This window comes from Peromyscus eremicus, chromosome 6, assembly GCF_949786415.1.
Source record: "Peromyscus eremicus chromosome 6, PerEre_H2_v1, whole genome shotgun sequence".
Taxonomy (NCBI): Eukaryota; Metazoa; Chordata; class Mammalia; order Rodentia; family Cricetidae; genus Peromyscus; species Peromyscus eremicus.
In genome coordinates, this window is record NC_081421.1 from 102,967,951 (window position 1) to 103,040,039 (window position 72,089).

General features: G+C 40.6%; 1 long non-coding RNA gene and 1 other non-coding gene across 5 annotated transcripts; one reads left to right on the forward strand and one right to left on the reverse strand.

The window, feature by feature from the left end:
- Positions 1-17,058: 17,058 nt before the first annotated feature.
- LOC131913566 (uncharacterized) lies at positions 17,059-51,527 on the reverse strand. 4 transcript variants are annotated; one of them, XR_009379919.1, is made up of 6 exons: positions 51,201-51,527; positions 49,329-51,111; positions 45,575-45,844; positions 40,783-42,836; positions 38,932-39,033; positions 17,059-17,322 (listed from the first exon to the last, which is right to left on the reverse strand). It is a non-coding gene; the product is annotated as an uncharacterized LOC131913566 (long non-coding RNA). The 4 variants fall into 4 exon arrangements; XR_009379920.1 differs by lacking the exon at positions 17,059-17,322 and having other exon boundaries at positions 38,582-39,033; positions 49,329-50,491; positions 50,980-51,111; XR_009379921.1 differs by lacking the exon at positions 17,059-17,322 and having other exon boundaries at positions 38,582-39,033; positions 45,722-45,844.
- A 6,692-nt stretch (positions 51,528-58,219) lies between these two features.
- LOC131913887 (U6 spliceosomal RNA) lies at positions 58,220-58,326 on the forward strand. The gene has a single exon (XR_009379967.1). It is a non-coding gene; the product is annotated as a U6 spliceosomal RNA (small nuclear RNA).
- Positions 58,327-72,089: the final 13,763 nt, after the last annotated feature.

The window sequence follows — 72,089 nt, forward strand, 5'->3', positions numbered from 1 at the left end:
GTTGTTTGTGTTTGGATCCTAATGCCTTGCTTGTGTTGCCTTAAGCAGACTACCTCACTTCTCTATACATCTCTAATTCCTCTGTGAACCTGGATTAGCCAATCCCCACAAGGGGAGTCACTCCCAGTGCAGTGCCTGCTGGGAAGACAGTACCTTCTAGGAGGCAGTTTCTCAGTACCAACTAAAATGAAGGATGCAGTTAGAAATGTTTACCTAAATAGTCTGGAAAATACAAAATATGTTAGCTAGTTTGTATTCTGCTTTTTAGTTTTTTACTGCAAATGGTACTTTTTTTTTATTATCTTGGCTAGGTTCTGGTTAGGGATCTTTGACTTTCTCAAAGATTTCCTAGGGTACTTATTGATTAAAAGATGCAGTCTCTGCAATTGGTTGAGTTTGTGTTTCTGACTCTTGGTAAGTGGTCCTCTAGCAGAACACCTGAGGCTCAGAGCAGCTGAGGCCAGTGGCAGCGGAGAACAGATGATTTCAACAGCTGCCTCTCACCGGATCATAGTTGCTTTCTCCTGATGTTGCCTATGGCTCCAGATGGGGCTTTTACACCATCTCACTTACTAACTTCAGTAACAAAACAATTAGTGTTGATTTTGTGTTTATGGTTCTTCTACATAGTTCTGCCCTTTCCCCATCTTGCCAGAGGTGCTTATGATGGCAATGTAATTGAACACAATCTCTTGTTGGAGATGAGTGCTACAGCACAGACTAGAACAACAATTTGTCCTTTGTAAAATATCTACAAAATTAGCTTCTGTGATTTTCCATTTTTTCTTCAGATTGAAATAAAAATTCTTCATAAAGTTCTGGACTGAAGAGGTGGCTCAGCAGTTAAAAGTATTAGGTGCTCTTCCAGAGGAGCAGAGTTCGATTCCCAGCAAACCATGTGGCAGCTCACAATCTTCTGCAACTCCAGATCCAAGAGATCCAAAGCCCTTTTTTGGCCTCCATGGGCACCAGGCACACAAGTGGTGTGCAGACATACATAAAGGCAAAAACACACAAACATTTAAAAAATTTAAAGTTCATATCATAATACAGCATAGAATGTGTGATATAATAAATGTAATGTAACCATCATTAATTTTCCTACCAGCAAGTATAAACCAGCAGGAGTTACTCTAGTGCATCTGCTTTCCTTCCTTTCTTCCTTCCTTCCTTCCTTTCTTCCTTCCTTCCTTCCTTCCTTCCTTCCTTCCTTCCTTCCTTCCTTCCTTCCTTCCTTCCTTCCCTCTTTGCTTTTTTCTTCCAGGCTGGACCACATGCAGCTGAGGCCTGCCTCAAATTCCCTATGTATCCAAGGATGACCTTGAGCTCCCCACTCCCATGCCTCTACCTCTCAAGCGCTATGATTAAGAGTTCCCCACTGGGCAGGGTCAATTTTCATTATTTTAATGGGGAAAAAGCATTGAAAGTTTTTATAAAATTGATGCATGTTTATGCTATGAGTTCAAACAATTTAGAAAAATTAAAATGAAAAAAAAGTCTAAAAAACATTTAGTCACTCTTATTACCTCCAAGCAAATATCAGTAGCATTTTGTGGGCATCATGATGTGAGTCTTCTCATTTATACATTGCAGAAAATACTGAGAGATGTTAATACATTAAAAATGTTATAGATTCTAAAAAACCTTACCTATAACTTGAATCAATTAATTATGAGGAACTAAACTATACATAATCAGGATTATAAGTAATATGTCAGCTATATGGACATATAAACATGATGTATACACATGTGAATCACAAGAAAGGTTTTTCTTAAAAGATTTTCTTAAAGTGAAAGAAATAGGTAAGAAAAATAAAAAAAAATGAAGTTAGAGTTTGGGGTTTTTTTAGTGGTGTGTGTGTGTGTGTGTGTACACATATGCACATGATATTGTTGAATGTGGAGGTCAGAAGAAGGTATTTCATCCCCTGAAGCTGGAGTTACAGGCAGATGTGAGCCACTCAGTGTTGGTGCTGGAAGCCAAACTTGGTCTCTGTGCAAGAGCAATCATACTCTTAGCCACTGAGCTGTCTCTCAGCCCCTGAAGTGTATGTGTGTGTTTTAATTTAGCTATTCACTTTAACTTAAATAAACAGTTGTTGCCTCTCTTCAGTCAAAGACCCAGTTGTTAACTGATGACATACTCCATTTCCTTGATTTTTCTTCTCTGTGCGAACATATAATACCTTTTCTTTTCCTTCTGAAATCCCATCTCTCACAGAATTTAAAAACTAGTTACACATTTTATTATATTCTTTATGATGGCAGGGGTTTGAACCCAGATCCTCACACACTCAAGGTAAGTGCCCACCACTGAGCTCCACCCCAGTCCTAAGCATGCATTTGAGAGCCTACCAGGGTTTTGTTATTTCTGAGTTCTTTACTTGAGTCTTTCTTTGAGTGGGTCCATTTACCAACTAGTTTTTAAGAGGCTCATGATTTGTGAAGTTCCCTCTTTTCATACTTGAGAATAATTGCATTTAATATCTTCATATTAATATATGAGTAGTATTGAAAATAAACATATTATTAGTTACTCTCCCTCAGAATTTCATATTTGATTCTTTATTTTTTTTATATAGAATACTACAGTAGAAAATTTGTGAATAAACTGATTTTTCTCCTGTCACTGAATTGTTATAAACCTTTGATGCTTGTAGAAATCATTCCTCACTCTTTCTTAAAGTATGAGACACTAACAAACACATGCATGTCACAATTGCAATATATGGAAGAAATTACACTTACTTTCCAAATGGCAAATTCAACTGTTTTTCTCCATTCTGGGTATTTTTTATTACACCATTGGGAAAAAAAACCTGATTTCACTGGTTGTACTTTTCACTGTCAAGGATAATTACCCTCAACTGGATGATATTTGCTTTTCCTATTCAACTCTCCCCGGATACAGTTTTCTCTCTTTCATGTGCATCTTCCATGATTATCTCAAGCTTTTCAGCAATGTCCATTGAATTTACTATTCTTTGGAATCTATTAATTCTAAGATTACTTTGTTTTTACCATTAACATTTTGTTTGAACCTCCTTTCTGTTTTTCTAATGCTTTATTAAGTGTCCTTGGCCATTCATTATTTTGAATTTACGTTCTTATTAAATTACACAGTTGTCTTCTGTTCTTCAGTTACAATTTCTAGTCTGCATGCTTAGTCTTTCCGCACACTGTCTCTGTCTCTCTTACTTGATTGTCCATTAGGCCTATGTGCGTATTTGGGTGTCTTTGTCTATACATCAAGTTGCTGTTATCTGGAGGAGGTAACTTTTTGACTCTTCTCCAACATTATCCTGCTCTTTTCATAACTGGGAAGCAGAGAGGGAAAGCAGATGAGGAGGGGAAGGGAGGTGCAGAAAATGTTCAGTTTCTGCTGGACGACTTGGGCACTGATCTTTCTCCTGAAATGTTCTGAACCTTCAGTTTTAGAATTCTCAGTTCTGTAAGACAACACCAAGACATTTTGAACTCTCTGCACGTCCTTACACTTCAGGAAGAGAAACTACAGAAGGCTATGATCTTATATCCAAACTTAAGGAAATAATCAAAATATCCTCGATTTGACTTCGCAATAGTGTAGATTCTGGTAGTTAGTGAGTTCATTTGCTGAACCTTGGTAGAGCACATTTTGTTTCCATTTTGATAACTAGATTTTAAAGATTTTTTTTAAACTAGGCTTTGTCTTTGCAGTAGATTGGAAAAAAAAACACAAATTCATTCCATCTTGTAAGTGGTTATCTTTCCAATGTGACCTTGCACTCTCTCTAGTAAGAAGGTGACATGCGCTTCTCAACCCATTGAATGTGGGTAGAGAATTTCATGTATTTACTTTAGTCAGTGGGGCAAATGACCATGAAATGCACTTGACCTGTAAGGTCTGTCCTTCTTATTTATCTCATAGCTCCATGTTTTCCATGTGCAACAGTTCTAGGCTGTTCTACTCCAGGATGAGCGACATGCAGCTCACTGCAATTGTTTGGATCCTGAATGTTCCCCCAAAGACCTGTGTTTTAAAAACCTGAGTTATATTCCCAGCACCCATGTCAGGCAGCTGCAACTCTGGATCCAAAGGGATCTGATATAGTCCCCCTGGACATGTGTACGCACATGCACATACCCATGTACAGACATAAATTAACAAAAATAAATCTTAAAAATGAAATAGGGCCTTGTGGAAGAAAAGCAGGTCTTAGAGATTTTGGAATTCAGTCCTTTTGTCTTTCTGTCTTTGCTTTTCGTCATCATGAAGGGAGAAGCTAGCTCCATGACGTGTGCCCTGCCATGATACACTGCTTTGCCCCAAAGCAATAGTGCCAACATAACCGAGATAAACTCTACTTTCTATCAGTTGACTCTTTTATGTATTTGTTATAGTAGCAAATGTTGTCTAACAACCCATTACCCCAATATACTGGATGACAGCATGTCAATTCCCATACACAAGAATGAAAGATTTTTAAATTATGCAGTCACCAGCAGACCAATGAGTCCTGAAGGAAAAGACCAATAGAGTGACAGGAAAGGTGGGTAGACTCTCAAGCTAATGATGTATTTGTTTTAGTCTACTACGTTTTAGGGGTTGAGTTGTTACACAGCAGAAGTTCACTGATACAGCACTTGCTAGGTCTAAGACGAGGGTATTTCTAAAGTGGAGTTTCACCGTTTAGGCAAGTTTGAATTACTTATTCCTTTAAAGCCATTTATCAGGGGATATCTGCTGAGATTGGGCACGTTCAGGATGGTATAGCCATAGACAATTGGGGCATATCTGAGCATTGATAATAACACAAGTCTAGCCACAAATACTTGTTGTTTATATAATGTTCTGTAGTCCACTTTCTTGTGTTCATGGTATAGTGCTCGTTGCACACTAACTTTTGTGAATAAGAGATATCCAGTTAATAATAATAATAATAATAATAATAATAATAATAATAATAATAACAATGATAAAATGATACTTCTGATCGGTTCTTTCCTTACTGGGTTAGATTTGCTTGGGTGATTTTTACACTTACACTTGTATATGGCAGAAAGTATGGTTAATTGAACATAACTTTTTTATGCCTATCCCTCCCTATGTGGACTTTTATTCAGAAAGGTGTTAATCATCCATCAAAAGAACTTACAATGATTTCATTTTGGCCTGTCAGTATGGGAACCCCTACACAATACACAAATCCTGCAAACGGGCCATAGAAAATAATGGTGACCAAATGCTTAGAAGCAAATAGTTATTTAATGCAGGGCTATGTCACATTTGTTTTCAGCCTCAAGGCTCGAGACCCTTTCAGAGGGTTTCATTGGAAAAGATCTGAAGACTCTAATGTCACAAAGCCTGGAAGGTTGGTCATTTTGGCTCACTTCCAGCCTGATCTATTTGTTTAAAGACCAACTGAGCTGTAGAAACACTTTTAGTTTTCAGTACTGGAGAAATTAAAAAGTCCAAGCAGATGTCTCCAAAACTATTTCAAACCCTAAATATTTTTTGATGTGGATCCATTTGAAGTTCATTTTCATGTTTCAGCTCAGCAAGTTGAGTCAGAAATTACACTCTTTCTGCCTTGGCGTTTGTACCAAATTGCAGTGAAAAAAAGACGCCGCTGAAGTCTGAGAACTATGACTTGGACTTGACTCCACAACCCATTAGCACGGCAGCATTTGGCGAGCCTCCAGCCAAACATAACCTCAGTTTTCCAATCTGTGACATGAGAATATTAGCACGTTCTTTCCCTGAGAGATTCACCGAGAGTCGGAGGAGCTGGTGTTTTGGCCAGTGCTTTGTGACTTATTACTTAGTGTGTAGTAAAGCTGTCTAAATGTGTGGATTCTTGGAGAGGCAATCCTTTGGTTCACCAGGTATCTGTCCCTCTGAATTTTTCTCTTTGGTTAATCTGCAGCATTTGTTCCTTTTGTGACCACTCCAAACTATGCTAGCTAGCTGAAACCCATTTTGATGTATTTTAGAACTTTCTTTTTTTCTTGGATGACACCAAGGCATCTCACATGTGACTAAACCTGAAAGGGAAAACTTTCCTTCTTACTCCACTGCTCAGGTGGTTTTTTTCATTGGATAAGAACGGTATCCCATGCCCAGCTTCCCAGCTCAGAAATTCTGGTATCATTGAAGATACCTTCCTCATTCATTACTTACATTCAGATAATAATAACCAGGTCTTGGAGTCTCCATCTCTGGTAGCATTCAGATCCACCCATTTCTCTCCATGCCTTTGGCAACAATCTTGGCTCACCCCTTACATTTTTTACCTGGTTACCACCAAGACTTCCTTTGTCATTCCTTGACTTCTCTTATTTCCCACAGTGCAGACAGCAGTCATTCACAAATGTAAAACTGATGATGCAACTTTAATGAAATGTATGTTTGTCTGTATGTTATATTCACTCAAGTATATGACTACACACACACACACACACACACACACACACACACACACACACACACACCTGGGGAGATGTAAACAACAGTGTTACAGGTGAGTAATGTTGTTAATAATAATTCTCTCCCAGCAGCCTGCACAGCCCCTTTCAGAAGCGTGAGTGTTAGCCACAGGAAGGAAGCCTTTAGCTCAGTTCTAGCTTGATTTCTCCAGGTCTTGTGACAGGAGGTGGCATCTTCACCAATAAGGTCTTAATCATCTATTTCTGGTGGCCAACCAAAGACACTGACAATTACCTGCACTTAGTGGTCTCAGGGACCTCCCTGAACAATTCAAGGGAATTGGCCCATCCCTGGCCCTGGAATTTTTATTTAATGACATGTTTCTTAGAGTAGCATTTCCTACCTATACAAGGAACTTCTGCTAAAATTCTTCCTTTTTTGTTAGCTTACCAAGTATTGGAATTCTTTATGACTTTTTCAGGGATCCTTAGTTTTGCAACATTTTCAGTCATTGGTATGTGACTAATGGTTGCCACATTGAACACTGTAACTCCAAGGGTTAATTTTCATTTACCTATCAATTTATTGAAAATTACCTCTATCATTTGCTTTGCGTTCTGCACTCATGTAGGTTCCTATATTACAGGTGAAAAATAGGTTTTGTTTTTACAAAGTTTAGTAGCACATGAAAAAATAGACCAGAAAGAGGGTACTAAGGCTGATAAAGATATGGTTTCCAGGAGATAGAAATTATGCTCAAGGGAGCAGCACTTGGGACAGGAACATTTGCTGAAGGAGGTCAGATCTGAACTTAATCAGAAGAAATGATCAGTATAAGAAAAAAAAGACCCCTATAAATAATGACATAAAGGTATTGGAGAGCCTGAGAGAGCATGATACACATAGCAGATATAAATGTTTGGATAAAACTGAGACCAATCAAGGAGTGGAGAGATGCAAGAGAGATGGATGAGACATATTACAAAAGGCCTTGTATACCTTTGAAATTTATCCTGGATTGAAAGCTAATAATCAGTTCTGTGCACTGAATACAAATAAAAAAAAAATAAAAAACAATATAAGTAGAGATTAAGAAGGTGGGCCCTGAAGGCAGACTCTCTGAATTTGAGGCTTGATACTAGTTCTACGTCCTTGGGCTAACAATGCTGGCTTTCTGTGCATACATGTTCTCACACCTAGTAATAAATACTATGAGTATACCCTTGCAGGGTGGTCATGAGAAGTTAATTGTTACATGAGATGTTTATCAAGTGATTCTAGACTAGACTTGGTAAATGGTAGTATTAGAATCACAGAAGTTCAAGTGATAAAGTCTGTAAGGGATTTTTTGCATTTCATAAATATCACATTGTGAACCAACAAGCCCACTGATGAGGCTGCTAAAAAAATGTAGTGAGATATAATCCAGGACATAGTTGGAAATGGTAGATATTGATATCTTTGAAAAGCACAAAGGTGAGAGATTCTGATAAAACGAGGTGATCGGAGTCAGAGTCAATTTGGCTCCCAGGTTTTAATCCTGGGTATTTGAGTGAGTGTGACAGATCTGGGAGTAAGGGTCCTGGGTGAAGGTGTAAGAATATACCTGTTTGAAAATGGTTGACATAATTAGACACGTGGGATGACTAAGGGATACCTGAGAGTGGATGTTTAATAGGGTCAAGATACATAGGTCTAAACTTCAGAAGAAATATCTAAGAGTAGATACTTTATTTTCTAAGAAAATGTCTGAACACCTAACTGGTATTGAAAAATGATCATTTTAAGGCCATCACAGTCACCCTTTCAGAATAATGAGTTAAATCCTTTTAGATCTGACAAATGACACATTTACTACATAATTTAAAGAAGTTTTATATGAACACCATAAACAAATCAGGTAATGTTGTAAACTTCTTTTTATAGCGGTTATACAGATCTGCACAAAGCCACAGCAATCCTAAAGCAAGTCTTAAAAGTGACAGAAATTTCAGCAATACAGAATCTGTTTATTCTTTTTACATAAAAGCAGCACAGGTCATGTCCTGGCCATTTCCTTTACATGCATGACAAAAATGTAGAATAGGTAGGCACAAGGAATTAGAGAAAGTAGAGGCTGTACTCCTAAAGCCTGGTCTCCTGAGTTAACTTCACATATGACTAGACCACATTTTTACCCAAGAGTAGAGAGCCCTCCCTCCTTCAAGCAATCTGCTCTTGAGTATGGAATGCACGTTTTTCGAGTCAGACTCAAGTCACTCAGTAAATTCAGGAAATATCTATGTAAACTAATGCCAGAGAGGTAGATCCCTGGACACTGGGGCTGTTAGAGCTGTTTGTGGAGAAAATCCCCAGACCTAACTGAGGACATTCATTTAGCAGATGTGCACCTGGCAAGCACTAAGACAGGGGGAAGAGAGAAGTAGCACATTGTGACAAAGGACAGATGCAGGGTGAGTCTGAAGCTAGAGAGACCAGTGGGTAGTGATGCTGAATGAGAGGGTTTGAAGTAAGGCAGGAAGATGAAGCAAGAGGTTTGTGATGCAGTTTTTGTTTCAAAAGCCATGCTGTAGTTTTTTTAAACTTTGTGTATGTGAATGTGTGTGTACACAACTGTGCATATTTTTTTTTCTCCAATTCTTTTTTTTTTTTTGGTTTTTCGAGACAGGGTTTCTCTGTGTAGCTTTGCGCCTGTCCTGGAACTCACTTGGTAGCCCAGGCTGGCCTCGAACTCACAGAGATCCGCCTGCCTCTGCCTCCCGAGTGCTGGGATTAAAGGCGTGCGCCACCACCGCCCGGCAACTGTGCATATTTTTGTGTCTGAGTACGTGTCACAGTGTGTATGTGGACAACCTCAGGTGTCAGTTCCTGTTGTCCTTCTTGTTTGAGAAAGGGTCTCTTGTTCTTCACAGTAGTGTACAAAGTCTTCTGGGGTTTCTCTTGTCTCTGTCTCCCACCTCCTCATTGGAATGTTGACACTGCAGATGTGTATTACTGTCTGGATTTACATGGGTTCTGGATCCTCAGGTCCTCACTTTACCCACTGAGCCAACTCATCAGCTCTGTGTCGTGTTTTCGTTATGAGGATTCTGCATCTCTGCTTAGTGGACATTGGACTTGCTCTTGGACTGAATTTTATCGGTGAGTGGAAATGATGCACAGTCGTTTTAGGTAGAAGCTTTAGAACTCTTGTGAAATCTCTTGTGTCTGTTCTCCTTCTGCCAGGAGATTTGAGAAGGTTGCTGCCACTGATCTGTGTGCAATGTGAGAGACTTACCTTCATTGTTGAAGGGCAGGGGTTGGCTTCAGCTCAAGCTCAACAAGAGCTCTAGTCTCTCAGTTTCTAAGTTAAGGCTATCTTTGCATGGGACCTTATGGTTAGGATAAAAGCCACATGAAATCATGGTTATAAAGACATGCACTAGAGGCCCCTCTAAATCAGTGGTTCTCAACCTGTGTATTGTGACTCCTTTGGGGGCTGGGCTATCCTTTCACGGGGTTGCCTAAGACCATCAGAAAACACAGATATTTACATGATTCACAACAGTAGCAAAATTACAGTTATGAAGCAGCAACAAAGATAATTGTATGGTTGGGGGTCACCACAACATGAGGAACTGTGTTAAAGGGTCACAGCATTAGGAAGGTTGAGAACCACTGCTCTAAACAATACACAGACTACTTAACACCTCCTTACCTTTTTAGGTGCTTTTTTAAAAAATTGGGATAACAAAATCTATCTTAGAGTGTATGTCATAAGGACTGAGTGAAATAATGAATAATTTATAATATCCCAGTACATAGAAAGTGATGAGTAAGTAGTAAATGTAGTTAATACCTTGCTTTTATACAATTAAGTATACTTAAAATTGGAAATTATGTCAAAGGTTATTGCATATGCCAACCCACTCAGTGATGGAAAACAGCTTGAAAAACTACTAAAAATAACTGACTAATTTACTTAGTGGGTGGAAAGGCTTATCTTGGCTCACAGTTTCAAAGGCTTCATTTAATGGTTGGCTCAGGATGTTTGGCATATAGTACACATGGCAGGAACCCATAGCAGAAATTCTGTTTAACTCATAGTGCTCAGGAACCTAAGAGGAAGTGGAGAGAGAGACCAAATCCCAATATGTCCCCAGGTGTCTTCCTCCTATTGTTCATCTTCTACAGGTTCGACCCTTACTCCAGTACCAGCACCCATGTCAGGTGGCTCACAACCTCCTTTAATGCCACTTCTAAAGAATCTTACACCCTCTTCTGGTCTCGTTGGACACTGCATTTATGTGCATAACTCCCTTACCCCGTATATAGACAATTTAAAATAAAGTCTTTAAAAATAGAAAGAAGATGGCATTCCAAGACAATTTTTCTTCTCTCTACCGAAGATGTAATAACAATCTTGACTCAACAGGTGAGGACTTAACTGCTGAGGGTACTCTGCTTTTGGAGCGCAGGTTAGCAGAAGAAATGCACTATGCAAGTGCTGACCTAGGAGCTAATGTCACAAACAGTGGCTTCATCCAAGGCGTTAAGACTGTTCATAAAATATGACCATTTCAAAGTAAATCAGTGCAAGTATTAAGAATAACTTCCTACAGCTATTTGTTGTGGAATTACCAACTGGTGACACATTGTCACATGTAATTTGTTCTGTCTTCAGTGTTTGTTTCATTTTTTTCTTTCTTTTTTTTTTTCTGGAATAGTTGGAATGACCACAAAGATGGAGATTCCACTGGAAGAACGGCTTCAGAAGGAGGACTCTGTGACAGACAGCACAGCTAAACGGAGTCTTGGTGGACCCTGCTGTCTCTTCTGCAAGGTGTGCAAGCTCTCCATCCTGATTCTCATTTCTCAGGTAGGGAGAGCGGTTGTTACCTATGAGACAGCTATGAGATAATCTGTAAGATGATTGTATGGGCTAACTGCTTAACTGGCCGTCATGCAAATGAAAGTGTCTTTTTTCCAAGTTAACATAAGGTCATAAGTAAGGCCATCCTGACTTCATTTTCTACATATCAAGACAGACCAAGAACAAAGAAAACTAAGAATTTGGAATTTTTGTTACTGAAGTTTGCTTCCTTCTTGGTGATTTCTTAGATTTTCTCAAGGAGAGGGTACAGAGAGTAAGTCCCAGGGGAGGCAGGCATTGAGCAGAGGGAACCTGGTTTATGCTTTGCTTTGCTTGATTTCAGAACTGCACAAAAAGCAAGAGATAGTCCTTCCTGCTGCCTTGCAGCTCCCTGCTTCAGGAGCAATGTTGCGGTGCCTTTCTTTGAGTTATGGCGGTAAACACTGCCTGTTTGTCACAATTACATTAACATGTCTCCTTTGAGGTCCAATATTGACTTCTGGAGAGATTTTAGTCTTTTTTTCCTGAAAGAGGACTATGCTATGTTGGTTAGTTTTTTGTTGGTTCAGGAGCCTCCACTGAAGAGTTGCCTCTGTTAGACTGCTTGGTCCATGTGTGGACAAGTCAGTGAGGCATTTTCTTGATTAATGATGGATGTGAAAGGGCCCAGCCCACTGTGGGCCACCCTTGGGCAGCTGGTCCTGGATAGTTTTAAGAAAGCAAAGTCAAGCAAGCTACGGAGCTCAATTCAGGAAGCAGCAGCATTCTTTCCTGGCCTCTGCTTTAGGCTCCTGCTCTGACTTTTCTTGATGATGAACTGTAACATGGAAGTGTAAGCCAAATGAACCCTTCCCTCCCCTAAGCTGGTTTGGTCAGTGCTTTATCACAGATCCAGAGAAACACACTAGAGCAAGCACATATATTTCATGTCTCTTGGATTTAGTTCTATAAGCCCTCATTTTCTGGCCAACATTTTGGAAAGTCTCCCTTTCATTTTGTTTTGCTTTGTCTCATTTTAATTTCCCCACTTGCATAATGCTAATGTCTATCTATCTTGAAGGAAGCATGCAGGGTATTTTCAGAATCCTTGCAGGGATCCTGGGGATTTAAAGAGTAAATTTATCTGCAGTTTGGGATCCTCTTTGTCCTCAGATGTTATAATCCATCCTCTAGGTTTCCCAGTCTCTTAATCCTGAGGTGCATTTCCAGCTTAAATTTTTTTTTTCTGCCTGAGTTGGACTTTACTGCCCTTCTGCTTCCTTGACTATACACTCTTCAGCTCCTCAGTGTGCTAGCATTTGTAAAGTCTCCTGCCACTGCCTGAAACATGTAAATGTTTAAGGTAGAGTTCCACCTCGATATATACAAGAGCAAGCTATTATTTTACCCTTTTGTAGGTATCCTTTTTTTCTAATGCAGTGGTTCTCAATCTGTGAGTTGTGACTCCACTGGGGTCAACCAACCTTTTCACAGGGGTCACATATCAGATAACCTGCTTGTTAGATACTTACATTATGATTTACAACAGTAGCAAAATTATAATTACGAAGTATCGATGAAAACAACTTTATGGTTGGGGGTTACCACAACATGAGGAACTGGGTCGCAGCATTAGGAAGGTTGAGAACCATTGGTCTAACACATTTTTATCTATGTCATTCCAAGTCTATGATAGTTTACTAAACAGTCTTCATATCTTTTTATCTATTGCTATCACATGATTTATCTTTATTTATTTATTTATTTTAATCACAGAACAAATGTTGTGGTTTGAGGCCAACATTGGTCGATATGTAACAAAAAGACAGATAATCCCACAATAATTGTAGAAAGGGGATTGTTGATATCTGTGAATAGGTAAGAAATGTTGATGGGGACAATGAGATCAGGGGAGCATACTGATGGGTCACAAGAAGGCCACCAGCAGATGCTCCAGTTTGGGTTTTCCCTTGAATTTCCTGATGTGCAAGCTTATGCACTGTTGTTTAGTGTCAAGCAATACAGCTAAGATAGGAAGCAAAGGTTTTCCACATGGGAAGAAGTCTGGAGGGAAGTAGCTCTGTGCTGGTGCCTTGGCTTGGTGACATCAGCAGTGGCTCAGATGTTCATCATTGTCCTGGGATGCTGCTTTGCCTGTGGGCTTCTTAACTGCATGGCATTGGGCTTTCTTGGGTCAGGACTTCCTTCCTGCTGTCAAAGCAGAATAAAGGGGTGACAGCAGTAGTTACGTGTAGCCATTTAGTTGGAAAACAAACTTTTTCTAGTAGTCATCGTTTCCACCCCCATACTTTTCTTCTTCAATTTACTTGGTCAGATTCATGTCATATTATCACTTATACCTCTATACAAAGTGGGGGGAAATGAGTACTGTAGGCTTTCTGCATTCACAGGCTCTAGATTCACAGATTTAACCAACCCCAAATTCAAAATGTTTAAAGACATGCATCTGTATGAACATGCGCAGTGTGTTTTCGGTCACTGCTCCCTGAACGATGCAAACTGATAACTACTTAGACAACATTTCCACTTACTGCATGGGTGCAATAGTGGCAACAACTGTTATGGGTGACCAATTGCTCTCTTCCTGCATTCCAGGCCTGCTACACATGAGGAAATGCATCCCTGATAGTGTAAACCTTGTCAGAAGCCCGTGGTCAGAGTGGTTATAGGCCCTAGGGGGAAACCTACTAATTTATTTTGATAAACGGTCCTGTTGTCAAACTGCCTTTACAGCACTTATCTTTATACATGTCTAAGTATTCATCTAGAGTGTTCTCAACCTCAATCAAAGAAGCTTCTTTTTGCAGTGGGCAGCAGTTAATGCAGAGACTCATAACTGGCTTAAGTGATGAGAATAAGGTGTCTAGGAGTGTTCAGCTCTAAATGAGATACCTGTATCAACCTCCCAAATAAGGTTCAGGGTGTGTTATAGAAGATGGGGTGTAAAGAATGTAAGAGGTTGGGGCTAGAGAGATGGATTAGTGCTTTGGAGCACCCACATGGTAGCTCACAACCATCTCTAAAGCCTGTCTCCTGGAATCTGACAGCCTCTTCTGACTCCTCAGGCTCACGGCACACATGTAAATCACATAGGTATATGCAAACAAAACACCCATAGACACAAAATAGAGATAAATAAATAAAATGAATGTAAGAGCCGGAGAATGGGAGGAATGATGTGAAATGGTGTCTTTGGGACATGACATGATTAGTAGTCATGGTTACCAGCACAGGATTTAGCCAGTCAAAATCGCAGCATGGTTAGTGGGTAGTTCTACCCCTATGTGAGGCGTTACTGCATTTGGTGGTGGTTGAGGGAGAGAGTAATTTTTCTCTGGTGTTACCCCTTATAAGTTGCCCATGCTCCAGTGGGTAGTCCCACATCCATGTGCATATGGGCAACACTAATTGGATTAAGTCAATACCAAAAAGAGAAAAGTAAAGAAGGGAGGGAGAGAGAGAGAGAGAGAGAGAGAGAGAGAGAGAGAGAGAGAGAGAGAGAGAGAGAACACACAGGACATTGAGATAGTAAAATGGATTTAGAGGGAGGAAATGGAGGAGTGGATGTGACCATAACACATTATGTACATATATGAAATTCTTGAAGAGCAATAAAGTGGAGCCATATTTTTAGTAAATGTGAACATCTTTTGCTTTCTGAGGAACTGATTTCATTATTAGGAGGATTTGATTAAATTTTCAAGCAGAAATTTTCAAGCAGAAATATAAAAAAGGTCCCTATTATTTGTTAATTACAGAGACTTCTCTTGTGAGTCCCTGGGACAGGGACTAATTCTACATTTTTTAAAAAGGAACATTTATTTTACTATTGGTTTTTGAGAATTCCATATATTAGTATTATATTTACACCAATTCCATCCCACACTTTCTTCCCCCTCCAGATTTTCCCCTGTTGTTTCAACTTCATGACCCCTTCTTCTTTAATTGTTATTGTTTTACACACACACACACACACACACACACACACACACACACACACACACATTCTGATTTGTATTTTGTCAACTTGACACAAGCTGTAGTTATCAGGGAAGAGAAACCTCCCACAATTGATTCCTTCATCATTTTGCCAGTATGTAAGTCACATGGCATTTTTTGGATTAATGATTGACATGGGAGGGCTCAGCCCACTGGAGCAGTGCTACCCCTGGGTGGGCGGTCTTGGTCTGTATAAGAAAGCAGGCTTAGAAAGCCATGAGGATCAAGCCAGTAAGCAATGTTCCTCCATGTTTCTGTTCAGTTCCTGCTCTAGGAGCCTCTAGGATCCTGCTTTAGTTCCTACACTGATTTTTCTCAGTGATGGACTGTGACGTGGAAGTGTAAGCCAAACAAAGCTCTTCTTCCCTAAGTTGCTTTTGGTGATGATGTTTAGTCACAGCAATAGAAAGCAAACTAAAACAACGTGCATATATAAATATTCTCTGCTGTGTCCATTTAGTGCTCTTATGTATACAAGTTTAGGGATGGCTGCTTGGAATTAGACAATCACTCAGAGCCTTGTCCTCAGAGAAGACTTGTTCTCCCCTTCTAGTAGTCATTAAATACTTGTAACTCTTCATCTACGGGTAGAACTTTGAGAGATTTTTTTCCACAACCATGTTGGTTGTCTACTGGTATTGTCATTGTATAATTTTTGTTTAGGTGACCACATTGCTAAGATTTTATGGGTGCAGCTCCCTGTCATATAGAGAAGACACACTCTCATAGTTGATTTCCTAGTTCGGTTTTTTATAATCTTTCTGTCTCTTCTTCCATGATATTCTCTGAGCCTTAGGTGACAGGATTGTGTTGTAGATGTAGCAATTGGAGATGGACACCCCACAGTCAATTGTTTTCTACATTTGACCAGTTGTGGATTTCTATGTTGGACTCTAGCTTCTGCAAAATGAAACTTCTTTTCTGAGAGATAAGAGCTATACTTGTCTTTGGATGTAAGGATGATATTTAGAGTACAGTTGGGAATTATGTAGGTTTAGAAACGAAGCAGTAGTAGGTTGTTCTCTGAGGTTCATGACCTCATTGGCCAGGGATAGTTGGGGGGGTTTATAGAAGCAGCAATGAATTCACTCCTATTGAGTGTACCTTAAGTTCAGTAAGGTAGTTGTTGGTTATCCCTGAGGTACAAGTATCACTATTGCACACTTAGGTATAGCTTGCTCTTTTATTTCCTTTTCTATTGCTGTGATAAGACTTTGTGACCAAAACAACTTATAGAAAAAAGGCTTATTGGGGAGGCTAGTGTTTCAGAGGGTTATCACCATCGTGGTGTGTGTGTGTGTGTGTGTGTGTGTGTGTGTGTGTGTTTAACCATTCTTGGTAGGAGGTCTCTGTAGGTGTAGCTTAAGTTTTCCTGCCTGGCCCACAGTCAGGACAAATCTCTCTCACCTGCCAGTCCCACAGCCGTTCAGACCCGACCAAGTAAACACAGAGACTTATATTGGTTACAAACTGTATGGCCATGGCAGGCTTCTTGCTAACTGTTCTTACAGCTTAAATTAATCCATTTCTATAAATCTATACCTTGCCACATGGCTCGTGGCTTACCGGTATCTTCCCATGCTGTTTGTCATCATGGCGGCTGGCAGTGTCTCTCTGACTCAGCCTTCCACTTCCCAGCTTTATTCTCCTCCTTGTCCCGCCTATATTTCCTGCCTAGCCAATGGCCAATCAGTGTTTTATTTATTGACTAATTAGCAACACATTTGCCATATAGAACATCCCACAGCACTTCCCCCTTTTTTTTTCAAAAAGGAAGGTTTTAACCTTAACAAAGTAAAATTACATATAATTTAGGAATTTGGGCGTAGCTTCTCTTACTACTTCCTGCTGGAGGGGGGCGCTGTATCTTATGGGGAAACAAAGAAAATTTTAGAATTATGGAATAGTCCATGAGGCTGTATCGTCTGAGCCAGATGCCTTCAAACCATTCTGGATGTTGGATCATCTGGGCCATGGTGTCATCGGAGACCTTTCAGGGGGTCTTGGCTGGTCAAACCTGATGTATCTTAATCTGGAACAAATCCATAGCCTCTGGCTTTCTGTGGAAACAAAAACTCTTTTCCAAAGCAACATATCCTTATATCCAAATTTTGAAGTCAAGGTATCTTTAAAGTATACATATTGGTTTAACTCAGCTTCCTTTGCAATCAAATATCTCTCTGCAGTTAAGAATCCCAAAGACAACACAATCCAGATTCTCTGTGTAATATTCATCTTCACGTGGCTTATTTTTTATATTAATTTTACTGTCTCTTTAAAGACTTTATTTTTTAAAACTATGTATTTGTTTCTATAACTCTATATATCACCTTTTTTTTATCTCTTTTAAGCCTACGTATCTTTTACACACATTGTAAACTATTACATCTGAATCTGTCTTATTGTGAATCTATTGCCTTAAACTGCAGCAGCTGTGGCTGCTGGCTCTGCCCACCTCAGCTTCCCAACATGGCCGTGGTACTTTACCACCGGCTCTGGGAGCTATCGTGGGTCTATGCTTTTATCCAAGCAGTGTGTAGCCCAGAAACCTCTTTTGTTTTGTTTTGTACTAGTAAAGGCTAAATCCACCACGCAGCTTAATGTGCCACTTGCAGAGACCTCATTCCCGCCAAACTGCAGGTCGAGCGTGCACACCAGAAACCCACAAGGAGCTCAAACCAGCAGCTGCCGCTCATTTGAGAGAGACAATTAGGAACTGTTTTTAGCTCCATTTTAGAAACTTTTTTCTCAGTTTTTAGGTGGAAACTCTTGCCACCAAGTTGGACGCCATTTGTAGCTAGAGTTTTCCTGCCTGGCCCACAGTCAGGACAAATCTCTCTCACCTGCCAGTCCCACAGCCGTTCAGACCCGACCAAGTAAACACAGAGACTTATATTGGTTACAAGCTGTATGGCCATGGCAGGCTTCTTGCTAACTGTTCTTACAGCTTAAATTAATCCATTTCCATTAATCTATACCTTGCCACATGGCTCGTGGCTTACCGGTATCTTCCCATGCTGTTTGTCATCATGGCGGCTGGCAGTGTCTCTCTGACTCAGCCTTCCACTTCCCAGCTTTATTCTCCTGCACAGTTTTTGGGAGGAAGAAGCCACAGTTGATAGCTTTTACACACATTGATCAATCCACAGTAAACACTCATAGTGGGACCGGAGGAAGAAGCCTTTGCCAGTTCCAAACCTGACCCACATGGGAAAAGGCTTTGCCAATTTCCTGTGAGTCTGAGGCCTTGGTCCTTGTCATGGCTGTGCTCATGTCTACAATGAACATATTCACTCAGGACTTCATTCACTCAGAGCTTCTTCTGTCCTCTACATCAATATCTGACTGTTAAAATATTGTAACTTCCAGATCTTTCTCTTCCTGTGTCCTCTAATTTTTTTAAATCATTTTTAGCCTCTAAGTTGAACCCATAGGATAATTTGTAAAATGGCTTTTAAAATATTTATTTTAGAATAAATACATACACACATTATAAAATTGGATTCAAGAAATATAATCAATATTTTACACTGATTTTCTAAATATTTATTTTGAATGTAATTATATATAAATTAGAATTCAAGTGCTATAAAGTAAAATCTGTTTTTGATGGTGGCAATTTGGACTTGTAATGCATTTCTGATGCTACCTCTTAAAGTACATCTTGATGAAGACAATTATGTTTGTCATAATCTGCTTGCTGAGAATTAACTACAATGGCATGTTCCTGCCTTATTTAAAGTCCTTAATTCTGTCTATCTTTTGTACTTTTAGTTTATCATAATTTACTATAAAGTAAAGATTTCCAAGCCCAATACATCTCAGATTTGCTCAGGGAATACTGCTTTAAATTACACTCTAATCACTCACACGTGCAAATTTAACACTTCACCAAGGTTGATGTGCCTTACCTAGGGGTCTGCTTAAGCTTTCAGGTTTGGAAATGATTCAGTGCGTTAACATCTGAAAGAAGCGGCCAACTGTGCACAAGTGGAGCATTATCACAGAGTACATATAATTACTTCCACCATCTACCAGGAGTTTTAAGTGTTTTTTTATAGACAGTATTGTTAGGCTCATTTTATGGATAAGCTGATTTCAGCCAGATTGAGGTTTACATAGAACTTATTGGATGACCTGGAAATACCAATTATGTAAATAATCCCTTCACTTTTGCTGCCATACAGACTAATAATTCATCACATCCTTTAGTCTTAGACCAAGTGGAACTATGATAAAATCCACTTTTCCTCTTCCTATTCCTTTTCTTCCCTTTTACAAATAGTTCAAGAATTCTCTTTTCACATGAAAGGACATTGGAGAACAAATCATGAATAAGTTGTAAAGTTAATTTACTTTGGTTTCTTCCTTCTTAGTTCTTTAATTAATTAATTAATTAATCCATTTACTCTTCCCTCATATATTACATCCTAAATGCAGTTTCCCCTCCCTCCTCTCCTCCCTCTCTCCCCACCTCCTCTCTCCCCCAGATCACTTCTCCTCCATTTTCCTTCAGAAAGGAGCAGGTTTCCCAGGAGTGTCAACCAAAAATGGTGAATCATGTTACATTAAGACGAGGCACATACCCTCATATCAAGGCCAGATGAGGCAACCCGATAGGAGAAAAAAATGTCCCTCAAAAGTAGGCAAAAGAGTCAGAGACAGCCCTCATTCCTAGTGTTAGAAGTTCCACAAGAACACCAAGCTATTCAACCATAACATTTATGTAGCGGACCTAGGTCTGTTGGACCCATACAAGCTCCCTGATTATCCCTTCAGGCCCCTCTGAACCCTGGCTAGTTGATTCTGTGGGCCATGTTCTTGTGGTGTAATCCTTCTTCCCCTCTTCAGTGGGATTCTCTGAGCTTTGCCTAATCTTTGACTGTGGGTCTCTGTATCTGCTCCTATAAGTTGGCTGGATGGAGCCTCTCTGACAACAATTATGCTGAGCTCCAGTCTACAAACACAGCAGAACATCATTAGGAATAATGAATTATTTCATTAACTTTTTTTTTGGCCAGTCATGTTTGGTTCTATCCTTATTTTGGTCTCCAAGGAACTCTTGCATAGACAGGATATTTTTGTTTTGAGAACTCAGATTATAGCTTCAAATTTATAATGTTTTTCAGTCTGAGCTGTTAAAAATGTCATTGGATGGTTTTACAGATGAAAGAATTCTTCTCTCTCTCTCTCTCTCTCTCTCTCTCTCTCTCTCTCTCTCTCTCTTTCCCTTTTCTGTCTTTTTTTTTTTTTTTTTTTTTTTTTTTTTTTTTTTTTTTTTTGGTTTTATCGAGACAGGGTTTCTCTGTGTAGCTTTGCGCCTTTCCTGGAACTCACTTTGTAGCCCAGGCTGGCCTCGAACTCACAGAGATCTGCCTGGCTCTGCCTCCAAGTGCTGGGATTAAAGGTGTGCGCCACCCCCGCCTGGTTTAAGAACCCTTATCTTAAATCATATAGAGAACCCGTGGAGCTGGTGCACGCTGACTTTACAGTAGTAGCATGTGTGTGTTTGCCTACCCTGGATGACCTGAAAGCTTTTAAAATTTATGGGATCTAATGCAGATTTAATTGTAGCTGGATGGTTCAGTGCTGATTTATTTATGAAACTGAACTTTGTGCACTTTCTGAGAATTTTGATAGCTAATCACCATTCTATGCATCAGCCTTTCTTCCTGTAGCCAATCCTTTTCCTGTTTGTCCCTCTCCCCTCCCTCCTTCCCTCCTTCCCTCCCTCCCTCCCTCCCTCCCTCCATTTTTCTAGGCACAAACAACCATTCAGATCTGATGTGATTTCATGGTTGGGGCTACTTTTTTGTTGTGTAGTTCACAGTTTTTCCATGACACATAAGATTCTGTAATATCTCTGAGTCAGCATGACAGTAAGGTAGCAAGGAATTGGGATAATAGGGGCAGGAAAAGACAAAGCTGGCCACCAATTCTTCCTATGACCACAATATTTCTGTTTCTACCAAGAGGGCAATTGTGCTGCAATCCATTTCCATTTTTCACAAGGGCGTTAACCACCTGGCTTCTCTTCTTTTCCCTTCTTGCTCATTTACATCTGTTATTTCTTCATGGTTCTACATTCCAAATTTAATATTCATTTCCATAAAAATTCCCTATTCATGAGGTTGCCTAGACTTTACCTGGAGATCTTGTAAGACGATTAGAGTGAACCAGCCCATTCAGATTCAGTGTGTGCTCACTGTGTGGGAATGTGTGGTTGGGACAAGCCTCTGGCCACATTGTGCCTGTGCAGACAGTGTTTGTAAGGAGGACTGCAGCTAAGCAATCTGACACATCCTTCCTGGTTGGGTCACCATATAAAGTGTGCTTAGCTATTTGTAAAGCTATCTGGAGAGAACGAGCATGTTAAATTGGAAACAGCTGGCCAGAATGACACACATAGGCCTGGAATTCACAGTGCATTGTGCAGAGTTCAGTCAGGTGCTTGACGTCCTGACAATCTTGTCTCTGTAGGAAAAGAAAAACCACCTGGAGACTGGGTTTGGCAATGGCAAATTCACATTTGGGTTTGTTGAATTCTGATTTTCTTAGAAGGGGTTTCCTATCTCTTTAAATGGGGAACATTCACATTTATAAATGTCCCCCTTTTAATTCTAAAATTCTCACTACCCATTTCTGGCCTCAGTCCTGTTACCATACCAGGCTCTTCCTTATCAATTTTAATTAGAAATCAAAACTTTAGAAAACAAATGGGAGAAAATGTGAAAATGTCATCAGCATTTACCCTAGATATTAGAGGTTCTTCATGTTCTCTGTGATTGCCAACCCCAGAGATTACTACTGTATTTAAAATAAAACACTTGGTGCATGATTTTACTGAGTTTATATTCATATTGTCTGGCTATAATGTCAGCAGAGAAAACTTGACACATAAAACCGAGTAGCCTTGATTTGCACAAGCAACAACAGCTCACTGTGAAAGCACACAAAGCAAATTATGTCAAACAACTCAAGAAACAAAGGCATTCCCTTAACTTTGTTGTCCACTGTAGCCATATTGGAGATTCTAATGAAAGAAAATATTCATGTATTTGACTTTTTTCTTAGGCTGTAGACAGCATGATATTTACAGATAATGGCCAATCAGAGGTCTAGAGGCCATTTGTTTCTTCCTGGTTTTGCTTTAACTTCCCCTTTCCATTTTATTTTTGAATAAGTGGGGAGGATTTTCATTAGGCACTAATTAATTGCAGGCTTGGTTAGATTCAAAGTTACATCATGGCCTCAAATGGGCTAAGTAGTTTTACTGAGATAATAGAAGGAGTTATGTGAACATTTGCTTCAGATCCAGATCTGGGTGAGGATGTTGTTACTGAGGTGGTCAGCCTGTGGAGGGGCTTATCTGAATAGAGGTAGGATGTGCAAAGTTGGCAGAGACTTTCCTGAGATGTCACAAAGGACAGCTCAAGCTTAAAATGTCTTCAGATATTGTCCAAAGTGTCCCCAGGTCAGAACTACTGCTCTAAACTAATAGTTTTGAAACTCCACATAGCTTAGTGGTTAAATGCATAGTCTGGTGGTAGGGCCTAGAATCCTAATGGAAACAAGTCTCCGGGCGTGTCTGCCAAGGATTGTATTGTTTGGATTGCATTGTTTGGATTAATTGAAGTGGGAAGACTCAGGCTGAGGGTGGGCGGCATTATACCATGAAATAAGGTCCTGTACTACATGAAAAGAAGATGCGAAGGGTCTATTTATCACTTGTAAAGAATCAAACAAAATATTCTTTTCAAAGTGGTTCTCTGTAGATTGAATTTTCAAGTTCAGTACTATGGGATATTCCCAAGAAGCGCTGGACCTTCAGATGGAAATATTCAATAGGACCACATCAACAAAAGGAGCAGAATGACCTCATTTCCTGTTCTCTATATCTCTCCCTGGTGGGCACGGCTTCTTAATAAGTAGGAATGAAGATGAATATTTGAGAGGATTGGATTCCAGGATGCTTTTCACTCACTAAATCTTTCATATCTAATTCTAGAGCTTCCGGAAGCCAAGCTATTTTCTACTTACTACATACTCCTCATCCACAGACACCTTCTAAAACAGCTTAAGCTGTCATTCGAAGTTACTTGCATTTTAAAATTTCATTTGCTGCTGCAGCCTTGGCTGCTGGCTGCCGTGGTTCAGAATAAGTCCATATTTTATTTCTGGGTAAAGTTTTGAATTGAAATAGAATTAATCACTTTCCCTTCTGCTTTTCCTCACTCCAGCCCCTCCCAGCTACCCTGCCTTGACTGAATCCTGCCCTCCCATGTGCCATGTCCTCCCTCACTCTCAAGTTGATAGATTCTTTTTCTTAGATTTTATACATTCATATATAGAAATGCATATGAATTCATGCATGTGTATGCACAAATATATCTAAATACAACCTGATGACTTTGTTTAGGGTGTGTGTGTGTGTGTGTGTGTGTGTGTGTGTGTGTGTGTGTGTGTGTGCCTATGGCATTGGGCAGCCAATAAGGATGCCACTACTGGGAAAGATAATTGTCCTTATTCCAGAAGTCATTAGTTGCCTGTAATTCTTTGTCTAGGGGTGGGATCCTACAATTCTCCCCCTGGACTTTTTTATGCAGGTATTTTAAGAAGAGACAGTGTCCAGCAGACTTCTTGGTATTCTGACTCTTAAAATATTTCTGTCTCCTTTTCGATAACGCTCCCTGAACCTATGGCTGGGATGCAGATGTCTCCATTGGGGCCGGGCTCCCCGTGGTTTGTTGATCTCCGCATTATGTCCAGTTGTGGTTTTCTGTGATGGTCTCCATCTTCTATAAAGAGAGGCTTCTCTGATGAGGGTGATGCTACACACTTACCTGTGGATATGAGGATAAGATTTAGAATGCAGTAAGGGAGTATGTAGCAAAATGGCAGTAGTAGATCCTTTTCTGAGGTCCATGACCTTGATAGCCCCAGGAAGCTGGCTAGGTTTCCAGTACCAGGCATGATTTTCATTCTGTTAAGTGGGCCTTAAGTCCAATTAGAGAGCTGTTGATTGCCACCAACATGTGGCTGCCACTTATTGCACCATTATGCGTATCTTGTCATGCTGGTGTTTGTCATGGTTCATAGGTGTCGTAGCTGGGTAGGACTGCTTAATTGCTTCTCTTGTCTGGTAGCTTGCATAGTATTTTCTGGAACTATGGATGCTAGACCATAAGAAAGAGGCTTTCAGGTCAGATCTCACACACACACACACACACACACACACACACACACACAGGTGCACATGTGCACACACATGCACTTGTGTGCATTTTGTATAATTGTAGGTAAATATAAAATAATATAGTTCCTTGAGGCTTTAAGGCTTTCTCAAACATCCTTAGTGTTATTTGCTTCGCATCTCTCCTTCTGCTACTGTATGACCTCTCTCCCTCCTCCTCAGTTGGAACCACATCCCAGGTTTTTGTTTCCTGTAGTGGGTAGCCATTCCAGATTTGATCTGGAAGTTCCAACCCCCATTGAGGCTTTGGTAACTGTCACGTCTACAAGACGGGGCCAAGGGAGGGCCCTGAAGACCCGGGATGCACCGGCACTCTTGGTTCCTGGACCCTGGACTCTGGAGGTAGACTGAGCAGAGTTCTCCAGAGAACACCGCCGGACTGCGCCACGCCTTTTCTAGACCCTGCAACCTACCTATCCCTTCATTTGTAAGTTAGGCCACTAGATAAACCTCCCTTTTAACTACGTGGAGTGGCCTTAATAATTTCACCAATAGTTTCCCACTTCATATCACCTGTATTCTGACATTCCCCTCACATAAACCTCCTATGGTCTATTTGTCCTTCCCTGTTTTCTGTGGTTACTCCATAATGTATGCTCACATGTGAGGATTTGAAGCTAGAAAACATAGATGAGAGAAAACATGTGGCATTTGTCTTTACTGGTCTGGTTTACCTCACTCACTATAATCTTTTCTAGGTTCATCCATTTACTTGCAAATTTTACCATTTCATTTTCTCATTATCATTTCACTTGAGTGCCTTATTGTTATTTAACTTTTTTGGGGGACTGCTAGCTCACAAATAATGACATGGAGACTTCTTATTAATTATAAAAGCTTGGCCTTAGCTTAGGCTTTTCCCCAACTAGCTCTTATAACTCAAATTAATCTGTTTCTATTAATCTGTATTCTGTCACTTGGCTCAGTTACCTCTCCTCTGTACTGGATGTAAGACTTGTTCTGCATCTCCCTGGTATCTCCACCTCTCTTCCTTCCAGAGTCCTCTTTCTCCACAGAAGTCCCGCCTAGTCTGTCCTGCCTAGCTATTGGCCATTTAGCTCTTTATTAAGCCAATCAGAAAGCACCTTAGGCAGAGACACATCTTTACAGTATAAACAAATATCCCACAACACCTTATGATATCTTTAAGTATGAAATTTCTCTCATAGGCTCATGTGTTGAATGCTTGTGGTGATATTTCGGGTGGTTGTGGTGACTTTAGGAAATGGGGTCCTGTTGTGGGATGTGGGCCAGTGGAGTTATGCCTTTGAATGATATGTCCAGTCCTGGTTGGCTCTTCTCTTTCTGCTTCCTGTTGACCATGAGGTAAACAACCTTCTCCTCACATGCTTCCATTGTCAACTCAATTCACCATGGAGCCGGAGTCAATGGCACTCAGGCCAAGCATAAAATCTCTAGTCAATTGGTGACCCCTCAGCAATTGGTTCATAGTTCATGTGTTTCCATTTGTTTGGCTATTTGTCCCTGTCCTTTATCCAACCTTGGTCTCAACAATTCTCGCTCATATAAACCCTCCTCATTCTCACTAATTGGACTCCCAGAGATCCACCCAGGGCCTACCCATGGATCTCTGCATCCAGATCCCTCATTGCATGAGTTGGCTGTTTGAAACCTGGGGCCTATGCAGGGTTGCTTGGCTCGGCCTGGGAGGAGGGGACTGGACCTGCCTGGACTGAGTCTACCAGGTTGATCTCAGTCCGCAGGGGAGGCTTTGCCCTGGAGGAGGTGGGAATGGAGGGTGGGCTGGAGGGAAGGTGAGGGGGGCTGGAGGGGGGAGAACAAGGGAATCCGTGGCTGATATGTAGAACTGAATTGTACTGCAAAATAAAAAAAAAAAAAGAAAGAAAAGAAAAAAAAACTCTAGTCGAAAGCAAACCCTCAATCCCTTCAGTCATTTCTTTCAGACCCTTGGTCACAACAATGATAGGTCTCACTGCTGCAGCTCCCCCACTTTTTTATTCCTAGAAATCAAGGCAATCATTCAGTTTTGCCCAATTCCAAATAAGAAAAAGGAAAGGAAAGATGCTGTTCCACTTAACTGAAAGAATAAAGTGGCTAAACTTCCGACGAGCAGTTTGACCATGTTTTCAACCTTAGTGACTGTATCAAGTGCTGTCAACACTACTTATGTAGAAAATTGGATTGACATAGAGTAATTGGTTCTGGAGTCTAATTGCAGCACAATGGAACAAACTAGCCTCCCCAGCATACTCACTGCAATAATTAGCCAGATCCCAGACATATCTAAACTCCGGCAAGGTCCTTCAAAACTTAGAAACGAAGTGATACAGGGCGCAAGAGAAGGACAGTTTTGATATTTTTCAAATTTAACCCAATGATGACCAGCTTCTAGTAAAATGTTCATGTTGGCTAAACTAGAGGAAGAAACAAAAAGTCATTCTGGCAGACTGCTTTCTCTGTCATCACTTGGGGATTAGAAAGGCTTAGTTTCTCTAATATCCCATGGGTAGTGATCCAGAACATCCAAAACTAGATATGGTGCCTTAAAATAAGTCCGCTGGAGGTGCTCATTCTAAAGTGACATGGAGCTGTGTCCATTTCCCACAATGAGATGCTCATTTGTGTCCTTCTTGAGATAAGCTTAGTGTAACTTCAGAGAAGATTAAAATTATGAAAATGTTCTAGACAAACAGATTTGCTCTTAACTACAATCAGCATCTGTCCAGTAACTAAAAATGATAACAATTTTTATTGCTAAGTGGTAGAAACACAGCTTTCCTCCAATTTTGTCACTTCCTTCTGTGGTGAGAATGCCTTCCTTGGGGAGATGTAAACAATATCTGCCTCCTCCTTAGGAGGTCTCCCATACCAAAGTATAATGCCACCAAAGTTAAACTGGGGAAATAATGAATTTATTGGGCTTACTTGTGGATTAGGATGAGGGGCTTCCTACAGGACAATGGGTGACCCCAAACCAGCTGCACTGGAAAATCTCCACCTGCATAAATGATATCTTCTCCATAGCACATAGATGGATTCCTTCTTCAGTTAACCTTTCCCAGCCTATATACTCTAGCAGAATAGTTCTCAATCTGTGGGTCATGACCCCTATGGGGGTTGAATATTGGATTTTCTGCACATCAGATATTTACATTATGATTCATAACAGTAGAAAATTACTGTTATGAAGTAGCAATTAAATTATTTTATGGCTGGAAGTCATTACAATATGAGGAATTGTATTAAAGGGTTACAGCCTTAAAGTTGAGAACTACTGCTCTAACACTTCCCTGAGACACCCCTTCCTTCTATGAGGGAATGCCAACAGTCAAAATCCAGTGGTTCTTCCAAGCAGGCATGGCTGATTTGATTCAGATGGTGGCTGCTTTGCTTGGGGGATGGCCTCTGCAACACCTCAACCTTATCACACAACATCTTACTCTTGAGTCACTCTTTCAGACTTGTTTCAGGTTAGTTTTAAATTGCTGCAATTTAGATTGGGGAGGAATGTATAATTTAAATGACATTACTTCCTTTTTAAAGATATAAAATATATCTGCATATAATATCTATGCCATGTATCACACCAAAAGGTCAAATGTCCATAAGGGATGATTTAGATGGATAGATATAAAAACACACTTATTTTTCATAATGCTACATGTGTATACATATCTTTTATTGATTTTTTTGAGACAATCTTGCTGTATAACCAGTTTGGTCTGGAACTTATGATGTTTCTGCTTATGCCTCTCCAGAACTGGAATTAGTTTTGCACCACTATTTTATGTGAATGTTACATAACATCTTAAATTCCTTTTGGCTTGTGATGTTCCTTTCAGTATATTGTAAAGAAGGATCTTAGGAGATTGTAGTAGCATAAAAATAGCATAACTACTAGTTTCAGTGTTCTTATAAAAAGTTCTCTGAAATACAAAATTTATTGATGAGGGTTTGTCTTTTTTGTGCATATTGAATAATATGTCTGAATTTAAAAAATAATTTTTAGAGACTCTAGATTGGAGCACATGTTTATCTTTAGTTATTTTTTCTTTTCGCTTATGGAGAGAAAGATGAATCTTAAGGGTAAACTGTAGCAAATATAGTTCTCATAGTTGTACTTTTAAGTTAGCATAATGGAGTGGGGAAAGCCATCACACTGAAAATATTTTTGAGTTGCAATAGTTGCATTAAGGCATATTTATCAATATCATAATTCAAGAAATGTAAAAATTGATTACATTTCTATTATTAGAGAACACTTTTTCTGTCACCTTTCTCCTTTGAGATGCTTATCCCTTGTGATTCCATTGATTAAATTTAAATTTTATGGCCACTGAAGGTTCTGAGTAAAATAAATACTACCTTTGATTTTTACTTCTATCTCAGATCATTAGAAAATCAGAGTATCTTTTGCTCCTGATGAGAACTCAGACTTGGTTCTCAGCACACAGTGCATGACTCACAGCTGCCTGTAACTCCAGTACATCTGACACCTTCTGGCCTCCTCAGGCATTGCATACATGTGATGCACATACACACTCTGGCACACATATACACACACAAACATACACATAAAATAAATATTTACATCTTTAAAATTCCTTTGTTTGGGGCTAGAAAGATGGCTCAATGCTTAAGAGTGTATACTGCTGTTATAGACGACCAGAGCTCAGTTCCTGGCAACCACCTTGAATAGTTTACATCTGCTTTTACTCCAGCTCCAGGGGAGATGACACCCTCTTATGACCTCCTTTGACACTCTACTCACATGGACAAACTCACAGGTTTGTAATCTCAGCTCTGGAGAGGCTGAGGGGGAAGATTGGTGAGTTAAATAATATTAACACTCTAAGACAGAACAATGGCAAAATTTCCCTCCTTCAAGATAACCCAGCAAATCCCACTGCTAAACCACCAGACAGTCTGCCTTATTTTTCTGAGTGCTCAAATGCAAATCCCAGCCACCTGAAAAGAGCACCAATAAAAGTAAAAGGCATTTGGTGCTTTTATTAAAGTAAAAGGACCTTTATTTTAACCATTTTTTTTCCATTTTTCTTGCTAATGGAGAGATTTATTGTTCAAAGAAATTAGTAGCCAAATGTAGAGGAAAGGCCTCATATTTACTTAAAATTTCACATACAATTATAGTTTGTTATTTCAATGGTCCCATAAGTGAGACAAAACCCAAGGGAGTTCATGTTAATGCAAACACTATGAATAACTGAGCTAACTTGCCAACTTGATACATCTGCCTGACTCTAAAATCCATGATCTGACCAGCATAAAGCCTGTAGCACATAAAAGAGAAGACCCGTTGGTGCTGGAAAACATACATTTAATAGAATTGAGAAACACATGTTCCGATTTGGGGTTTATACGTAAAGTCTGAAGAATGACTTAAAATAGACTTGTATGCTGTGCTTGGAACACAGGAGACATTCTCAACCTCTTTGTATTTTTTCATTATCATTCCCCTCTGGAAACTTAGACATTTTCTCCCCTAGTTGATCCCCTTGTCCCATGACAATTTAATACCACAGGCACACTTCATATCTTTTTATATACTATGGTTCTTTGGGGGGCCACAAAGCATTGTAATAAGAACGCTTGCTCCCTGGGGGGTCATATTGCTTCTGAGATTGTCGGAGAGTAACTGCTGCCGGCTTTACCTCCTCACCTCCACCCCATCACTACAGAGAGGACTATGTACAGGGAAGCTCGGCTTCGGGTGTGCGCACGTTCTGTCTGAATTCTGGTTCCATTGTTTGTAGGAGAGAACTAATACAAGTAATAGAACCTGGCTAAGCCCCAGCTTGCTCTTCAGGAAAACTGAATGACATTTCCCAACTCAGATAAAGTTCTTGTGAGAATGAAAAAATGGACGATGTCTTTACAGTATCCTCCTCCAGGCGGCAGAGCTAGCTCAGTCTCGGCTCCTTTTCATTCCTTCTGTAGGTGCAACACTGCACCAGGGACTTCCTGGAATGCTAACAATAGCCTGCAGTTTGGGAAACGGTATCTAGTACATTTGCTGAGTTTCCCAGGCATGTGGTTTTCTTTCTGTGAAAAGAGGGCCCTCATTTCTAATGTTTCTGTTGATCTTTGCAGTCGGTGGCTTTGGGACTCCTTAGGACGTGCTCCCATGAATTTGCCAAAACTACTTATATCTTGACACTTTAAAATCTTAGTGCCCCAGATTTAATACGTTTTATTTCTTTTTGTATTTATACACATTTATTTTATCATTTAAATCTCTTTAGAAATTTTAATTTTGAAAGTTAAGAGCCACAGGCTACATCAATTGTCCCAAGAAGACGAGATTTTATTTGGACCAAAAATTATGTTTCCTAGTGATTTCCTCCACCTCGTCATTTTTTTTTTTTCTGGAAATATCAATGAAAGAAACTTAGTTGTGTTTCTAATTCTACTTCATTCCTAGCTTTTATAGAATGGAAATATAAATGATATTAGATAATTAAAGTTTTTTTTTGTATTTAGATAAGATCTGCGTTTCTCCACATTCCCTTTCTGATTTCATTTTTATTTCTCCTTTTTTTCTCCTCCTCTCTCTTTTTCTTGGGTTCCACTGAGTCTACTTAGTGCTGCCCACATGCACGTGGAACTAGCAGCACCCCATCCACAGGAGTGTGAACCACACCACCCGAGAAAACTGTCCCCCCACGGCCACCAACAGCCAACAGCTTCGCGTCTAGGAGTAGGGCCCCATGAGCCCATCCCCTCACCATACGGGAGTGTTGATGAGCTTGACCTTGTGCTGGCAACCATGTCTGCTATGAGTTCATGAACACACTGGCCCCTTAAGTCTAGGAGACACTGCTTCCTAACATTTTTTTTTTTCTGGCCTCCGGCTCTCCCATCTTCTGCAATGTTTCCTAAGCCTTGGGAGTTGAGGGGGTGGGTACGGTATATGGGACTTAACATTCTATAGTCACTCACTCCCAGCACTTGGATCGATTTTGAGTCTCTGTGTTAACCACCAGCAGCTGCATTTAGAAGTTCCTCTGATGAAGGCAGGTGAGGGATGTAGCTAGAGTTTTCCTGCCTGGTCCACAGTCAGGACAAATCTCTGTCACCCGGCCAGTCCCACAGCCGCTCAGACCCAACCAAGTAAACACAGAGACTTATATTGCTTACAAACTGTATGGCCATGGCAGGCTTCTTGCTAACTGTTCTTATATCTTAAATTAATCCATTTCTATAAATCTATACCTTGCCATGTGGCTCATGGCTTACCGGCATCTTCACATGCTGCTTGTCATGGTGGCGGCTGGCAGTGTCTCCCTGACTCAGCCTTCCACTTCCCAGAATTCTCCTCTTTTTTTGTCCCGCCTATACTTCCTGTCTGGCCACTGGCCAATCAGTGTTTTATTTATTGACCAATTAGAGCAATTTGATATACAGACCATCCCATAGCAGAGGGTTGCACTAGTCTATGGATGTTCCAGCTGATACTCAGGGAGCTGGAAGGTGCTTTGTTGGTTGCAGGATGAGAAAAGCCATCGCCAGTCTTATCCAGCTGGGAATCTTAGGAGCTGCAATAATAACCATCCTGGAGAGTGATGCCCATTGTTGCAGTAGTAGCGTGAATGATAGGGGCTTATCAGAAATTTTCTAACTTGATTTAAGGCCCCCTCCACAGGCAGAAGCTCATCCCTGGTATTGTAAACCTGGTGGAGAACCCATGGCTTGGGAGGCTACAGGCTAAACTGCTGTTGTTTTGCTAAAAGGACACACTATCAGCCTGCTTTGTACATAAGCATTATTTTAAGCAATAAAAAGATTTATCAGGTAAATTATTTCTGTGTACTAAAGTGCCATTGTCTCTTAGCATGTCTTTGTAACATTCTGTGTAGGAAAGTGTGTGATTTACTGCAGGGCAGAGAAAGACAGAGCTCTGAGGAGCAAGCATCACACACACACTGTGCAGAGCCATGCTCCCAGGGAACACTGAATTGCTTACTCAGGTGGGAGACAAGGAAAAACAAAAAGGGATCTCTAACCTCCTCTTGAATTGAAGGAAGTATACCTCGGATACACATAGTATTTGTGCCCGCCCACGTTATTTGGAGTCCTTTCAGACAAACAAAAATCATGAAGAATTCTGTAACAAGCAACCATGTGTCCATAATTAGACAAAGAGAATGTTACAAACCTGTTTACTATTCCTCATGTGCCTTTTCCTGATGGTGATCTCCTCCCTAGAGAGGACTACATTCTTCTGAATTTGCTGTTTCTCCTCCCGTGCATTCCTTTGTCTTTTTAGATTTTGCATATATACATATTCAGTAATTTTGTAGGGCTTCAGGTTTATAAGATAGATACCACAGCAAAAATAATTTTTCTGAAACTCATTTTATTTCACCTCATGTATAATATTTATTTTATGACTTTTGAATGTTGTATATTAGTTTTAATTGTTAAGTAATTTATATATAGTGATGTATTCTTTTATACTACATTATACTATTATCACTTTTAGTAGTAACTAATTTATTTACACTTCTGTATTTATAAATCATAATCAGGATGCTGGGTTTATAGCACTGTAACATTAAAATCTCTTTTTGAAATAATTCATAATGAAGTATTAGTCATCTTTTCATTAACTCATTTCTCTCTCTCTCTCTTTCTCTGTAAGACATTGTCTTACTCTGTTGTCAGAATGGCCTAGAACTCACTATATAGCTCAGACTGGCCTTCAAGTCACGGTAACATTGTGGCTTCAGATTCCTAAGTGCTGGGATTACTGCCATGACCCACCACATCCAGCTTTATTTTTGAAGTGTGTGTGTGTGTGTGTGTGTGTGTGTGTGTGTGTGTGTGTGTTTCTCACTAAGTTAAAAATCTATAAGAAGTGGATGAATTTCTAGGTTCCTAAATTTTGGTTTAACCACCCAAGGTAAACCAAGAAGAGATCAGCAACTTAACAAACCCATAGTAAATTAAAAGTGACTGAAACGGCAATGAAAGGGTTCTGACAAAAAAGAAACTCATGCCCAGATGGTTCACACCATAATGCTATCAGACATTCAGAGATGATCCAAACAAAAACTTCTTAAATTACTCAAAAAATGGAAACAGAAGGAGCATTTCCAAACCTTTAAGCCAAATTTCGTCTAACACAAAACCACAGGTAAAGACACAACAACAACAACAAAACCTACACACTGAGCATGATGGCACACTCCTTTACTCCTTCCCAGCACTCAGGAGGCAAAGCAGGTAAATCTCTTCGTACAATGCAGACAGAATTCCTAACAGGAAGAGTGGCAGGTTTTTTTTTTTTTTTTTTATGTATGGAAGAAATACAATGGGGATTTAAAGACTGACCAAGCTTAGTGTTCACATCATTATAGTTTCCCAGTACTCTGAGCAAATGACACTTAAGCACTTCATTTAGCACATCACGAGCTGCTGTGATTGTTTATTTATCCATCTGTCTGCTTCATAAGACTGTGAGACCCTTGGTGGCAGGTCATGGATGCTATTCAGCAGCTCCTTGCCATCGCCTGACGTGGTGCTGGGCCCACAGTCCCCCAGCAGGAAATAAATGTTGCTTGAACCTAGAAAGTGAAGAAGAAAATCATGTCTACTTCCACTAAATTTAGGCACCTCCTCTCCTTTTTGCGTATTTCAGCAGAGCAGGATGATGGTGGCTTTGGAAACCTAATTGTCTCCTGATCCAGTATTGTGGGAATACACCTGTATGTAACTGTAACAATAGCCTCTTGCTGTTATCACACAGTGCACCATTACCCCAGGGGCACTACATTTCTGCTGGCCTGTTTTCTTTAGTACCCTGATGTGCTCTAGGACATGATCCCAAAAATAAATTGTCCATCTAATCTAACCTGAATTCAGGGCAAGAGTGCATTAGGACATTTTTTTCCCTGAGTGGAGAGAGAATTCATTGGCAAGCTCACATGAAAATATTCCATTTCTCAAATGATCCCACCTGCAAATGAAATCCATGATTATTATTTATTATTTGTTGAACACAAGCTGTATACTTAGTGCTTTTTTTTTTAAAGGCAGAGAAGAACGCAAAACCAACACAAACCACAAGGGACTATATGGCCCATGCCTTAGGGCTTAACAATCCACACCAGATACAGCATGCAATTCGTCTATGACAAGACTGAAAAAGTGATTGCAATTCTGAAGCAACAAGCTTTCGGAGATCTTTTATGATTATAGAAAACTTACACAAGATATTTTTGACTAAGAAATTTTTTATCAAAATGAGCAAGTTTCAGGAGGGACAGCTAAAGAGGAAAGACGTAGGGAAATGACAGGGTTCCAGAGCCAGGCCAAGCACTTACCTATGTGACACTGGTAAACCAGCAATTGATTTTTGACAAGGGAAGAATGCTCCTGGGCATAGGTGTTGGTGCCAGCATGCAAATATACCTTCACTTCATGTGAGTACTCACTGTAACAATGGAGTCCTCATGAGTTCCTCTATTTGTGTGTGAAGACATGTGGCGAACCAGCAGGCAGACATGGATAGGTGGACTAACACGAAGAAGAGTTCCTGGAGAGTTTGCCAAACTCCAGTGCACGCTGCTTAACTGAAAGGCAATGACAGGGTGTGCAGGAGCTTCCTGACAAAGAGCAGACGATTGGATTAGGCACACAGAAAGCTAATGGTTTTTCTCTAAAACAACAGGGCATTGGAAAGCGTTTGCTACGGATATCAGGCTTAGGGAGGCTTAGAGTGAGGCATGCGCATCTGAAATTGTTTCCAAACACATATCTGGGGGAAGAGAATGTGAGGTTTTGTAGGTTGGAAGCAGAGGCTGCCATGAGATTACCTGAAAACCTGTGTGGAAACCACAGCATTTCTATCGGGCCTCAGCTCATCACATGACATTCATCTCTCTTTCCGCCCTCAGGAGCTCACTACAGCAGAGGGCTGCCCTTGTGTTGGCCATGCTTTGAGCTTAGGCCTTTTCTTTCTGATACCTTCATTGATGAAGCTTTTGTGTCCCAGTTTGTAATATTCGTTGTCAATTACTGCTTACAGCATATCAGAAACTCACTTACTAGCTTATGTTTCTGTCCAGTGGTCCTCGTCAGGTTGGTGAACTTTGACTTGATAGGATCTGAATGGCTCAATATCTTAAACCTACCTCCCGGGACCAATGTGAGCTTCAGGTCTCTGATCATCTGTCTTGTCTTCCTGACTCTGAATTAAGGCAGCCATAGCTGCTTCTCTTCCTGACAGAAAGGAAAGCGAATGACAGGAGGCCTTGAATAGTATGACTATAGCGTTTATCATATAGGCTGGGGCATGTATAAAACATGTATCCATAGTGTTTATCATATAGGCTGGGGCATGCATAAAACATGTAATCATATTGTTTATCATTTAGGCTGGGGCATGCATAGAACTTGTAACTATTAGTTGCCTAGTGAACTTCCCACCATTTTTCCTTCTTCTTTGTCCCCTCCATGCTCCCACTTACAATATTCTCTATTTTCTATTAGGAAATTCTTCCTTTTCTAGAAATCTGTGTGCCCAGGTGAACTTTCAAGTGTAATGCCTTCATGATGAACTTTTCCTTCTGAATTATCTGTTTTCTCTTGATGTTATATTTTTAAAAAAATTTCACCCGTGGGTATGAATGTGCATGCTTGTGTGTGTGTGTGTGTGTGTGTGTGTGTGTGTGTATGTATGTGTTTGCATGTGTATACTCATGTGCATGTGAATGTGGATGCCAGAGGTCAACCTTACGTGTCATTCCTCTGGAGTCATCCACTTCATGTTTTGAAACAAAAGTTTCTCACTGAGACCTGGGGCTCACTGATTCAGCTAGGCTAGCTGGCCAAGAAGCCTTAGGCATCTGAGTATCTCCTCCTCAGTCCTAGGATTACAAAGATATGCCAACATGGCCCGCTTTTCATGCAGATGCTGGTGGTTGAACTTAGGTCTTCCTGATTATGTGGCAAACACATTACAAACTGAGTTATCTCTCCAGTCTGCTCTTTGCCTTTTGTTTTAGAGAAAGAATTCTGCCCTTTCAAAATCCCTTCATTTGTGTCACAAGAGCTGTTTCTTTGTTCCAGGCATTTTTGCTTTCCATAATTATCATACTTCTTATCAATGGCTCCAAATTTTGGTCTCTACGATGGAATCTGTGTTCATCAGGAGTGGAAGAATGAACATGCCATGGGTATGTTTTTAGGCTTGTTCAACTGCTGAAACTGATCAGGTTGTGCAGTCTTTGTGAGGTTTGTGGCCAATGCTACAGACTGAAGATGATGAGGTAAACAAGCAAAAGGAGACAACAGTGAATTGGGCAGAGCAAGGCCAAGGAAAACACCAGGACGAGATGGTCTGCATGAGCAGCGCCTCAGACCTGCTGAATTTTCCCTTGCCTCTTGGTAGCATGAGAAGCCAGGGATCCTGTAGGAGTCAGTCTCCTTCACTGCAGAGTTAAACATGGTCTTGGTACAGAAAGCCAGAGAGGCTGAATAAGGATCTAGGAGAACAGAGAAGTTACAGGCCTGGCTTCTGCCTTATGTCATCTGAAAAATGACATGTGTTAGCTACAAAACAGCTGCTGCTTCACTCTGGTCCCCCAAATTTCCCAAGAGCTAGTCTCATAATCTACCCTAACTAAATATGTACAGTAAAGTGTATTCTGGGAAATGTAGTTCTCCAACAATATGACATTTTACAGGCTCACCACAATTCACCCTTTGTCAACTTTCATCAATGTATATACTTCTGCAAATCATATTTTAAACTCACCATCAGGAAGATAATTTGTTCTATGTTTCTGCCTCATAAACAACTGTGACAGGTATAGCTCATCATATAGCATCTGTGTGCTCAGACCATCCACCTGCTGCATGAACCAGATAGGAGAGCTGAGGATAGTTGTGGTAGGAATGACATCCTGAGTCTTTCCAGTTTCTCCTGGCACCACTCTCTGGAATCTCTCCAGAAATGGGATCTCATTTCTGGTCGTCTATTTCTTTAGACAGAAGAAGATCTGCTGGGTGGACTTTCTCCCCTTAACTGCTCTTGCTCTAGAGGCCAGGAACAAATGTATGGGTTCTGATTGCTGAGAATGGTTACCCAAATATGAACTGGTGAAATGACCAAGGGGTCACCAAAAAAGGGGCTTTGGCTGATGTTCCATTAGTTGCCAGTCCCATATCTTGCTAATGAACTCCAAAGAGTATTCTGGGTACAGAGGAATTAATATCAGTTCAGAGCCAGGGTCTAACAAACCCCCTGAACCTAATTTCTCACTTCCCAGTGCAAGGGTCACACTGGTAAATAGTTGAAATTACCTTTTGGGAAAGGCTGTGAGGATGCATAGCCAAAATTTACATATTGATTGTATGTTGTGCTATTTTGATGAAAGTGATTAGCAGATCTAAACATTTCTAGTGGAGTCACTAGGGTCTTTTAAAGGTAGCATCAGGCTCTGTATAAATAAGGACAATGTGACTTCTTCCTTTCTTATTTACATCTCCTTTATTTTTTTCTTTTGCCTTATTATGCTAAGATTTCAAGCATTACATTGATTAGAAATGAAAGCAGTGGACACTCATTCCCTGTCCCTGATTATAGAGGGAGGAGTTTCAGTTTTCCTATATTTAATAAAATGCTGGCTCGGTATATGCTGTGTGTGTGTGTGTGTGTGTGTGAGAGAGAGAGAGAGAGAGAGAGAGAGAGAGAGAGAGAGAGAGAGAGAGAGAGAGAGAGAGAGAGAGACAGAGACAGAGAGAGAGAGACAGAGAGAGACAGAGAGAGAGACAGAGAGAGAGACAGAGAGAGAGAATCTTTATTATGTTGAGTATTATGTTGAGGTATGTTTATTTTGTTCCTAAATTTCTTAGGATTTTCTTATGAATTGATGATGACCTTTGTCAGAGACATTTCTACTTTGATTGATAGGATCACATTAATTTCCATCCTTTATTCTATTTGTGCACTCTATTTTTTTTTTTTGATTTATGTGTGTTGAGCCATCCTGGAATGAAATCAACTTAGTCATCCTGTATAATGTTCTTAATGTGTTGCTAAATTTGGTGTGCAAGTATTTTGTTGAGATTGTTTGTATCTGTATTAATCAGAAAAAGTGGTCTACAGTATTTGTTGTTGTTTGGCCTTAATTAATTTTGAAATCATAATAGTAAGTGCTTGGCTGGCAGAATAAGTTTGATAAAATTCTTTCCATTTCTAGTTTATAGAATAATTTGAGGAGTATTAGTGTTAACTCATCACAGAAGCTATTTGAATCAGCCTTAAACATAGAAGAGAAGGAAAAATGGTCAGTGTTAGATTATTATAATGGATTAAAGGAGACAGAAAGACAGAAAGAGAGAAGCGAGTGTGACCTTTAGGCCAGGCCATGTGCAAACACAGCAATGGGGTTATCTTAGTTCTCACCTATGTGGATCAATATGTTCTATGCCATGTGGGGTGATGAGTGAATGTCCATGCTATGCAGGCAGAGGAGAGAAATTCTCACAGGAAGAAGCTGGCTGCAACCTGCATGGGGTGAAGAAAAACTCCGTATGATCCACAAGGAAGGCTGGGAAGTGTAGTCTTTCAGAAGGAAACTATCCTTCAATCAGAAGAGCACAGGAAAGAATGTTTTATGGAGGAATAAATGAGCAAAGAAAGGCAAAGTAGGAAAGAATCACATGTGTCCAACTCAGTAACCCCCTAGCATGAACAGGTGAGAAGAAAAGAATAAGCAATAACACAAGCATCCATGGAAACAACCAATATTATTATTAGAGGAACTGTCAAACCTCTCTCAATAATAACCTTAAGTGTAAATGTTCTAGACCACATAATCAAAAGACACAGACTAGCTTCCTTGATTAAAAAGTGAGATCCAACTAGGAAAATAGGAAAGGGATGAGAGAAAGAAGAAGCAAACAAACAAACAAACAAAAAACAAAAAAACAGCAACAAAAAAACCCCACAATACCACATGGACAGAAAATAGAGGGAATCACTGGAAAGAAGAAAAAGGGAAGATGTTAAAAAGTGCACACAATAAAGAAAACGCATAAACAAAATTTATAAGAAGAGGAATGAAATCTATAAGCTGCTTTTGAAAATGAAATAAAAATAATAGAGAAGAATATAGCAAAGGAGAAAATAGACAAAGACAGAAGAAAAATATCAATATGGAGCAAACTAAAATAACAGATTGGAGCAGACTTAGTTCTTTAACTCATAGCCTGCTGGGTAGAGAGGTGGTGAATCCAAGTTGGAGTCGTCTGTCTAATCTTGTTTCAATGGGCACTGAGCACAGGGTGCTCGAAAGCTAGTTGCTGAACAGAGCTGCAGTCTCTCCCGTTGCTTCCCTTCACTGTATATCAAAACTCACTCCTGGAGTTTGTAGCCTGTGGACCAAGCATGCTGTCACACCCTCTAGGACAAACTGTTTGTACATCTTGGGGCTGGGGTAATGTTTAAAGCTGAACATGCTAGGGTAGAGCACTGTGGGTGTGGGTAGACAATTGAGATACGTTGCCACAGACTTGTCTCAGTGCTTTTGGGTTCTGCTCAGTATTGAACACCCTACAGGTTGGAGTGAGTTCCAGGGAATGTCCATTATACTTAAACTTTAGAGTTCTTAGTCTTGTTTGTAGTGGAAAAATACAAGACTTACCTCAAAGTTTGATTTCATGGCTGTCCTCTAAGTCACGGCTGTCAGTCTCTAGCATGGGGCTATCTCACCCTACTGTGATTGTCCAGCTCCTAGCTAAAGAGCATGGAGCCGCTGACTTCACCTCACCTCTGAAGCCTCCTGCCACTTGGGCTTCTCATTGTGTGCGCACATCTACCGCCCTATCCCCATCCAGTCTCAGCCAGCTACTTCCTACTAGGAGCTGCAGCAAGTTGACCCCAGGCTTCCTGACTGGTGATCGTTTCTTCTTAACAAGTCCCAGTTATAACCCTTCCCTACACAGTAGGTACTCTCTCAAGACAGTGACCAGGTACAGTCCTCTGAGACATGGATCATGACAAGTTGGGCTTCCTGTTCACTGCTGATGTAGTCCAAGGTGTCAATGTCACACCAGATTCCCCAGATGGACTGGAGCTTGTGAGAGCTGTGGGCTCATCCTGTGGGTCTATTTCACCAAGGTCACCTGGGTCACCTTCTGGATGAGGCTTTGCCTTTGCTTTCCCTGCTGGGAAGCTGTACAGCAGTAGCCATATGCTAAGGGCACATTTTGCTGGGTTGTGCTTCTGTTTCTTAACATTTTCATTTGTCCTTACCCTGGCCAATGCTTCTCCTCCCTCTGGAATAGAGACATTCTTTGTTATCCTGACTCTTCTCCACTGTAACACAGAAAGGCAATGCTTGATTTGCCATCTTACTCTGACTGTTTGATGATGATGGTGAAATTTTGTCTGAGTAAAAAAAAGATTAGATTGCTTTTTAAATAGGCCTTCCCATTTTTTTTTATTATAGTAAAAGTACTAAACATAAAACATAGCATTGGATTTTGGGAGACAGCATCTCTCCATGTAGCCATGGCTGTCTAGAACTTGCTATGTAGACTGGGCTAGCCTCATACTCACGGAAATCTTCCTGCCTCTGCTTCCCAAGTGCTGGGGTTAAATGAACAGAACATAAAACACAGAGCCTCAATAGAACCTTCATGTGCATTGTTGTTGAGTATATGTATTCTATGGGGAAGATCACTATTTGCCTTCCCAATTTTTCAGGGTCAAGAACATTTGTGTATTCAGGTTTATACACAGAGACATACAATGAATATTATCATATGTTTGTATATATCTATTTGTGCACATTTGACATATCTATCTAGAGATGCATCATTCTGTCTGCATAGAGAAAAGAGTTGCTGTTTACCATTTCTAGTCAGCTATAATGCTGAATATAAGTATGAAATGAAATACTATTTATCTTGCCACTTACTACCAGATTTACTAGAGTCAAATGGGACAATAGGTGTCTTTTAAATCTTTGCACACTGAGCACATTTAAAGAAAACACTTAAACTTTAAATAAAGGAAGAAAATACTGACACTTGGCAATAATTATATATTTGTTTTTCCTGTAGGAGCAATTTATATTTAGTTTTTATGTTATATTTGAATTTTATGTTTCTAAGCATCAAATAACTACAACTCAGATTTTTGGTTATATGAAGTATTATTATAATGCATCTTCATACTTGAGGACATTCACTGTGGTTAGAGGAGTTTGTGACACATGTCAACACGTTTCCCCATTCCACAGCAGTTTATGATGTTTATGCCGTTGTTATGTAAATCATGTGGCTTTTGGAAGATGCTGGGCATATTTGGTTCATTTTGATTGGTGGCCTGCAAGGTCAGAACTGTTCCATTAATCCTAGTAAATAAATTCATGTTAAATTTTGCATTGACTTTTTTTGGCTTTGCAGCCGTAAGATGTATAACAGTAATTAGTTGTTCCAGGATGTGCATTTTAGGATTATTGCCTCCGGTGATGGAAGCCCTATGACACTTGGCTAAGAACCAGTTGTGCAACCCCTTTGGAATGCTCTACATCTTATATTGGGATATGTATAAAAGGAATTGCTGCATCTCCAAATGTTGATTTCCTAGTCTTCCGTCAAATCTCAGGCCAGATGAACTATGATGAATGAACTAACAGGGCTTTGCATCGCATTGTCTATGTTTGGTTTGATGTTCTGTTTTTGAAAAATATGAGCAATATCTTGGTGAGAAAGTTCCTTTGGTACAGACTATGATTGGCATGTTTCAGTATGAACCAATTGCTTATTCCTCAAATGATTTTATTTATTTAACAGGAAATAAAATTAACTAAGAAAATATATGTAATCCAAATGTGCAACTGTCACTTTGTCTTGTTGGTGGGGACTTCCTCTTGTGACTATTGTGTCTTTACTCTGGGGATTGGCATATTATTCAAATATGACAGTGAGTTGCTCAATCAACCAGTAATGGTTATGTACTTTCGACAGTTAATTTTCCTCTCTAGAATTCATCTCTCCCTCCTCTGTTCCACCCGGTTCATTACTCCTCTCTTTCACCCCAAGTAATCATCAGTCGCCTTCTGTCTAGTTGTTTTCAGTGCGTCTAATCCAATCATTTTAGAACACAGTGATAACATCTAATCCAATAAAAGTATCTTGCTTATGATTACATGTACTTCATAAGTGAAATGGCTCTCTACAGTCTATGATTATGACATTCCTTAGCCTCTCTTCATGTTGCTATTTCGATACATTTACAATTCCTTTCTGTTTTCCTTTGTGGTCTTATTTCCTCTGAAAGACACCTTTGCTGAGATTTGTCTGCAACAGATATAAAACACACATCAAAAACTTGGTTATCACAAATTTTCATTTGCTTTTTCAATGTTTCTTTGTTTCAATTAACCAAGACTTGATGGATTGAAGAAGGAAAAGGCTCACAGATTTTTTTCTTGGTATATATGTTTTGTTAAAAGTGCCAGGAAAATCTGTATCACCCAATTGTTTGGATTATTTCTGAAATAAAGTACCAAAAAGTTTCTTGAGGGAAAAATGCTCTAGTCCTATAAAGAGATGGATGATAGAAGCTCCATCCTCCACTAAAGGAAGGCTTGAATTCCTAGCAATGGCCGTATCTAATTTATTTTTGTACTCAATTCTATCCCCCAAAGCAAAAGAGTGCATTGTAGGTTCCCTGGAAATAGAATAAATGAGCAAATTCATTAATTTATCCTAGATAGGACATTATGATGGACTATTGAACTATTTTTTACTAAGTAATAAATGAAATTGGCCATATTGTATTTTTTAATCAAGAAAAAAGTTATCTGCCTCTTTATAGCACATATCAGTCTCATAATTTAGTCAATGAGAAGTAAAATTTACACATGGTTTATAACATTGTTCAATGAAGTAAAATTGCCATTAATTTAAGGCAGATATACAGGATGCTAGATCACTGACATGGAGAAATACCTCTGCAAACCATGATAATCAGATCTGTTTTTGGCAATGTAAGCAGTAAAACTGGAAAATATTTGAACGCCAGCCAAAGAATGAGAGTTAGGGTGAACATCCTGGCCAGTATTTACTTTCTCTTGAAGTGGTTACTAATTTTAAACAATGAAGACCCTAGGACAGTGAGGAATAACTTTGAATTTAATTTAAAACCACTACATGACAAACTGTACTGCCAGCTATTGCAATGGAATATGTTTAATTTTTTCAGAAAGTATTTATTTATATAGGACATCTTCCAATCATGTGAGATTGTTTAGAATGGTTTTATAGAAATATACATAGCTATTGTTCAATCAATGAAGTTTCTGGTTTTATTTTTCTTCTCAATTGTTGATGACAGGTTCTAGAAATGTTAGCATTAGGCTTTTCCAATTCTGAAATTGCCTAGAGTTCAAACTTTTCTAATTTAGTAAACTGAAGAAAGAAAAAAAATGCATATTTTCATCCCCAGTGGACTTTAATGAGAATTCTAAATGGGGTTGAGTTTAGAATTTAAAACTTCATTTCATAGACTTTATTTTAGCTTTAAGTAAAATTATTGCAGGTAGCTCTTCAAAACAACACAGTATTACTTGCATGAACAACAGTGAATTAGTATTTAGTAGTAATTGTTCCACTTTATATACCCTGCTTCCTGCTTTTAAGCCACTCTACGGTTAGTGTCAGGAGATAATGCTGTTTATCAACTATTATGGGGTGTCAATTGTAGTGTCTTGCCACATCTAATTTGCAACCAGTATACTGGATGGAGAAGCACATAGTGCCAAATGTAGTTTTTGTGAATTCTATTCTTGTTTCTCCCAGTATGACACACACAACATAATGGGAATACGGCCTTCAGGCCGGACAAAGAAATGGTGTTTTCAATCAATGAACTCATATGAGAAATGTTTTATAACAAACATAAATAAGCTGTGGTGAACTTCAGTTTCATTTGATGACATACAATGTGAACTCATGGTTTTATTACTTTAATTAAACATACGTATTGCAGCTGTGTGCTCTCATGTGTGGCTCAGCTACTTGTGTTTCTATTAGTGAAGAAAATTATATGAGGGAACTTTTGTAAAGGATGCATACTTCTAGTGGGATTCAACATTGCCTGAGTAAGTAAAGACACTAATTTATTTACTTTCCCTTTGTTTTAGTCTTTAAAACAAAAATGAGCCAGGTTTTAGTTCAGGCCTCTAATGACAGCATTGTAATAACTGAGGCAGAAGCAGAGTGAGTGAGTTGGCTATCCTGGGCTACATAGTGAGACCTGGCTCAAAACCAAGAAAATTGTACTATGTCCAATGTAGTCCTATTCAGGTAAAACTTGGTTCAGTTTCAACTATAGTAAATGATGATACTTAATTTTATTTACATATAAAAATGTTCCTAAGTTACAAAGGCAGGCATAATTGATCCATGGTGTTAGGCATCAGGGTAACAGTCATTCCCTTTGTGGGAAAATGCTGCTTTTTAGTCTGTGTGCTCCCACAATTCATCCAGGGCATTTCTCTTATATTTTATATTTTCATAAAATATTTTTAAATAGCTCAAGTGAAGAAAGACTTGAGGATTAGTGACTTGGAGGAACAACTTTCAAGTGTTTAAGATGTGGATCACATATCATAATTGTTCTATGTATAAGTTGTTCAGAATAAAAGTTTTGGACCAAAGCAACAACCTCATACACACCCTTTGGCAATGAATTATGGTTCCCGAGTCAATCTAACATTGGCTAAATATATCCTATATTGTTTTAATAAAAGTAGTTTGTGAAAGCCTTTGAAAAATCACTTTGGCGTATAAACAATTCAGTCAAAACTACAGATAGTTTATCATTTTGATAAACTATTTGTTTTTTATGTTCTTTGGTTTTAAACTGTATAAACTAACTGCCAGTCAATAGGTTTGGAAGTACAAAAGCTATTGTTTAACCAAATGTTACCTATTCTGCTTAGTAATATGGAGGCTGAGGTTTGTTTTCTTCTTTCCAAATAAGCTGCTATAAGGAGGCAAAGTCAAGGTGTGGCTGGTGTCACATTAACTACCTGGTCATGTGTACATTTGTGGCACGATGGGAAGTTGGGATGGAAAGGAAGGCTTTCATCCTCTTTCTTCTCCATGTAGTCACTCACTGTTGGGCTCCTCCATGCTTTTACCTAATACTCGAAGATGGAAAACTCACAAGGACTTACAATTGGGCAAGACTGATGATGGATGATTTCAGTGGGTGAGAAAGAAGTGCATTAGGTGGAGTTCTGATCTCCACTCTTCTAGGTGAAGCATCACTGTGGATCTTCCCTTTATTAAAATTATTCCTGATAAAGGAAAGGTGACAGAAGTCAGTGGTTCTTTTCACGATCAAAACATCTGAGAATGTCTAATGCTGATTTTTTCCTTCTTTCTCTTTCTCTTTCTTTCTTTCTTCTTTCTTTCTTTCTTTCTTTCTTTCTTTCTTTCTTTCTTTCTTTCTTTCTTTCTTTCTTTCTTTCTTTCTTTCTTTCTTTCAAGAAATGAGTCAAGGAGCCAGCAAGATGGCTCAGTGGGTAAAGGCACTTGTGGCAAAGACTGATCCCTGGGATGCACACATAGAAGGAAAAAACTAGCTCCTGCAAGTTGTTTTACACACACACACACACACACACACACACACACACACACACACACAGAGAGAGAGAGAGAGAGAGAGAGAGAGAGAGAGAGAGAGAGAGAGAGAGAGAGAGAGAGAATACACACACTAAATCAATAGGTAGATAGATGAATAAATAAGTAACATAATAATAAAGAAGTCAATAACCTAATATGTTAAATTTGCTTACAATGAAACCACTAAAGTGATGAAAAGAACAAGGGATTTGTTTAGAATAATTCTTGAAAATGCCATTTGATACTGAAAAGGTACTATGATAAGCCTAATCCTGCTTCACACTTATCAGCTCTCAGTGCTCACCACCCCAGAGGATAAATTGGGGCCATTTGTGAAGCCAACAGTTTGGGTTACATAAACCAACTTGAAGATGGTTCCATTAATTTCTTAAAACCATGTCAGGTACTGGAAAACAAGCTCATATCTTGGATTTCATTCCAAAAATGAGGCAGTGTTAGTGATTTCAGTAATTTTGAGCAGGGTGTAAGATTTTCCTTCTTGTGTCTGTTAAAAAAATTGTTTATAAGGAATGGGAAATAATCATATGCAAGTTTTCCTTCAGATTTCACAACTATGCTTTGAGTGTTGATAGCTGCCGGTGTGTAAGTAGTGCTGCAAAGATAGCAAATTTAAATATGAGCAACTTGTTCCATGTATCCAAATCACTGCAGATAAAAAAAAAACAAAAAACAAAAAACAAAACGAAAAACCCAGCCTAGAGTGGCTAGTGTCCCTTTAGTCTAGTTCAAAGAAATGCATACTCTCTCATAGTTTCCACTGTGGATTTAAAGGCAGATTTATAAATGAGGTAACCTGAGATAGAGACAACTCACAATATGAGACTTTAGGATTAGGATTTTAGGCTCTAAACCCACATTTCCAAAAGTCAAAATTCTATTGAGCACCCAGTTACAGAGTTCATTTTTTTTTTTTTTTTTACTATGTTGTATAGCTAAACGGGAAACACATGACTATGATGTTATGCTATAGCCTGGCCATGGAGATGGCGGTGATACCAAGATTATGAGTGAAGCCAGTTTTAAAGGTCAGTTCTCAAATTGACATATTATCAAAGTGTAAGGGCATTGTATTAAAGTATAGGAAAGGTACTAGAATGTAATCTTCAGGTGAGCATGCTCCTTGGTGTAAGGCTATTTCCCATAAACACAAAACAGCTCCTTGTGGTTATTGGAGTATTTGGAATGTGTAGAAGACAGTATAACCTTTTGGACACAGCCTAATGGACAGTCTTGTAATACATTAAGATAATTCTTTTTGTAATGTGACAACGCTATTGGATGAGTCAGAGAAATTTAATTATTTTTAATTTTTAATTAATTTATAATAAAAGTAACTGCAAGTTTGCCAGCTGACAAGATTAGGCAAGGAAGGGAAAACTGGAAGGCATAGAGTCATGAAAATATACCGTGCAGGAAGCATAAAAAGCTGGTTGAAGTTGGTGGAAAGAGGAAAGAGTCTGGTAGAGGAGGCTGAATAGAGGCTGACGGACGGACGGAGAAAATAAAACAAAAGGAGAAGAAAAGCTCCACACTCTTCTATTGCCACATCTGCCGACTTTGCCCCTTTCCCTCCTCCACCTACGTCTGCACCCCAAAATGAACCACTCCGTTCTGTCACTAGGGATGGGTTGTCTGTTCTTGTACCATGGGTATCTTTTTATATTTTATATCTTCCCCCCTCTCACCTGCTCAAGGATAATGCTTCAGAAATTCTTCTCTTTTGAACCATAGTTTCAGTCTCTCTACTGGTTTGGCCCATTCCCAGCAACTTGAGGGTGTGTTGTAATGTCTTACATCTTATACAGAATTGTCTTTGCCCCAGAGCTCACTCTTCAGCCATGGTCCCAAATGTCATTTCCACTTCATAGCAAATGGTGTTGAAAAGAAGGCTATTTCCTGGACTTTTCCTTAACTCTCTCTTTGTTTGGGTACAGTTGTGTCAAATTAACATTTTGTTCCAGAACCACAATGACCTCCATATTTTTTTTAACTCAAAATTAGTCTCTGTCTTATCTCATTTGATCAATGAGCAGTTCCCCCTTGGGTGTCAGTTTGTTTGGGTTTCTGTCATTTCTCACCTGTAGTTTATTTTTGGGTTCTTTTGTTGGTTCCTTTGAAGATATTTAACCTATAAATACTAAAGGGCCTCCGAAATCAGTTCTTAGACCACACCTTTCACATACATGGTGACCGGGGGGCATTATATGTTTCTAGGCTCTGTCTCAACGATGACTTTTGTCCATACTTCTATTATGAATGTTGGATTTTATATCCTACTTTCAACTCCCAGTCTCCATTTACATGTTTCTTTATATATTTTGTTGCCAAGACTGTGAACTTCATGAGGACAAAGATTTAATTTTATTTGTTGCTGTTTACAGCACTTGGAACAGTGTAGCACAGAGTAAACACTCATTTGTTGTATTATTTTCCTGCCTTGTCAAGTGAAAATTCATTCATTTCCTACATCCCAGGACATAGTTCAGCAAACTTAAGTTCATGAAGATATTGATTTCAATATTACGAAGAAGGCAGGAATTGAGGGTACTCTGGGATTTTATCCCAAGAGACAGAAGGCTGTAAACACTTGCTGTAACTATTGTGAAAGAGCCAAAGATATATTAAAAAGGTTCTTGGTAAAAATAATGTGAAATTCAGAAAATATACTCTATATGCATATAGCGATTCTGTTTTCATGAATTAAAAACTCATGTACAGTATGTTTTGCGAGCATTAACCCCATCAGAAGGACAGGTATTACCCTCATTACAGTGATGATTCTCTCATGGGGAGAAGGGAGAAAAAGAAAAGTTACATGATAAAGCCGCAAAGCTGAATTCATGATTGAATCAACGGACAGAAAAGCATGTGTACACTGTCCAGTGACAACAATGACTCTCATCTGGCCGTAGTATCCAAGGCATAGCCTGAGGAGAGATGTTGGATAAACACACAGGGAGAAGCTATGTTCTTAAGTGGAACAGCATCATGAAAACTATCCCTTCCTGTGAGGAAATAACACTATTTACTTTGCCTTTGAGTCCGTCTACTTAGAATTCAACATTTTGAGCAACACGATTTCAGTTTTTTGTCCCTTGCATTCTTATCTGTATGATGATTTAAGAGGAAACTTACCTTAAAAATGTCCCAGGAGAAAGCAGTAGATCAAGTTGTGTCTATTCAGAGAGGAAAAACAACTTCCCACATAAAAACAGTGTGCCATGAAAAAGAGGAAAACGTGCTAGATAATTTGAGCATGAAGCCATTGGAGGCCTATAATACCAAAAGTTCCTTACAGATAACAATTAATAGGGACCCTATAAGATTCTTTGATGGAGTGCTCTCTAGACTATTCAACAATATTTGTTCTTAGAAAAAAATTCATACATTATTAATGTTTGTAGGTTTCAAGTATAATTTAAATTAAGGGTTGACTTAAATAATCCAAACTTATACAAAGGACAATTTTTTGGTATAGTGCTGATAAGAGCTAATAATATATATTATATTTATATCTCATATATCTTCTATATAAATAAATATATAATATAGATATATCAATGTGTAAGACAATGTCAAGCAAACTAAACCAAATCAAACCAAACCAAACCTGAAATAAAAGAAAACACATACAGATCAGAATCAGTTTTTAATTTCTGACAACTTTTCTTCATCTCTCTCTCTCTCTCTCTCTGAGTGTGTGTGTGTGTATCTGTGTTAATAAATTACTTAATTTATAATATTTTATTCTATGCATACATTATCTTTCAGTAGAAGCATGAATTTTGCAGTACACAATTCCTTTTTTGACACAGGAGACATCAGTTGTGAATTTTAATAGAACGATCACAGCAATGAACTTTTTTGAAAAAACAAAACAGAAGGAAGGCATTGAGATGGTTCAGCACGTAAAGACACTGGCAGCCAAGCCTGATGACTCAGTTCAAATGCAGGAACCTACATTATAGAAGGAGAAAACCAACTCCCAAAAGTTGTCCTCTGACCTGCACGTGCATGGTGGGCAAGTGTGCACACACATACACACACATAAATAAATACAGACTTTTAAAGGTAAAGGACAAAGTATTGTGAAATTTTACATTTCCTTCACTTATTTTATTGGCTGGCATTTTTTCCTATGGAAATTGGGAAGCAGACAAAAGAGAAAAATGGAGATAGAAGTCACTTGAAATCACTTGTAAGGAATTTTTAGAGGTGGTGGAATCTAAGACTTTATTCCTTGTTCAATCAAGTTGCTTCTTTCGTGCCTACCTTGGGGTCAGCACAGAATTATAAACCTAAGATTATTGATAAAATTAGTTAATTAATTAAGGTTTTAAAAGGCATTTTCTAGACTGCTTGTGTGTGCACGTTGTAACACAAGCAATGGAAACTGTTTGCCTTGTAATTAAGTTCTGTTTATGCTGTTGGCAAAAAACAACCCACAAGAGCCTCAGGATCTGGGGTGGATAGCCCAGCCAACTTTCCCTTTCTGATTTCCATTCTTCAGTTTAAAATAAGAAATTTTCCGAACCCCGTTCCTAATCACAATGTGTCACCATTCTCTGTAGTCACTGGCAAAGCGAATCAAAGAAGTATCAACTATTCCAGGCTTTCACCCGAACAGGCTGTCTTACTCTTCCAGTTGGTAGTCAGGAAAGAATGCACATTGTCTGCTCCCCCCACACCCCCCCCCAGCCCTGGGGTGCCACTCAATGTCAGGTCACTGTCCTTGGACTTTCAATCAAGGGCACTCAACCTTCAGACACCAACTAAACAGACTTACTAGACGCAAGCCATGGTAGGGCCCTGCCAGCTTGTTCGTTTGCCCCTGAGATATAGTTCAACACTTTGCAGGGGACCCTTGAGTTCTGACAGGAAGCATCCATTCTGTTCCTGCCAAGTTAATATGAAACACCTGTGGAGAAAGTTCATTCAGTTTTCCATGTTAGATAATGCTGATGTGTCCTTTCATGGCCTTTTTGGTAGCAAGGTTGAATCACTTACCTTGCTGTATTCTCTTTTTTATTGATTGGTTGTTTGTTCTGAGCACAGGGAGGCACAACTCCATCTGGCTTTGGGTGTGATATTCACTCCTTCATCCTGGGAATGTGTGTGTCTAATGGAATATAGAACCATACTGGATGGGTTCCTCCTTTTAAAAATAGCCATATTCTGGGCATAGACTACGATGGGAACATTTTTGGACATTTCACACTCCTCCCCAGTGGGTACCATAAAGTCATGGTCAGAAGGGCTTGCCAGGAACGGCTAATGAGTATCCACATTCCCGCTTGGCGGTGCTGTTCTTCCCATTGTTGACCTGAGCATTCTGTTTCCCTCACTCCTTGTCATAATGTGTCCTGAAGCTGTTCTAAGCATTCTGTTTCATGGTGCCCTCCAGGAGCCTTAGGTGAAAGGTGGCTAGTCTATTCCTTTACTTATTTAATGTGCTTGTGGGCTTTGGGTTATCTTTAGGAGTTATTATGTAGTATCATTACTAAAAAATGTTTTCTCTATAATCACCTAAAGAACATAGCAAGTGTTCAGGCATTCAAAGACAATCTAATATTAAAAACACAGCCTTGACTGAAAGTCCCAGCTCCATCAGTCAATTAGAAGCCCCCTTCAATAAACCAGTGGAAAGTCAAAAATAACTCCTCTACCACTTCTACCTCCTCCTAGTCCTCCTCACCTCCTTTGTTTTTTTTGGGCAGTGCTGGGAATTTAACCCAGGGTCTTGTGTGTGTTAAACAAGTGTTGTACCATAAAGCTACATGTCCAGCTGCAGTGTGCATAGTTTTGACAAGACCTTGACTCTTTCATGTTCACCCCCCAGCAATTCTTATTCATCATAACACCATGTATCAAAACACATTAAGATTTAGGTATGTCAAGCTTCATGTGATTATGTTCTACACAGAGGCAAGGAAGGCCTTTTTTCAGACCTATTGGTAGAATATAGATAGAGGGTAATTACTGTTATGGAAATATCAGAACATTATTTAAATTTCTTTAGTAAATAAGATTATAATCATTAGGCTGAGAACTGGTCATTTTGAGAAGCTGTATTCCCTACTGAGGACTGGAGGGAACTTCAAGGCATATAAGGAAGAGACTCTAACAGAAGGGGTGGCTAAGAGCAGTCACAAGCAGGAATGACATTTCTTCCAGAGTGGCAGGCAGGCTGGTACAGATGTTTCAGGATGTGCTCATTCTCAGCAATGCTTTATTTACCTTGGAGTTTGCAGAAAAGAGTGGCCCCAATCAAAGCCAATGCTTTCCTGGTAGTCCCTGCTCACCCAAACACTGTGATCCTCTTGTCTCAGTTTCCCAAATACTGGAGTTCCAGGCTTGATCCATCAGACCCTTTTGTCACATACAGGTCTGTACTTGTGTGTTGTATATCCTGGAGAGGATGCTGATAAAGGACTTCTTGCTTTAGACTGCTTCTGTGGGCTCAGCACTGATTCATTTTGTTTCTGTCTGCAATGTGTGGCTGGAGAGCTACTGTTAGTTATTCCCATTTGTTCCCTGGTCTTAGTCACTGAACCTTGAAAAAAGCAGTAGACACAGCTCTGTCTTATTCTGTGCCTCTTAGAGCAGACATATTCAGCACTAAATACATCCTTATTCCTTAGGCTAATGTCCTAACACAAAGGACAAGTGTACAGACTGGTGAGCAATCCTTTCTGAATGAGTATGCTTAAGGCTTCTGAGTATGCTTCAACATCTTTTGACTTCCTCTTTTATTCTTTTATACCATCCAGACTCAGTCTCAACAACTCATTCAGTTTCTAAGCCCTTAAAATTCTGGGTCAACAAGATGACTCAGTGGGTAAAGGAACTTACTGCTAAGCCTAAAGATCTGGGTTTAAAACCCACATGGTGGAAGGAGACCATTGACTCTCCCACGCTGTCCTCTGACTTCCACATGGATAAATACAATATGGCTCCTGCCCGCTCTGTGCTCTAGAAACTCCTTTTCTCCAGGATATACTTCACTAAATCCACCTTAGTCTCTCTTTACTTGCTATCTACTTCTTCATTTAAACATACGGTAGTAATTTCAAACAATATGAGTAATTCCAAACTCATCCGTTCTCCAAACTGCATTATTCTTAAGATCTGTTTATTTCTTCTGTATCAGTAATGCCTGACTACCTCAAGATTCTCTCCCTGTAACTGCCATTCTAGCCCAGCTTCCTTATGTGCATAGACAGTGTACTTATTACATAAAGCAAAACAAGAACCACAACTAAACACAATTAAAATTGAATCTGATAAAATATTACATTCTTAATTTTTAAGTTAGTTTATTCTTCCTAAGTAGATGGTAGACATACCATCTATTTCTTTACTGTCACAGTGGAATGAAAGTAGGTACAAAATAGTAATAATCCTCAAGGATCAAATAGGTCCAAGATTTAGACTAAGTTTTAGGCTGAATGTGAGGTGATTGTGCCTTCTGCATTTTGATCCTATCTGCTGAGACTGATGCATTCTCAGAGTGGACAGCCCCTTGGAGATATTGTGGATGGTCAGCTTCCTTTGTGGATCATCAGATCACAGGCCCAGCAGTGAGGAAGTACTAGAAAATATGGACAGAATGCCCATGTGAGAGAACAGCTCAGCACTGGGTCACGGAGCAATGTGGGCATTGCTAGAAGAAAATAGGCTTCTGTTTCCAAGAAGACTGAGTAGTCCTTGTATCCATCATCTTGGGCACACCCAGATCTAGGAAGTGGCTTCTGTTCTAATACCCATGGTCCAGCTTTACATCCTCGTAGAACATGGAAGTGATAGCAATTGCTAACGCTTGCTGAGAATTTCATAACTGGGAAACTCAACCTAGTGCCTCACGTGGACTATTTCATTGATTCCCACAGCAATTCTTGACGATAACAATGATGACTTTTTCTCCCATTGTGTCGATGGAAAACCAGAGATTAAAGAGGTCAAATTTTCTGCCTGGGGTCAGAGTCAGGAAGTTGCACAGCTGAGATTTTAACCCAGTTGACCAAAATCAGATCCAGCTCTCCTAACCACAGCTTCAAACTGCTAAACAGAACAGAGACACCATCAGCAGGGGCGTCCAGTGGTAGATGGATGATAGATATACCTGGCCCAAGAACCCACCAGCCAAGGAGATGTTAGTGATATATTTGATTTCTTCTTCTCAAATTCTGAACAGCTGTGAGGTGTTTAGACTATTGAGTCCAGTAACAGTATATATAAATAACTTAACTTGATCCCCTTTGATTTTATTTTTGGATGCCATAGCTTTGGTCTTTCTTTATTTCGGCTAAGCCTCTACTGCATGTTCCCTAAGCAGCAGAATGATCCATTTCAGGAGCATATTTTATGCGATGCTGACACCAGTTGCTCCATGGAGACCTTCAGGCTCCTGCCAGAGTGTAATTGGCACCCAGGAGCAAGCAGGATCCAAAGCACCAAAAAGCAAATGTGTTTAGCAATAAGTCTTTATCTCAGCATGAAAAAAAGCAATAAATTGTGATAAGTCTGAGCTGCTAGTCTCTAAACACACATACAAAATTTATTATGCAGAGGTTTAGCTTATTGCCAAAAAGGAAGACAATAGTGCTGTCATTTTAACAGCCTCCCTATAACTTGGTTCTTTAAATGAACAAAGATGAGACTTTATGGAATTTGTACTGTGGATATAAACACGCTTGGAGGAAATGGAGAACATGAAGGAAAAATGATCCATTATTTACTCTTTTCAAGCCTCCAAAAATTCCACTGAATTAGGAAATTATACTTTTTACGTTGGCCAAGATTATGACAATGGCATATTTAACTCATAATTTATATCTTTTCAATAAAATTACAAGTTTGTACATCAGAGTATCAACAAAACAATGTGTGGGACATGAAAGAGAAAGGGTCATATGCTAGAAAGAAGAGGAGCAGTGAGGGATGATGGGAAACAGGGATGATAATGGGGAGAGAATGAACGAAGCGTGACAGTGTACACACATGGAAACATCATAACCAGGATGATTATCTGCATACTAAAATTAATAAAAATAAAAAAATAGGTGTGGGCATATTACTGAAGTTGTCTAAGGAGAATCTTGGCTTGTCTAAATGGCTTTGTGAATCTCTACTATCACTCAGAGAACTACAAGGTGGACAATAAACCAATTTGAAGATTACTTCTCTCCACTGGCAGGACAGTGCTGTCTTGTGAGAAGTTTTAGACGCTCCCAGGAGGGGAGATGTTTCTACAAATTGATAGTCTATTTGGCGCATCCTATATTAGATGTTTTAACAGAAAATTTGGCACATGGCCCATAATCTTAGAATTCTCAGGATGTGCTAGGTCTCCTGTAGGTCATGTTACCTTTATCTTATACTAGATTCTCCCCAGTAGTCTCATACAGTGGTCCATTAGCTGTCATTTAAATGTACCTCATTTGAAGTACTCCTATCTCTTTTGTTTTCGTTTCTTCTGGGATGTGGTCTCACCAAGCCTAGTTTGCCGTAACTTAAAAAGTAGCTCAAGTTGGCCTCAAACTCATGGCTGTCCTCTTGCCTCTGTCCAGGATTAAAAACTCATGCAACTTTTCCCAGCTTCACTTTTATCTTGTAACAGAGAAGAATTTGGCTTCACTCTGCCTAATAAAATGTATTATTTTTGTCCAATATCATTCTAATTGAAAGCTTATGTTTAAAAAGTGTAAAAAAAAAAGAAAAATATTTAACTCATTTATGTCAGTTGTTACTTTATCTATTAAAATTCTGAGAAAATCACACCCTAGTTCAGGGTCTTTCTTAAACAGTTACAATGAACAACATAGCTTGTGTTGTCTTGCCTTACGTACTGTGTCAGGCAAACCTTTGAGCCCTCCTGACATTACCCCAGATGGAGTGTCTCCATGGGGGCACTGCCAGTTCCCATCTCAGCAGCTCTCAGGAAGCTCTCATCTCATGCAGCAGAGAACATTGGCATCGCCTTAAGCATTCATTGGATACAGAAGAGTTTCCACTCAAAATGTTTTCCTCTGCTCAGAAGAAGAGCTCTGAGATGGCTTCTGGAGTTACTTGAAATGAGAAGATGTTTCTATCAGACTTGGCATTCCTCACTTGGCCTTTTAGATGTGCTTGAGGTGTTTTGCTTCCAGATATTTGGATCTAATTAATTACATATAATGGGATTGAAAACTAGAGAACAGTAGTGATGTCTACTTAAAATCTCAGTCATCATATGAATCCTCTGATGTTGTCTCATTTAATTCTCATTTTAAATCTGTGTTTTGCAATAAAGGAATGAATGGACAGGGAGTATGGACACACTCATTTAGAATCTTTTAGAACTAAACTGGGAAAACCAGGTCACACAAGAACAGAACATCCAGAATCACCCACTGAACACTTTCTCTGGGCACAGGTCTGTAGCTTGAGTTTTCCTGCCTGGCCCACAGTCAGGACAAATCTCTCTCACCCGCCAGTCCCACACCCTCTCAGACCCGACCAAGTAAACACAGAGACTTATATTGGTTACAAACTGTATGGCCGTGGCAGGCTTCTTGCTAACTGTTCTTACAGCTTAAATTAACCCATTTCTATAAATCTATACCTTGCCACATGGCTCGTGGCTTACCGGCATCTTCACATGCTGTTTGTCATTGTGGCGGCTGGCAGTGTCTCTCTGACTCAGCCTTCTACTTCCCAGCTTTATTCTCCTCCTTGTCCCGCCTATACTTCCTGCCTAGCCAATGGCCAATCAGTGTTTTATTTATTGACTAATTAGCAACACATTTGCCATACAGAACATCCCACAGCACAGGTCTGCATAGATGACACAAATGGACTACAGAATAATCACCTGTTCACTTGAAGTTCAAAATAATATCATAGTTAGGGGTGGGGATGTAGCTTAGAGGCAAAGTGATTACCTCACATGCAAAGAAAAATCTCTTAGTTTTATGGTAATTGAAATGACAAAAAAAAGTGAGAGAGAGAAACAAGAAATTGTTTGGCAAGCTAAATGGTGGCTGTATAGTTGTTATTCCTATCTCTTTGGTAATTATCACTGGGAGACAAAAAGGTGATAGAAGAGAGAAAATAGAATCTAGCAGGTTTTTTTTGGTGAAGCAAAGTAAGCTATAGTAAAGCAAGTGTACGAGGCTGGAGTGGTGGTCTGAACAGCTCTTGGCAGGTGGTGTTGAGGCAGGAGGAGTGCCACAAGTTAAGTCAATTCTGGGCTACACAGTGCATTCCCAACCAACCTGGCATACATCACAACATGCTGAGTCAACAACAGGAAGAAAGGAGGAGACAGAAGGGTAGATAAAAAGAAAGGAAGGTAATGAAAAGAGAGAATATTTGCAAGCCATTGAAGAGTAAGTTAAGATGGTCTACAAATGAATGGCAGAGAAACCACTAACAGCAAAAGAAGAAGCACATAGAATGTACTTGAAATTAATGAGGTAAAATATCCTTAATTTCTACATTGAGTGAGACATCCAGAGACAAGAGAGACAAAATTTGAGAACCATACCAAGAATATATCATCCTCAGAATCTCACCGAATGAATTTATATCATTTGTAATTTTCAAAAAGTAATCTGAGCCCAGGAGGAAGGGTTAAAGCAAGTGTTAACAATAAGAAAGGCATTTGCAGTCAGGGGGAATTTGTTTTTTGACACATGGGTAACTCTAAACAAACATGAGCAGATTGCGATGACACACTGATGTAATGATGTAATGATGTGCAATTCTGCAGTTCCAAGTCGGTGTCATATTTAAATACTAGGCAATGAAAGGAAGTATAACCATTCTAAGATACTTTTACTAACCAAGAAAGACAATTTGGTGATACAGCTAACAAAATCCACACTATGAGCTTCTGTGGGACTGTGCCACTCATATGGGTTCCCTATTCCACCAGTCATTGAGTATGATTGGGAGGAGTTGAAGGGGGAGAGAGGGAGGAAATCATGTAAATATAATACTCAAGTAAGAAATTTAAAAATTAATTAATTAAAATTAAAAACATCGTGCTTGTTTTGGCAGCATGTATACTAAAATTGGAACAATGCAGAGAAGATTAGCATGGCCATTGCACAAGGATGACATGCAAACTTGTGAAGTGTTCCATAATTTTTTATCAACTAAGCAAGGCATATATGGGCTCACAGAGACTAAAGCAACAAGCACAGGGCCTCTATGGGAATATACTAGGTCTTCTGCAAATGTAGCTATTGGTTTAGTATTTTTATGGGACTTGAGACTGTGAGAATGAGTGGGTCTCTAATTCTTGTGCCTGCTCTTGGGACTGTTTTCCTCCTGTGGCCTTCCATGCCCAACTTCAATATGATAGTTTTTGCTTCATATTATTATATTTTATTTTGTCATTTTTGGTTTCTATCTCTTAGACAATAAGAAACAGAAAGAAAGTGGATCTGGAGGGGAGAGGAAGTGGAGAGAAACTGTGAAGAATAGAGGGAGGGGAAACTGTAATCAGGTTATATTGCATGAGAAAATACATTTTCAATAAAAAAGAAAAAAATAATGAACTACTGAGTTCATTTAATGTTGCTCCTATGTACATGTGTTTTAGGGCTGAACACTAGGGATCGGTTAACAGATGGGGGGGCTCATCTCTGGGAAAAAAATCTGGTTCTCCCTTTCTCAGCTGTCATTGATTGTCTGTAGCTCTTTATTTAGGGGTAAACCTTTTGAAATTGTCCTCATTCACATTGGCATGTTGACTGGAATTGTCACTGTGTAGGTCTTGTTTAGACAACTCTGATGTTGTTGGGATTTCACTAGCGCAGCTTCCCTGTCATGTCTAGAAGACACTGTCTTACAAGAGCTGTCCTGGTTCTCTGGCTCCTACAACCTTTCCATCTTCTCTTCTTTGACTTTCCCTGAACTCTAGGGGTAGGGATTGTGTTGTAGATGTATCAGTTGTGCTATTTTATGTTCTGTTTCCTCAGATAAACAAAACAAAAGACAAAAGAGGGTAAGAATGGGTAGCCGTTTTCAATACAAGCAACTTTCAGGATGGAGTTCACTTTAAAAAGAAAATTCCCTTGATTGGCCTTAAGCTGGGTCCATTTCTCATTTAATAATAAAGAAATCACACACGCACGTTCCACTTTCATTTCTCCGTTATCTGCCGCTGTTTTGTGAACGGGCTGTGATCCTGCTCTGTGGCCTGGTGTTGGTGATGGATAACTGTTAGCTGTGCAGCCGCTTGACACACTTCACTGCGGTTAGCTGTGGTTATTTCAACGCCGTGTAGCAGAACTGTCTCTAAAACCACCTCTTTATTCAGCCCTGAGGATGGATTGCCCGCGGATCGCCCATGGGAGGCCTTTTTAGGAGGCCCTTGGCACCAGCTGTGGCAGTCCTGGCTCCGGTTCTGAAGGGTGTTTGGTGCCAGATGAAATGATCCCATCGGGCTCTTTGATCTGATCCCACTTGGTCAGCTGGGAAGGCGAGCTTTCTCCCGCTCCCTTCTTCTGCAGCTCCAGGTTGGCTGAGGGCCCTCTACTGTGGTGGTGTCTTCTCACTCCGTGGGGTGCTTGCTCTCCTCAGCTGCTTGCACTGACGTGGGCCCTTGTTCTGGCACTCTCATTGATCTATGCTGCCCAGTGCTGGCCCGACTGCATTGGTTTTTGTTTCTCTACAATGTTGTTAAGTTTCTTTGCCCCTGGCAAGCTCCTGAATTCCCCAGCAAGCTTGAGGTGTAATCACATTTCAACTGCTGTTCTGATATGAGGCACCAATTAAATGGAGATGAAAAGGTAGAAGTGGGTTCAGAGACGGGAGAGCTCAAGCCAATGTGCATTCCTCCGTGGACCATGTAGCGAGAAGATGACAGGCCCACTGAGGTTTGGATGTTAGGCTGAAGTCTGGAGTGGGTGAGGAGATTTGCTTTTAGTATGTGTGGTTGCAGTCAGTGTGAGCTTTAAGCTTGAAGTTGGGAGAAGCTGCTTGTAACGGCTCATGAAGAAGCTGCTGAAAGCCCCCCATAAACACGGGAAGTTAATGTGCATTGCTACAAGAATACCAGAACAGAAAAAGGATCAGTGAAGCAGGATGTGAGGAAAACTTTCCCCACCCGCTCCTGAAAGCAACAGCCTTTCTTTCTCACCTCACCAGAACACTATATAGTAGTGCAAATCCATTTGTTTTATACAACACTTGCACTACAATCCAGGCTGGCGAATGCTTATGGTCTTATAACTGTATTTAATTACATAGGAAACCAAAGGTCTCCATGTTGTAGATCTACTGAGCTGGCAGAGCATCTAAGCAGGGCAAAAATGCCAACAAGTGACCTTGGAAATGAGTTATTAGAGATGATTTCCATCCACCTATTTTATGATTTTTCTTACCAGCACTTATCATAACACACACACACACACACACACACACACACACACACACACACACACACGTCTGAGAAAGCAATTGTGAACATTTGTGCCTGTATTTACCTTTGTAAAGCCACCAGCTGTTTGAAGTCAGTAGGGGCATCCTGGAGAGAGTGGGCTAATGAAAGGCAAAATTCCATTTTTTTCAAAATAAATTAAGAAGATATTATGGAAAGCAGAAAGGACTCAAAGCTATGTACTTGTTAAAAAGCAATAATGAAAACAGACACACACACACACAAACACACACATATCTGGGTACATGTCAGTTTTCAAAGGACTCTTCATAGCCTTGTAGATGTGTATCAATACCAATCAAAACAAATGATCTGAACACACCACTCAAAAATCTAGAAAAAGAACAATATAGTGAATCTAAAGAAAGCACAAAGGAGTTAATGTAGATAAAAGTGGAAATCAATAGTTAAAACTGAAAAATAGCTCTGCAGTCATTTCAAGCTCCTTGACTAATATCAAAACAGTGAAAATGTTACATAAGAAAACGTAGCTGGAGTTTTCTCTTCAGGTCCTACCCATCCCCGGCAGTTCCTTAGCCCACTTATAAAATAAACATACAGACGCTTATACTATTTACAAACTGTATGGCCGTGGCAGGCTTCTTGCTAACTGTTCTTATATCTTAAATTAACCCATTTCTATAAATCTATACCTTGCCACGTGACTCGTGGCTTGCCGGCATCTTCACATGCTGCTTGTCATGGCGGCGGCTGGCAGTGTCTCCCTCCTCAGCCTTCCACTTCCGAGAATTCTCTTCTCTGCTTGTCCAGCCTATACTTCCTGCCTGGCCACTGGCCAATCAGCGTTTTATTTATACAGAGTGATATCCAAAAAAAAAGAGGGACATGAGATAAAAAGCAAGACATATTTAAAAATTAAAAGGAGAACCCCACCCAAATAATTTAATAAGTTCTATTTTCCTGTCTCTCTACCAATAGATTTTAAAACCTCGATTAGAAGCAGATAATGAAGAGAGATGGCTCAGGAGTTAAGAGAACTTGCTGCTTCTGCAGAGGACCAAAGTTTAGTTCCCAGTACTCACAGGGCAGCTCACAATTTGCAGTAACCCAATTCCAGGGGATCCGATGCCCTCTTCTGGCCTTCCCAGGCATGGCATATATATGGTGCACAGACTTACAGGCAGGCAAGACACCCATACACATAAGATATAATAATAAAAACATACTTAAACATGATTAATGAAGAAAATTAACTTACTACAAATGACTTTGATAAAAGTGTAACAAAAACGATGACCATACATCAGACTTAGTTGGTTTCACAGAAAAGTCTAATGATTAAACAATCCAATGAATTAAAATATATTAGAATATATGGAAAAGAAAGAAATCCTCTATTTTCATTTTCTGGATTTATTATATCATTGATCCCCAAAGCTGACTATGGTTGTATTAAAAAAAGCTACATATACAGGTGAGTGCCCTAGCTTGCCCCCGACCCCATCCCTGGGCACCAGCCACTCCGGGGAAGACCTGCCCAACTTGGCCCCAGGTTCTGGTCCCCGGGCAGGTGCCCTTCTACCACAACCAGGAAGGATCCCCTTCTCCAAGACCCTTGGCAGACCCTGCAGTCTCCACGCCCTGCCCCCACGCCCATCTGCCTGAGCCCCAAGCCTCTTCCTGAGACTTAGAGGCCGGCCCCCAGCTCCCATCTTGCCCAGGACTTCCCTTCTGAAGCACAGGTGAGTGCCCTAGCTTGCCCCGGACCCCATCCCTGGGCACCAGCCACTCCGGGGAAGACCTGCCCAACTTGGGCCCAGGTTCTGGTCCCCGGGCAGGTGCCCTTCTACCACAACCGGGAAGGATCCCCTTCTCCAAGACCCCTGGCAGACCCTGCAGTCTCCACGCCCTGCCCCCACGCCCATCCGCCTGAGCCCCAAGCCTCTTCCTGAGACTTAGAGGCCAGGCCCTCCAGCTCCCATCTTGCCCAGGACTTCCCTTCTGAAGCACAGGTGAGTGCCCTAGCTTGCCCCAGACCCCATCCCTGGGCACCAGCCACTCCGGGGAAGACCTGCCCAACTTGGGCCCAGGTTCTGGTCCCCGGGCAGGTGCCCTTCTACCCCAACCAGGAAAGATCCCCTTCTCCAAGACCCCTGGCAGACCCTGCAGTCTCCACGCCCTGCCCCCACGCCCATCTGCCTGAGCCCCAAGTCTCTTCCTGAGACTTAGAGGCCGGCCCCCAGCTCCCATCTTCCCCCGGACTTCCCTTCTGAAGTACAGGTGAGTGCCCTAGCTTGCCCCCGATCCCATCCCTGGGCACCAGCCACTCCGGGGAAGACCTGCCCAACTTGGCCCCAGGTTCTGGTCCCCGGGCAGGTGCCCTTCTACCACAACCGGGAAGGATCCCCTTCTCCAAGACCCTTGGCAGACCCTGCAGTCTCCACGCCCTGCCCCCACGCCCATCTGCCTGAGCCCCAAGCCTCTTCCTGAGACTTAGAGGCCGGCCCCCAGCTCCCATCTTGCCCAGGACTTCCCTTCTGGAGCACAGGTGAGTGCCCTAGCTTGCCCCCGACCCCATCCCTGGGCACCAGCCACTCCGGGGAAGACCTGCCCAACTTGGACCCAGGTTCTGGTCCCCGGGCAGGTGCCCTTCTACCCCAACCGGGAAGGATCCCCTTCTCCAAGACCCCTGGCAGACCCTGCAGTCTCCACGCCCTGCCCCCACGCCCATCTGCCTGAGCCCCAAGCCTCTTCCTGAGACTTAGAGGCCAGGCCCCCCAGCTCCCATCTTGCCCAGGACTTCCCTTCTGAAGCACAGGTGAGTGCCCTAGCTTGCCCCAGACCCCATCCCTGGGCACCAGCCACTCCGGGGAAGACCTGCCCAACTTGGCCCCAGGTTCTGGTCCCCGGGCAGGTGCCCTTCTACCCCAACCGGGAAAGATCCCCTTCTCCAAGACCCCTGGCAGACCCTGCAGTCTCCACGCCCTGCCCCCACGCCCATCTGCCTGAGCCCCAAGCCTCTTCCTGAGACTTAGAGGCCGGCCCCCAGCTCCCATCTTCCCCCGGACTTCCCTTCTGAAGCACAGGTGAGTGCCCTAGCTTGCCCCCGACCCCATCCCTGGGCATCAGCCACTCCGGGGAAGACCTGCCCAACTTGGCCCCAGGTTCTGGTCCCCGGGCAGGTGCCCTTCTACCACAACCGGGAAGGATCCCCTTCTCCAAGACCCTTGGCAGACCCTGCAGTCTCCACGCCCTGCCCCCACGCCCATCTGCCTGAGCCCCAAGCCTCTTCCTGAGACTTAGAGGCCGGCCCCCAGCTCCCATATTGCCCAGGACTTCCCTTCTGAAGCACAGGCGAGTGCCCTAGCTTGCCCCCGACCCCATCCCTGGGCACCAGCCACTCTGGGGAAGACCTGCCCAACTTGGGCCCAGGTTCTGCTCCCCGGGCAGGTGCCCTTCTAGCCCCACTGGGAAGGATCCCCTTCTCCAAGACCCCTGGCAGACCCTGCAGTCTCCACGCCCTGCCCTCAAGCCCATCCGCCTGAGCCCCAAGCCTCTTCCTGAGACTTAGAGGCCAGGCCCCCCAGCTCCCATCTTGCCCAGGACTTCCCTTCTGAAGCACAGGTGAGTGCCCTAGCTTGCCCCGGACCCCATCCCTGGGCACCAGCAACTCCAGGGAAGACCTGCCCAACTTGGCCCCAGGTTCTGGTCCCTGGGCAGGTGCCCTTCTAGCCCCACCGGGAAGGATCTCCTTCTCCAAGACCCCTGGCAGACCCTGCAGTCTCCACGCCCTGCCCCCACGCCCATCCGCCTGAGCCCCAAGCCTCTTCTTGAGACTTAGAGGCTGGCCCCCAGCTCCCATCTTGCCGTGGATTTCCCATCTGGAGGAGAGAGAGAGAGAGAGAGAGAGAGAGAGAGAGAGAGAGAGAGAGAGAGAGGAGAGCACCCATCCTCCCCCGGACTTCCCTTCTGAACAAGAGCTTCCATCCTGTCCCGGACTTCCAATTTGGACAAGAGAGCTCCCATCTGGACAAGAGAGAGAGACTTCCTGAATCTGTCAGCTCTGAACCAAGTGTGCGAATAAGGCCAGGAACAAACCACAAGGAGATGGGCAGACGTCAAGGCAGAAACACATACAACAAAATGAATAGTAATACACCATCACCAGGCCCTAGCCCTCCTCCAACACCTAGACCTGAACATCAGAAATTGGAAGAAGCAGAAGAAAATAGCCTTATGAATGTCATCATGAAGAAGCTAGAGGCTCGTGTAGAGGAAAAGACAAAAAAATGTGAAGAACGCTGTAAACAACTAGAGGAAAGGGCAAACAAATTAGAAGAAATCAATAAAGTCCTGGAAGAGAACAATAAAATACTGAAAGAAAATCAAGAAAAATCAATGAAACAAATGAAGGAAACAGTCCAAGACCTGAAAAGGGAAATAGAAAAAATGAAGAAGACACAAACAGAGGGAATGCTGGAAATAGAAAATCTGAGAAAACGATTGGGAACTTCAGATGCAAGTATAATCAACAGAATGCAAGAGATGGAAGAGAGGATCTCTAGCGTTGAAGATACAATAGAAGAAATGGATTCATCAGTCAAAGAAAACACTAAAGTCAACAAAGTCATGAACCAAAATGTCCAAGAAATTTGGGACACCATGAAAAGACCAAACCTACGAATAATAGGGGTAGAAGAAGGAGAAGAATACCAACTCAAGGGCACAGAAAATATATTCAACAAGATCATAGAAGAAAACTTTCCCAACTTAAAGAAGGAAATGCCTATGAAGATACAGGAAGCCTATAGAACACCAAACAGACTAGACCCCCAAAAAAAGTCCCCTCGCCACATAATAATTAAACAATTAAACGTACAGAATAAAGAAAGAATATTAAGAGCAGCAAAGGAAAAAGGCCAAGTGACATATAAAGGCAAACCTATCAGAATAACACCCGATTTCTCAATGGAGACTTTGAAAGCCAGAAGGTCCTGGACAGATGTAATGCAGACATTAAGAGACCATGGATGTCAGCCTAGACTAATATACCCAGCAAAACTTTCAATCCTCATAGATGGAGTGAACAAGACATTCCATGACAAAGCCAGATTTAAACAATATTTATCCACAAACCCAGCCCTACAGAAAGCACTAGAAGGAAAATTCCAACCTAAGGAAGTCAGATACAACCTCGAAAACACAGGCAATAGATAAAGCCACAGCAGTAGACCCCAACGAAGAAAAGTACACACACATCACCACCAAAAAATAACAGGAATGAACAATCACTGGACATTAATATCCCTCAATATCAATGGACTTAATTCACCTATAAAAAGACATAGGCTTACAGAATGGATACGAAAGCAGGACCCATCTTTCTGCTGCATACAAGAAACACATCTCAAATTCAAAGATAGACACTACCTAAAAATAAAAGGCTGGGAAAAGACTTTCCAATCAAACGGTCTTAAGAAACAAGCGGGTGTAGCCATCCTGATATCCAGCAAAATAGACTTCAAACTAAAATCAATCAAAAGAGATCAAGAAGGGCATTACATACTCATCACAGGAAAGATCCACCAAGATGAAGTCTCAATTCTGAACATTTATGCCCCAAACACAAGGGCACCCACATATGTAAAAGAAACATTATTAAAGCTTAAATCACATATAAAACCCCACACATTAATAGTGGGAGACCTCAACACCCCACTTTCACCACTGGACAGATCCCCCAAATCGAAACTTAACAGAGAAATAAAGGACTTAATTGATGTCATGACTCAAATGGACTTAATCGACATCTACAGAACATTCCATCCTAACAAAAAAGAATATACCTTCTTCTCAGCACCCCATGGAACCTTCTCTAAAATCGACCACATACTTGGTCACAAAGCAAATCTAAACAGATACAAAACAATTAGAATAACCTCCTGTGTTCTATCAGACCACCATGGTCTAAAGTTGGATTTCAACAACAACAAAAACTACAGAAAACCTACAATCTCATGGAAACTGAACAATACCCACCTGAATCACCAATGGGTTAAGGAAGAAATAAAGAAAGAAATTAAAGACTTCCTAGAGATCAACGAAAATGAAGACACCACATATCCAAACCTATGGGACACTATGAAAGCAGTACTAAGAGGGAAATTCATAGCACTAAACGCCCACATAAATAAGCTGGAGAAATCTCACACTAGTGACTTAACAGCACACCTGAAAGTTCTAGAACAGGAAGAAGCAAAGTCTCCCAGGAAAAATAGATGCCAGGAAATTATCAAAGTGAGAGCTGAAATCAATAAAATAGAAACAAAGAGAACAATACAAAAAATTAATGAAACAAAGAGTTGGTTCTTTGAGAAAATCAACAAGATAGACAAGCCCTTATCCAAACTAACCAAAAGACAGAGAGAGAGCATCCAAATCAACAAAATCAGAAATGAAAAGGGGGACATAACAACAGACATTGAGGAAATCCAGAGAATCATCAGGTCATACTTCAAAAACCTCTATTCCACAAAACTGGAAAACCTAAAAGAAATGGATAATTTTCTGGATAGGTACCACATACCTAAATTAAATCAAGACCAGATAAACTATTTAAATAGTCCAATAACCCCTAACGAAATAGAAACAGTCATTAAAAGTCTCCCAACCAAAAAAAGCCCAGGACCAGATGGTTTCAGTGCAGAATTCTACCAGATCTTCAAAGAAGAGTTAATACCAATACTCTCTAAATTGTTCCATACAATAGAAACAGAAGGAACATTACCAAACTCCTTCTATGAGGCTACAATTACCCTGATTCCCAAACCAAACAAGGATACAACAAAGAAAGAGAACTACAGACCGATCTCCCTCATGAACATTGATGCAAAAATACTCAATAAAATACTGGCAAACAGACTCCAAGACCACATCAAAACAATTATCCACCATGATCAAGTAGGATTCATTCCAGGGATGCAAGGATGGTTCAACATACGAAAGTCTGTCAATGTGATACACCATATAAACAAACTCAAAGAAAAAAACCACATGATCATCTCACTAGATGCTGAAAAGGCATTTGACAAAATCCAACACCCCTTCATGATAAAGGTCTTGGAGCGATCAGGAATACAGGGAACATACCTAAACATAATAAAGGCAATTTACAGCAAGCCAACAGCCAACATCAAATTAAATGGAGAGAAACTCAAAGCAATTCCACTAAAATCAGGAACGAGGCAAGGCTGTCCGCTCTCCCCATACTTATTCAATATAGTACTTGAAGTTCTAGCCAGAGCAATAAGACAACATAAGGAGATTAAGGGGATACAAATTGGAAAGGAAGAAGTCAAGCTTTCCCTATTTGCAGATGACATGATAGTATACTTGAGCAACCCCAAAGATTCCACCAAGGAACTGATACAGCTTATAAACACCTTCAGCAACATAGCAGGATACAAGATCAACTCCAAAAAATCAGTAGCCCTCCTATATACAATGGACAAAAAAGCGGAGAAGGAAATCAGAGATACATCACCCTTTACTATAGCCACAAATGACATAAAATACCTTGGGGTAATACTAACCAAGCAAGTGAAGGACCTATATGACAAGAACTTTAAGTCCCTGAAAAAAGAAATTGAAGAAGATGTCAGAAAATGGAAAGATCTCCCATGCTCATGGATAGGCAGAACTAACATAGTAAAAATGGCAATCTTACCAAAAGCAATCTACAGATTCAATGCAATCCCCATCAAAATACCAACACAATTCTTCACAGACCTGGAAAGAATAATACTCAACTTCATATGGAAAAACAAAAAACCCAGGATAGCCAAAAGAATCCTGTACAATAAAACAACCTCTGGAGGCATCACGATCCCTGACTTCAAGCTGTACTATAGAGCTACAGTAATAAAAACAGCTTGGTACTGGCATAAAAACCGACATGTGGACCAATGGAATCGAATTGATATTAATTGATATTAATCCGCACACCTATGAACAAATAATTTTTGACAAAGAAGCCAAAAGTGCACAATGGAAAAAAGAAAGCATCTTCAACAAATGGTGCTGGCATAACTGGATATCAACATGTAGAAGGCTGCAAATAGATCCATATCTATCACCGTGCACAAAACTTAAGTCCAAGTGGATCAAGGACCTCAACATAAATCCAGCTACTCTGAACCTGCTAGAAGAGAAAGTAGGAAGTAGTCTTGAACACATTGGCATAGGAGACCACTTTCTAAATAGAACACCAGTAGCACAGACACTGAGAGAAACAATCAATCAATGGGACCTCTTGAAACTGAGAAGCTTTTGTAGGGCAAAGGATACGGTCAACAAAGCAAAGCGACAGCCTACAGAATGGGAAAAGATCTTCACCAATCCCACATCTGACAGAGGACTGATATCCAGAATATATAAGGAACTCAAGAAATTAGACATCAAAATGCCCAACAGTCCAATTAAGAAATGGGCTATAGAACTAAACAGAGAATTCTCAACAGAGGAAACTCAAATGGCTGAAAGACATTTAAGGAATTGCTCAACATCCCTAATCATCAGGGAAATGCAAATCAAAACAACTCTGAGATACCACCTTACGCCTGTCAGAATGGCTAAGATCAAAAACACTGAAGACACCTTATGCTGGAGAGGATGTGGAGCTAGGGGAACTCTCCTCCACTGCTGGTGGGAATGCAAGCTTGTACAACCACTTTGGAAATCAATATGGCGATTTCTTAGAAAATTGGGAATCCATCTCCCCCAAGATCCAGCTATACCACTCTTGGGCATATACCCAAGGAATGCTCAACCACACCACAAGAGCACTTGTTCAGCTATGTTCATGTCAGCGTTGTTTGTAATAGCCAGAACATGGAAACAACCTAGATGCCCTTCAACTGAAGAATGGATAAACAAAATGTGGTACATATACACAATGGAATACTACTCAGCAGAGAAAAACAATGACATCATGAGGTTTGCAGACAAATGGATGGATCTAGAAAAAATCATCCTGAGTGAGGTATCCCAGACTCAGAAAGACAAACATGGTATGTACTCACTCATAACAGGATACTAGATGTGGAACAAGGATGACTGGACTGCTACTCACATCACCAGGCAGGCTACCTGGAAAGCAGGACCCCAAGAAAGACACAGGGATCGCCCAATGACAGAGAAATGGAATGAGATCTACATGAACAGCCTGGACAGGAGTGGGGGTAGTGAAGGGCGAGGGTCGAGGGAAAGAGAGCTTGGGTGAGTGGGAGATCCCAGCTGGATCAAAAACAGAGAGGGAGAACAAGGAATAGGAGACCATGGTAAATGAAGACCACATGAGAATAGGAAGAAACAAAGTGCTAGAGAGGCCCACAGAAATCCACAAAGATACCCCCACAACAGACTGCTGGCAATGGTCGAGAGACAATCCGAACTGACCTACTCTGGTGATGGGATGGCCAAACACCCTAATTGTCGTGCTAGAAACCTCATCCAACTACTGATGGATCTGGAGGCAGAGATCCATGACTAGGCCCCAGGTGGATCTCTGGGAGTCCAATTAGCGAGAATGAGGAGGGTTTATATGAGAGAGAATTGTTGAGACCAAGGTCGGATAAAGCACAGAGACAAATAGCCAAACAAACGGAAACACATGAAATATGAACCAATGGCTGAGGGGTCACCAACTGGATCAGGCCCTCTGAGTGGGTGAGACAGTTGATTGGCCTGATCTGTTTGGGAGGCATCCAGGCAGTGGGACCGGGTCCTGTGCTCATTGCATGAGTTGGCTGTTTGAAACCTGGGGCCTATGCAGGGTCCCTTGGCTCAGCATGGGAGGAGGGGACTGGACCTACCTGGACTGAGTCCACCAGGTTGATCTCAGTCTGTGGGGAAGGCTTTGCCCTGGAGGAGATTGGAATGGGGGGCGGGCTGGGGGGAAGGTGAGGGGGGCGGGAGGGGGGAGAACAAGGGAATCTGTGGCTGATATGTAGAACTGAATTGTATTGCAAAATAAAAATTAAAAAAAAAATATTTGAGTAAGACAAAAAAAAAAAGCTACATATGATTGCAAAGATTGCCAACAGAATTAAATATTCATAAATTACTTATTAACTTTAATGTGATGCCAATAAAAGTTTCTCTGTAATTTCCAAATAAGAACAGACATGAAAACAATGACAGAGAGGGAAAAATTTGTATGTGCAATAGAAGCTTAGCTCACCATACTTGAGATTAATATAGGTTAATATACAATAAAAGCTATACATACGTATATGTATATATATATGGCTTCACAATTAAGGCAGCTTGTTAATGGCACATGAGTATAAGAGATGATCAATATAATAAAATAGAAAAAACCCAGCAATTAATAGAGCTGTATATGAATATTTAGTATACCATAATGGCCAGCCACATCTTTTTCAAATTATTTTTTCCAGTTTCATACATGTATACAACGCATTCTGATCATATCCACTCCCCTCTACCTTCCCCCCTTCTCCCTATAACTCCCTTTTCCATCCCAGCCAGTCTCCTCCTACTTTCACATCTTTAATTTATACCAGCCTTTAATTTATGCAAATCTTATGCAGGTGGCCACGATTGTGTGTTCACGATTGTTATGGGCCCGTCATACCCAGAAAATAGTGTTTCAGATGTTCCTCTCCATCCTCTTACTCTTAGAAATTTTTCTTTCCTTGTTCTGCAATATTCTGTAGATGTAGTGGGCACTGCGGATGTTCTACATGGGGCTGGGGGCTCCCCAGTCACAGATTCTAGTCATCTTGACCAGTTATGAGTCTCCACATTCAGTAAGCCCCTGTAATCAGAGGCTTCTAGGATCAAGCACTAGTCAATTAGAACGAAGGCAACGTGAGAGCTTACCTGTTTACAGGGCCTGTGGCCTCCCCAGCCTTAAGCTTTTGACCAGGTTTACAGTACTAGGCATGCATACCCTCCTGTGGAATATGTTTTGGATCTGACCAGGAAACACCCTCCCCTCCACACACACCAGTCACGTCATTCATCAGTGGGCACATACTACTTGACAGTATGGTATGGTAGGATGCTGGCTTTACAACTTAACAAGGCCCATTGATGAATTTTCTCTCCCAGAAGGCTTTGCAGGTCCTTTTTGCTATGAATGCTAGCCAGTAAATGGAAGCTTGTTGCTAGGCTCTGACTGATTTCTGTGCCCTTGTAGTAAAAATGTGTGGTGTCATCAGCAATAAGGTCTTATTATCTTATTCTGGCAGGCAACTGACAGCAAGAGACCAGCCATATCTTCACCAGTGGAAGAAATGGCAAAATGTTAAGGAAGTTTTGGGCAGGAAGTTATCTAGGAAAAAGTAACATTAGTTTCACTCCTTACACTTACACTTCTTGTAAAGCTAAAATCTAGCAGGTTCAGCCACTAAATACAAACATAAAACCCATTCAAGTTCTGAAAGAAAGCTTAAGTGAATCCCTCTGTATTCTGAGGA